Source organism: Topomyia yanbarensis, chromosome 2 (assembly GCF_030247195.1).
Source record: "Topomyia yanbarensis strain Yona2022 chromosome 2, ASM3024719v1, whole genome shotgun sequence".
In the NCBI taxonomy this organism is placed as follows: Eukaryota; Metazoa; Arthropoda; class Insecta; order Diptera; family Culicidae; genus Topomyia; species Topomyia yanbarensis.
Window position 1 is genome coordinate 125789177 of NC_080671.1, and position 72089 is coordinate 125861265.

At 38.0% G+C, this 72089-nt stretch overlaps 3 protein-coding genes across 6 annotated transcripts; 1 reads left to right on the forward strand and 2 right to left on the reverse strand.

The window, feature by feature from the left end:
- Positions 1–976: 976 nt before the first annotated feature.
- Positions 977–2258, forward strand: LOC131680981 (uncharacterized). Of its 3 annotated transcripts, none has more exons than XM_058961691.1 (3): positions 977–1245; positions 1295–1525; positions 1584–2258. In XM_058961691.1, the coding sequence occupies exons 2-3, from the start codon at positions 1318–1320 to the stop codon at positions 1964–1966; spliced, it is 591 nt and encodes a 196-aa protein (XP_058817674.1). In that variant the 5' UTR covers positions 977–1245; positions 1295–1317; the 3' UTR covers positions 1967–2258. The 3 variants fall into 3 exon arrangements, with proteins under 3 accessions (XP_058817674.1, XP_058817672.1, XP_058817671.1); XM_058961689.1 differs by having other exon boundaries at positions 1300–1525; XM_058961688.1 differs by having other exon boundaries at positions 978–1245; positions 1317–1525.
- Positions 2259–9835: 7577 nt separating this feature from the next.
- Positions 9836–11452, reverse strand: LOC131680994 (cytochrome c oxidase subunit 5B, mitochondrial-like). The gene is made up of 4 exons (XM_058961701.1): positions 11246–11452; positions 10731–10904; positions 10311–10354; positions 9836–10246 (listed from the first exon to the last, which is right to left on the reverse strand). Exons 1-4 carry the CDS (start codon positions 11322–11324, stop codon positions 10184–10186), a joined length of 360 nt encoding a protein of 119 aa, XP_058817684.1. The 5' UTR covers positions 11325–11452; the 3' UTR covers positions 9836–10183.
- Positions 11453–16336: 4884 nt separating this feature from the next.
- On the reverse strand, positions 16337–38156 carry LOC131681003 (intraflagellar transport protein 52 homolog). 2 transcript variants are annotated; one of them, XM_058961711.1, is made up of 7 exons: positions 37630–38156; positions 22039–22675; positions 21875–21977; positions 17598–17712; positions 17112–17539; positions 16805–17053; positions 16337–16688 (listed from the first exon to the last, which is right to left on the reverse strand). In XM_058961711.1, the coding sequence occupies exons 2-7, from the start codon at positions 22146–22148 to the stop codon at positions 16395–16397; spliced, it is 1299 nt and encodes a 432-aa protein (XP_058817694.1). In that variant the 5' UTR covers positions 22149–22675; positions 37630–38156; the 3' UTR covers positions 16337–16394. The 2 variants fall into 2 exon arrangements, with proteins under 2 accessions (XP_058817694.1, XP_058817693.1); XM_058961710.1 differs by lacking the exon at positions 37630–38156 and having other exon boundaries at positions 22039–22900.
- Positions 38157–72089: the final 33933 nt, after the last annotated feature.

The following is a 72089-nucleotide window of genomic DNA, read 5'->3' on the forward strand; positions in this document are numbered from 1 at the left end:
GAAACCGGAAGTCCAATCAACTAAAAATTTAATAGCGTCTTATGGGAGCGTTATACTGTTCATTTAAAACTAAATTTGTGCAAATCGGTTCAGCCATCTCTGAGAAAATTGAGTGACACTATTCGACACACACATACATACACACATACATACGCACACACACAGACATTTTGCAATCTCGACGAACTGAATCGAATGGTATATGGCACACGGCCCTCCGAGCCTCGGTTAGAAAATCGATTTTTGGAGTGATTGCATTGCCTTTCTTTATATGAGAAAGGCAAAAAATATTTCGAAGAATTTGTTACGTAATTGGGGAGGGGGGGGGGGGGGGGGGATAGAGAAACTTGTTACAATTTGTTACATGGGGGGAGGCAATTTTGGGCAATTTTTGCGTTTCGTGATTTATGAACGGTTCCTATGCTGATCCGCTTTGTTTGAAGTTTTGTTAAATGCAGGGCTAGTTTTTTGTAGGGTTTCGACGTCTTACACGCATAACACAAATTGCATTGCACGCAACGTAAAATATATTACGAACTTCTATTCTGATAAAAAGAAATACATTTAATGTCGCTGATATTTAAAAATGCGTCACAAGTGATCTGCCCCTAGTGTATATTCCACGAAAAAAATGTTCGAGAAAATCGTCTTTTTTGTATTGTAATATAACCTAACGCCATATTCCCCAAATGGTTATCGGACTGAAAAGAATGACCCAAATGACGGAAACAATTTACGCTATGTTGTGTTTTGTTGTCGAATTACAATATGACAAATTGTGGAAAAACAATAATCCAAATTATTCATTTATGGTTCTTATTTATGTGAAAGTGCTATACCAGCGGCATGCGCCCTCTATAAACTAACTTAACGAAATGAGCATCCCAGATGGTAAACTTAACACTTTTGAATCCATTCCAGCGGTCGAAAAACGGTAACTTTCAAAATGTCAGATATGTGTCACGATAACGTCTTGCGTTTATCGTTTTGATAAACTGTTTACTTTTTGGTTTCTGAGATTTATGAACATCATTAATCTCAGAATTTCCAAAATATAATCATTAGACTTGCATTTAGCATAATTAATTTTAACATCGTTTTAGTTCTTACTGTGATAGAAACAAACTGCACTGCATTAGACAACTTTTCCTTTCTGTAAATAGGTGAACATTTCACCTGCCTGTGCCCTTTTCTAGAGCCTAGCTCCTCCTATCGTTTTCGGTGTTCAGTAGAAAAAGTTAAAAGGTAATTTGTAGTTAATGCTTATTTAATTATGTGGATAGTGAATTTATAGGATAGTTTGGCGTGTCTCACAGGATGGATCAGCAAAGGTTCCGGACAGGGGAGCGCATTAACAATATCTCGACCAATACGTTTCAAATTTGGGAAACCACAGTCCGTCTGGCACGCATTCGTACTCTGATGGATCATCTTTGTGCCGCAAATGATGAAAACGATGAGCTGATCTATTGCTTAAGGGAACCAAACGAACCAATTGACGACACTCCAGAAGACACTAGTAATGGTGAGTGTGGAACTAATTGACACGCTATAGAAGCTATAATTATTTTCAAACCATTCAGAAACCGATCCTGACGAAGAAGACGGTTCTATAAACTCAATCATCAAGGACATCCGATCCCGACCACGAACGCGTGGGGCCGTTAAAATGATATTCTACAACCGGCTGGCGATGATATCCGACAAACTAACACAGGACATAAAGTTCCGATCGGAGAACGCAGAATTTTTCGATGACCTCGAGTTGGTGTTGAGCCGCATGAGTGACGAGGCAGCCGAAATCACTAAACGTGAAATTATGAAATATTTAGCCGAAGCAAAGGAAAGACTGGCGAAAAATGACAGGGAACGGCAGCAGTTGATTCAGCAGCAGCAGCAGAATTACGGCTCATCGCCGTCCTCGTCGGGATCTAGTTTAGCAGGTTCGAGTAGTTCTACTTTTTAAAGTTAAGGCAATGCTTATTAGAACAGATGGACTGTAGTAAACCGCAAAAATTACTCCAGCAAAGTTACTCTGCTTGTAATTGTAGCAGGGTAGTTTAATCTATGAGACAAACGGAGCTCAGTTTAGCACACGGCATATTAAAAGAACAAAAACAATATCTGTACTCTAAATGTAATTCGTTTATTTTTCTTTCGTCGACTGTCAGTTTCTTATTTGAATATTTTTCCTCATATACTTGTTTATTTATAATTGTTTGAAGAATTATTCCAATACAACCAATTTATGAAAAATATTCATTGCGTTTTATATTTTCAGTCAGACAACTTATCTTGACCGATCATGCCAAGCCTAGTTTGCGTATCATGAACAATTGCATTTCTGTTACAATCTTGGCAAATTTCCATCCTGCATGCCGGTCCAGAGGTATTATGAACAAGAAACTAGAGAGAGTGCATTGCCTACTTCAGTTCCTTAAATGTCATTGATTCAGAGATGCCAGATTTGCAGACAAGTCTGCAAATTCGCAGACTTTTAATTTAAGCTGCAGATTTTTTCGATGACGCAGATATTTGCAGATTTTCTAGTTTGGTTGTAGATATTTGCAGATTTTTTAGTTTTGTTGCAGATATTTGCAGATTTTTGAATATAAAGGCTATTGGTTACACTAGCTTTCCTGACATTTTTTGTTCTTCCCAGACTTTTAAAATTAGTATTGCAGACATTTGAAAAAAGTACCTGGCATCTCTGCATTGATTGACGATTGATTTCGGTTCATTCAGCGTTGTATGATATTGCTCTGTCGGATTGCACTGTTTGTTTACTGAATCGGACACTGCTTTAAATTCCACAAGCAGGTCTCTAAATGAATAATGTGTATAGGTATTTAGGTGACGTACTGTTGTACGGAAAACCCTAGGATAGGATCCGCCAGCTGGCTTCTTCTTATATTTTACTAATCCCTGTTGAAAACGACATACCCCCACTCGACCAATGTTGCCAAAATATTTGTTTTGTTTCGGTCGTATATTTGTTCTGATTAAAATATTCTATATTATGTACCAATTTCATGGAAAAATCAAAGATTTAGTCTTTATATCCGCATTTAAACGATCATAACGTTTTTTCCATCGGAATACAGCAAAACAAAATAATATATATTCGTTGTTGGACATTACGAAAAAATATCTTCACGCCTCTTCATTTTTGTAAGTTGCTTTCTGAGTCAAGCAACCTCTGTCACAAGAATAATTTTCTCTGTTCGGATTTATTTTAAATATTCTAAAACTACTTTTCTGCAAGGTTTAATTTTTGTTTTGGAGGAATGTATAGGTTTTTACATGTGATTGTTTCGGAGAAAACAGCAGTAGAAAATACACTCTCCTATTTACACCGATGATCGATTCAGTTGAAAACTGTACAATTCAACTGTATCGATAATACCAAAGGAAGAACAAGAAGCGACTTCCGGGATAACTTTCTCCCTGTTTGCTCAGTACTTCCAATTTACTCGGTACTGGAACAAAGACAATTTTTACATGATGTTCAAAATATTTTCATACTTACGCTACACAGCCTGTTGATTTCGAAAAGAGGCATTTCCGCATTACTCCGCACACAGAACAGAATCCACGATAACCGCGCTACCGGATCTCTCGGGAATTTCAGTTCTGGATAATATGTTTGATTTCGTCTGCCAAATAATGCCTGCACTTCATAATTACAGACGGATGTTATAGAAAGAAAGCGGTATCTCGAGAAAACAAAAAAATCAACACGGTTAACAATCGTCGTTTTATGTTTGATATCACAATATGACAACACTTCCAAGCAGCCCTTTGGTACTTTTAGTTTCCAAGCCGAAGGTTTGCCTATGTCACTTTCGTCCAATCACGAGCTGGTTCAGAATTGGTTCAAAAACAGAAGACAGAGCTGGCGGATCCTATCCTAGGGAAAACCGTAAACTAGACCATCATCAAGCGAGAACATTTTCTTTTTTTATTTTGGTGGTACAATACCGACATATTGGCCACAGTGTTGTGTTAAGCGGCCCTTACACGTTCAATATTTTTGTCAATAATTTTTTGAGACATTTTGTTGCATAATATGAGAGGGGTGATAGAGAAATTTGTGACAATTTGTTACACGGAAAGAGGGGGAGTCAATTTTGTGCAATTTTTGCGTTACATAATTTATGAATGGTCCCTTGGGCGGTTCCTTCAGCTGCCTATGTATACATACTATAGGGTTGTACGTCATTTTCCGATATACCATTCCCCGGAATACCACTTCCCGGAAAACTATTTCCCGGAATGTATCATTTCCCGGAAAACTATTTCCCAGAATGTATTATTTCCCGAAAAAACCATTTCGCGGAGTACCATTTCCCGGAAAATAAAAAAAAACTCGTACCTGACCGACCAAACTTATTTTTAGAAGGCCTGTTATGCAGCTAATTGTGTTCTAGGATATTTTGCCTATCTTAGAACATGAAAAGTTGTTTGAAAATAATTTCAAATTTTTTTGATCTTGAGTGGTTATTGTGGTAAAAAAACAAAATGGCAACAGGATTGCAAAACTGTCATTCTAAAGATTTAATCTTTTCGATACCGCGATGTTAGGAAAAATTATTTAAATTGATCATTATATCACAGAGAACAGACATCCATGATCGAACAAAAATATTTAAAAAACGTGTGTAAACATTTGAATTAATATACGATAAACACTGGCGCCGCCACACCAATCTATCCCAATTATCCGTCAAATCCATTCCGGAACCGGTTCGACATCCTGAATGGATTCAGTATGGAATCTTGCTCAAAGAAAACAACCGATTCCGACTCTATCGGTTCATGCATTTGAGCTGGAATGCATACTGGAAGTCTGAACCGGTTCCGGATTAGTTTGACTGGGTAGAGGAATAACCGTTGTCAATTCTGTCGAACTAAGCCACAAAAAAACATGACGACAGTAGCGCACCTGGTTTGGATATCCCAACTACCTACGAAACCGTTAGAGATTTTACACAAGTTGAATGCTGAAGATGGACGTCTGTTCTCTGTGATTATATGAACAGTTTACGAGCGACTTTTGGTTTTGAACCAAAAAGAAACTTGGAAGGATTTAAAAAAATCGAATGGGGAATGAAAAGCATTCAAATGGATGGGATATCAATGAATTAAATGGGTACCAAAATAGAAGCAAATACTTTCCAATTTTCCCACCGCAGCTAGTGAAGGGGTGAATAAATTCCATAAATTCATGACCGTCTAATTCCTGACTAACAGGCCCTATATTTTGCCTCATATTTGTTCCAAATTTTGCGGATTCAGTTAAAATGGTATATTTTCAATTCTTTTACTATTTTGAATCGATTTCTTTGCGTGGTAATCTTCGGTGAAAAGCATAATACACCGCCGCAGAATTTTTAAAATTTGGCAATTTTGTTACTGAAATAAAATGATATAACAGAAAATGGAAGGCGAACAGAATACCTAATTGTATATATTATTAACTCTGTCCTATCGGTTGTAGGTAAACTCCAAGCGTACTAAAAACTTTAAACGCGTTTTTTTCAAATCCACTTCAAACCACGAGCTTTGAAATTTAAATTATTTCCTCCAGCGACGCACGTAGGATTTCAGTTAATAAGTGATGTCTGTATCGATTTTCTTGGCCATTTTCAGCAAATTTAAGACTAAGAGAAACGAAAGCAATGAAATTGAAAGACGGATAGATATTCTATAAATGATGGGGTGCTGATTTTAATGATATTTTCAGCGTTTCGCGTAAAATTAAAATAGCGGAAAAAAATCCTACGTAAGTCATTTGCTATTGTTCTAAGGAATCGAAAAAAAAAATTGTTTTTGACGCTAGGTTAAACATTACAGGAGATAGTGTAAATTCGTAACGATAAATTTAGAACGCCTCGAAATGCGGCCATCTTTGAAATTGAAAAGGCAGTGTTTTCCACACCGTTGGTAACATTTTTATGATAACCAATCACAGTACTCTAAAAATGCCCTGAATACGTTGATTGATTTTCACGAAGATTAGGTAAAAGGTAACGAAAAAATAAAAACATTTCTCGAGTACTTTTTAAAATGGACGCCAAATTGTAAACAAAGCGGATTTTTATTGCAGGTAATTTCAAACATTGTATTAAACCTACTAATTTCATTCAATTGTGGTAATCGATAATTTAAAGTGTTCTGAATTATTTTTACAAAACGACGAAACTTCCTTGTTAATAATTATAGCGGTTAAACTCTTTTGATTTCGAACTGCCGTATCTCTCAAATTGACTGGCAACGCGGATGGCGCAGATACGCACACAATAAAACGACGAAAGTAAATAGCAAAAAAACTGGTTTGCATCAAATCAACTTTCGCCATTGTGAACGCGAGTTAAAAATTTTCATTTTTTGATAAAACTGCGGAAAAATGATTGGTTTTCAGCTGTTGCTGGGTAAGTAGAATTATTTATGTGCATGTAAACGATCATACAGTAATTTTTTTTGTAGATGCTGCTACACAACTCGAGAGGGAGGATAATAATTATCGTCCAGATCCGGACCATGACCACATGTATGCTCTACCGATAGAACCGATAACTGGCCGCGCTGAAACCTTTGTGGAAATGGCAGATACAAATTCCAACATGACCTCTTTCGGAGCATCAAACATAATTACCGCTTTCTCAAACTATTCCGAGCAATCAGGCAGGTTTTCAATTGATAAAAACATTTTCTAAAATTTAGTCATAAATATTCCTAGAACTTTTGAAATTTTATAGATTGTGAATGTATTTGAGATGCTGCCTTATAAATATGCATTTTCTTTGGAATTTTGTGTAGAATGATATTTTAATCTATATGAAGTTTCTCTGAAAATACTCTTCGACTTTCATTGATTTTTATTCTCACTAATATTTGTTTACAGTAACAGTGCATTGAAAACGCCTTCAGTTATTTTACATTTCACTTCGTATTAAAAATTTGAATGTGAATAAGCGTTCTTTGGAACAATAACAAATCAATGGAAATGATTTTAGAATTCCATTGATACAAATACAATAAATACAATGAAGTGGATTTGCCTTCTTTAAAATTTTCGTAGCATATTTTTGAAATGCTATTAATTTTAAATTAAATTACGACCTTCTTTGATATCGCCTTCTTTTCAGCATAAGCTATTTTCTGGACCTTCGATTGATTGATAATGATTTCAAATAAAATTACATATGCATGAGAATTAGTTTTTCAAATTCATTAACACGATCAGCGAGCAAAGACAAGCTGTGAAGGGAACCAAACCAATATTTGAGTAGCAACATAGTTCTAAATGCAAATGTTCTCAAAGTTTCAATAGTATAACAAATTGCCGAGAAAAAGTACGTTCCGGGAAATGGTATTCCGGGAAATGATACATTCCGGGAAATAGTATTCCGGGAAATGGGACATTCCGGGAAATGGTTTTTCGGGAAATGGCATTCCGGGAAATGGTTTTCCGGGAAATGGTATTCCGGGAAACGACATACAATCTACTATAGCGATAACATGCACAAAAACAGTATATGTACCTTTGAATAGTTAGTTCCTTTTTGTTGTTTATGTCTATTGTTCGGCATATTTGATGCATGATTTCAAAAGGGTTGTATCATACCGTGGCAGTTTCCTCTCATAATCGGTAGTGATGCAAATGTCCAGCTCAGATTTGAGACGCACTGAATTGATGGAATACTTACGCGGCATGAATCTACATATACTCCATGAAGGAAATCGCCCAAAATTTGCCTGATTTGGCAGAGAAAAGGTGTCAGATGCAACCCTCTACTCTAACAGAATTACGCATGAGCTCTCAAACTGGCTCACACCTAACATACCCACAAGAGTTTGGAATCGCAGACGAAGGGACGGATCGGAGGCATTTAATTTGGCCCGCAAAGCATAAAGAAATGCCCTTCGATCCTCTGAGCGAAGTGGTTGAAAAAGACTTTGCACAAGTGTCTCAAGTCTCAACGAGACTAGCAGATCAAATAAGTTGCTTTCGAAATCTATAGACTTTCATGTCAGTTCGATCAGAACTGCTAATGGTGAATATTTGTCTGACGATGTAGTATTCAACTGTCTTTTTGCCACAGCTTGTGCGGTGCAGTTGTTTGACTCACAACTAACTTGGACAGTTCACATCAATTCAAAATCAAGAAATCTTGCATGGCGTTTATGTCGATAAATAGGATAAAGCATAAGAGCTCTTGAGCTGCATTCGAACATGCTAACTATTGGAGTGGCTTGCAACCTTGCGTCCACCAAAAATTTTTCTGCCGGATGTGAGTCCGAAAATATCAAAGAATTTGTTGCACTTTCCAAGTACAATTACAGTATTCTAATCAGGGCAATGACTGGACATTGCAAATTCAATTATCACATGGCTACTATTCAGCGTGCTGAGTATTATTCGTGTGATCTTTGTGTATCTGATTACGGAACTTTATATCATTTGATATGTAACGACCCTGCAGTAATGCAATTGCTTATCCGGATTTTTTGTTCTCCATACATAGATGAACCTATGAACAGAGAGCTGAAACTCAAGGATATGATATCTCGTGCTATTGTTCTTAACCCAGTGTGGTAAAGAGCCATAGTCTAAGTCGCATATAATGACAATATCTTTTCGAGGGTGTAGTCCTCTTATTGAGTGCGTCCTCGAAAAAATGACCAAAATTGTGCCGACGAAATGGGTTTCGCAAATCGTAGTCGCGGTCGAAATTGACCTAAAATTATTTTAAACATTAAATGGCAAGTCATACGCTACCAAAATAAACCAAAAACGAATTGTCGTAAACGATTGTTTGTGAATTATACCTATTCCATTATGATTAAAAAACATGATTAAACACCCTTTATTATCGATTATTTGATTCGAAATTGTATTTGGTTTCAATCCAAATTCATGTTTTTCTTGAAGTCTGCCTTCATTGCCAAAAAATGGCCGGATTAAAGTCTCATCAGCCACCATAGATATGCCAAATTCTAAGTGAAAGGAAGAAATTATTTCTTGAAATTGAACAGATATAGCTTAACCCCTCTCATGAAAAATTTCCAAAATTACGAATTTTCAAAAAAAAAAAAAAAAATCAGTGCAAACACATTCTAACTTACTACCTCGTGATTTATAAACTAAGATTTGATACTAAAAATTTAGGAAAAATGGTACGGTTGGCACGTCTCCCGTGTTATCCGAGATTTTGTACCAAGGTCTTTGATGGAATTTTGAGGGTCGAAATACAGAATTTAATTCCCCAATTTGCTAAAGAACATTTTTATAAGCAATCTTGTTTTGCCGATTTTTTTCACTGCAGAGTAGAATTTCATGGAAAAGAAAATTTAGCCCACATCTTTACTGCCCATAATCGTAAGCCACTTGCGATCATAGGCAGTTTACTCCTCGTAGTAGCAATCGCGCACGCTTTTTAGCACTGAACTGCCCATAAACGCATAAGAGTCCCATGTGGATTTTTGTCGAAAAGGAGTTATCCGTTGGATTGTATTCTGTATCACCACTGAATCACACTGCATAAATAAGATAACCGGGTTTGTTCAGAAAATATGAAAAAAAAAATACCAAAACATGGTTGTCCCATCCATTTGGCTCAATGGATGGGACAATCTTGAACAGCGTTTTTCTCTGCTTGCTGTTTTTCAACATGGGACTCTTATGCTGTTATGGGCAGTGAATTAGTAGCAAATTAAGAATTATAACTTGTTTTCAAAAAGAGTGAACCAAACAAGTTTTATCTTTTGCTGTGCTACTGATAGTGGGTTTCTTTCGTCCGTTTAAGAACAGATGACGACCAGCTCGAGGTAGGTTAAAATTATATGGTGTTGTATTTTATTAATCAAACTATGACACTAAAACCAATCCACTAGTTGCACTGTGCTCTTTCAACAGACAGTAATTTAAAAAAAACCACACTGCGGACAGGCATTTCGTCTTGCAACAGTGCTCTTGCGAACATGTTATTATCTGGGCAAACAACGAAATGGGTGCCACACAATATGAATAATATTAAGTATATTTTTGCATGTTTCCGTAGCCATGAGAAAAATGTAATCTGTTGCTTTTTCGTTAATCTTCTGTATTTAATTTTTTCTCCTTTTTAACATACGCGTGTTGGCTCTACAATTACATTTTTTTATTAATCGTTCGTTCTTAGATGGGGGCCTTCTCGACCAGCTTGAACCAGTGTCCGCATTCACAACGCTTAGGATTGCCCTTGAAATATATAAGAAAATGTTTAAAGTTTTAGATATAAATAGTAAAACAACATTATAATTACCTGGTGCAGCCACATCCACTGAACGTAGGTTTGGTCTTCCTCACCTGTGGTCATGAAGAGTGTATGTTATTGGCCAAATTTTTACTATGTAAAAATAATGTATCACAATTATATTTTTTGGCAAATTTTAAAGCTTAAATTTTGTTTCTAAACGCATTTTTGTCCTTACAAAATTCAAAAAAGCAGTCGGGGGGTAATACGCATCGATGCTTTTTAGATTCTACAGGAAGCGTTGGTCAATCCAAGTGTGACTACATACCCTATTTAATAAAAATTGAGCTGCAATGCGGCATTGGGATATCAGCAAATACTCAATTTCTTACTATTTAGCTAGGTATGTGTTATATAAACTGGAACCCCATTAAATATTTATCAATCGGTAAACTCCTTTCCAAAACTAACTCATTGGACAATACTCACAGATGCATCCAACCAGACGCGACTCGAATGCCGATGGAATCATGTTCGGCTTGTCTTTGGTTCCAGGTCCGCGCTTGAACACTCGCATATCGAAGGGATCGGTATCGCCGGCTTGATGGGCCAGTAGTTCACGCTTTTCGAGACCGGTCGCATGTTCGATTGGGTCGTTCATCACTGAAACAATTCGAGAGTGTAATCAAAACAGTATTGATCATCTGATCGACTGACAGCTTGGGCGTTCTACTCCCATGATCCGCTATGTATGAGATAGACATTATCGATCTACAATAGAATGGAAGTAAACCATCACACATATTCACGATCTTACGAGGTCAAATCACGTTAAAGTTCCTCAGTGGAGTTTCGCCCAGCAGGACGAAACCTACGGTAAAGATATCTAAATCTGCCATTACGTAAGCGGTGATGGGTAAAGAAAATCTTTGGGCTGTCACAGGCGAACAAAAATGGTTGTGCAACCACGAGTGTTTCTGGAAACGATTTTTTTGGATACTTACTCTTGCAGAATCTCACTGATGTGTAGGAAACATTGCGTTTGGCAGCGTTCAGCACTAATCTTCCGCACAAAGAAGCCATCGTAAAAGATTTTTTCTATTTTAGAACCCGTCTACAATCTTCGGAAGCGGCGAGGCTTGAAAAAGTAAGTTTATTCGCACTAGTAGTACTGCACAGCCCCTGAACGGCACTCTGTGATTTTGACAGAAAGAATTGTGAGTGACCGTGAGTGGGCTAGAAAGAGCAGAGACGATTTTAGATGTCGAGACGCGCGAATATGTTAAAAGTAAATCTGGTGGTACGCAAAGACCAAAGACGATGTTTTGAATAAAAAGACACGCGGAGAGAAAACCAGTGGATTTGGCTGCAGTGCAGGGTTTACCAAGTTATTTTGTCTGCTAGTTTTGGCAACCAGGAGCTTTGTGTAAACAGCAAGTGACTTGTTGTTTTAATGAACGCTTGACGAATTTCTTTTGAGAAATATTTCGCAAAATACTCAATCATGCAACTTGAAAAAGCATTGATTCACGTAACTGAGAGAATAGAAATGTACAGTAACAAAACCATCCCAGTAAAGCTCAGCCGGAATTGAACTGGAATTCTGGCTGGTTCCAGTTCGTACACGGGCTCCAGTGACACAACCGATTCTAACTAGAATCGGTTGTGTCACTGGAGCCGGTATACGAACTGGAACCAGCCAGAATTCCGGTTCATTTCCGGCTGAGCTTAACTGGGATGATTTTCACTGTGACAGTACAGTAATTTTACAATAATTTACAGTAAGTTTTATGGCGATTTCGCTTGAACCTGAAACTGAGTCAGGTTCTAACCCCAACTGCTGTCAGTTCATACATTTTGACAGCAGTTGGGGTTAGGAACTGACTCAGTTTCGCTTCAAACGAAAACCACATTAGTGTTATGCTACAATACAAAAACAATCAACTTTAACGTTTTTACAGTAAATTTCAATGTAAAATAGACTTTTACAGTGAAAAAGGGGGGTGGTTATGTATCTTAACATTGAAAAATCAATTTTTCTCCATACATTTTTTTTCTCGAAAACAGTAAAATTTAATGTGAATGCACTGTATCAGTATTTTGCTGAACAGTGAAATTTATTGTTACATGAAATTTTATTGTAAATCTTCTGTAAGAACTTGGCATCGAACAATGTTGAAACTATAATAATTTATTGATAATAATAACTATAATATTTATTGTTTTATGATTGTTTGGAGGGTAAATACTATTGTAATATTCTATCCGGGTAGAGAGGATATATCGAAATGCAGTTGATGGGTTATAGCAATATTGTCGCACAAATGGCACAATTACTGACGTTATTCAAAATTAATATGTATGACGAATATCACGATAATAAGAAAAAACTAGTCGATAAGTTTATAATGTTCAGACTTTGCATATACCATATATTTGCATATAAAATGAGAGACTAGACAATCTTTGGCTTTGGCAATGGCTTTGAAATGTTTAAAATGTGTTTGAATGTATTCGCACTTTATTTGTATCATAATAGTTATTCAGTATGTATGTATATAAAGTTTACACTCTTCATATATAAACATAATTACATTCATTTCTCGAGTACTTTTTAAATGGACATATGTAACATTTGGTGGAAACCGAGAAAAACGGGTTTTAAGTTTGTAGAGGAAATTTTTAAATCCTACACACAGAAAAAAAAAATTTGGTAAAAGTAAGAGTAATCCACTCTTAGCAAAAAACAACCAACGCCTACTATTAGGTTGAAAGTAAAACTTTTAAATTAATCAACAATAATAATCAAAATAAAAGTTTTCTATTTAAGCTAATGAAGAATAGTAATTAAAATAAAAGTTTTATTTTCAAACTAAGAGTATGCGTTGGTTGTTTTTTGCTAAGAGTGAAAAACTCTTATTTTTACCAATATTTTTTTTCTGTGTTTTTTCAAAAATACTGGAGAAATTCCAGCATCGATTTTACATATAACATTGTTTGCCACACATTTTTTATGTAACGTAACATTTGTACACGTTTTATGCATGTATCATGTAAAAACTGAGAAAAGAAATTGGTACGTCATTTTGATTTCTAGACTGTATCGTACACCGTCATAATCGTCGTCTTGAAATTTATGTAGTTAGATACGTCAAGTCACATTAGACTGTTTATAATTTCTGAAAGCAGTTAAGTTCAGTCCGAGTACAACTTGACAGCTCCCTTATATTGAACCCATAAGCAAATTTTGCGGTGATTTGGTGATGCCATGGTGGCTCGAATGATTTGGAATCCATGCTGACTCCATTCAGGATTCCGAATCAAATTCCGAATGGTTTGACCGGGTATTGGCTTGAAGTAAATAAAAATAATATTTCAAACCGAATTTATGGCCTTTGAAATTGTGCCATTAAGTCATATGCTGTTTTGGATTTTATCTGATCTACCTGACGTTGAGGATACGTAATCAAACTTTTTTCACTTTTTTGTGCGCAAAACAATTTATCTTATAAAATTGAAATATCACGACCACACTTTCCATTGAACTACCTTGATCCCTATCCATTTGTTGGGATAACTGTCAAAACTTTCAAGGAAGATTGATGGTGTCAAACGAAGATGTGTTCAATTTTTTTTAAATCAATTAAATATCATGAAGTTTTAAAGGTTGAACATGTATATTGTTATGCTTAGAAAGATAAGCTCTGTCGGTTTATGAAATAAAAAGAGAATTTAATTCTTCATTTAATGACCTAATTGGTTACACTTCGAGTGTCGGACCCTGTAGTATTTTCCATTGCAAAATCAAAACCAGATGGGTCAAAACAAAAAATTTGAGGAAAACATTACTATTTGAAGTTTTTAGCCCATTTGGTTTCAAAAATTTATTACATGTGGCCCAATTGATCGATTTTAATGATTAAATCAGTAATAAATCATCAAGAGATGCAGATTCATCGTGATTTCTCCGATCTGAAAAGTTTCAATTTCGATTATTTCTTTGGAAATTGTCACAACATGGAAAAAAGTCCATACTACCGAAAAATAGATCTACCATTGAAATTATAAATTTGCCAATTTTAGGTGGGCCGTTTTTGGAATTTTGACTCTATAGTTGTCTCTGAGGAACTGATGTAAAATTATTTTAGGAGCTTGTTACGTCCGGGACTTTCGGAGCAGATGGATGTGGTCAATATATAGAAACTGATTTATAAAACACAGTTTTATCACAGAGAACAGACATATAATAAGCTGGAACAAACTTTCCCGAAAAAACTGTGTAAACATTTAAATGAAAATACGTTGAAAATCACCATCGCATACAGGTTCGCATGCGTGAGTCACCATTGTATCCAAGTTTGCACGCAAGTCCCGTATAGCGATTGCTGGCCGATCGAAACGCCCGTCAGTGTAACCCGGTCAAACCATTCGGAATTTGATTCGGAATCCTGAATGGAGTGAGTATGGATTCCATATCAAATGCTACAACCGATTCTGAGTCGGAATCGGTTGTTGCATTTGATTTGGAATCCATAATGACTCCATTCAGAAATCCGAACCGGTTCCGGAATGAGTTTAACTGGGTTGTTGTCATTTCCATACTAAATTTGCAAAAGGGCGAATAAGATTTGTAAACAAACTTTTATTTTGATGGTTTCTCTTAATTTACTATAAATTCAAAGCAGAAAACAATTGAAATTACTTCTACGAAGGGTAAAAATTTACATTAACGCATATTTTTCATGAAATTCTACTCTGCAGCAGACTAATGAGCGAAACAAGTTTGTTTACAAAAAACACTTATCACAGAGAACAGACATATAATAAGCTGGAACAAACTTTCCCGAAAAACCTGTGTAAACATTTAAATGAAAATACGTTGAAAATCACCATCGCATACAGGTTCGCATGCGTGAGTCACCATTGTATCCAAGTTTGCACGCAAGTCCCGTATAGCGATTGCTGGCCGATCGAAACGCCCGTCAGTGTAACCCGGTCAAACCATTCGGAATTTGATTCGGAATCCTGAATGGAGTCATTATGGATTTCAAATCAAATGCAACAACCGATTCTGAATCGGAATCGGTTGTTGCATTTGATTTGGAATCCATAATGACTCCATTCAGAAATCCGAACCGGTTCCGGAATGAGTTTAACTGGGTTGTTGTCATTTCCATACTAAATTTGCAAAAGGGCGAATAAGATTTGTAAACAAACTTTTATTTTGATGGTTTCTCTTAATTTACTATAAATTCAAAGCAGAAAACACTTGAAATTACTTCTACGAAGGGTAAAAATTTACATTAACGCATATTTTTCATGTAATTCTACTCTGCAGCAGACTAATGAGCGAAACAAGTTTGTTTACAAAAAATACTTTCGCCCTTTTGACGAATTAATATTTATTTCAAAGCGACAGCTTTATTTCTTACACAAGTTGAAAACTTTACTTGTATATCAGTTCTCAGTGGTTTTATTTGCCAGATTCGCATACTGCGTACATACACTTGGATTCTTGGTCACATTCAACTCAAATACTTTCTCATTCTGGCTCACATTTGGTTCAAAGGTTCATTTTAAGGCATTCTGTTTTGCATTCTGTCAAATGACAGTCTGCCGAATAGCGCTAAATCTCTGTATAAAGACTCGTCATCTCAACCCTTTGTTTACCATTTATCTGTCAGTATCAGAAATGTCAGATTTGAAGATTTGTCTTCATTTAAAAGACATTTGAAATTTTGTGAAGACGAATTTTTCATTTTGAAGACAAATTTATTCGGATGTCTTACTGACTTCTGGCAGAATTCTGGCTCAATAACCGAATGCTGAATCAGAAGCCTGGCCGTTGAAGACAAATGAAGACATTTTCTATAGAATGTGAAGACATTTGAAAAAGATACCTGGTATCCCTGGTCAGTATTTCGATTGGATGGCCACGAAACCGGTCAAATTCGGGTTTACCAAAAAAAATTGAGAAGTTGAGTTTTTACATCAGATTCAGCGTCTTCACGTTCGGACAAACAGCATTCGGGTCAATGGCTTTCGGTCAAATTACATATCACCACGATCATTATAATTTAGTGTTCTATATCTACTATCACTGATCACTAAAAAAACGAAAGGTTACAATAAAATCAATCAACGACCATCATTTTAGTCTTTATCAAGTCTTTTGTAATGAGCAATTTTCACACTAATCAAATTCAGAATCTCTTTAGCGGACATCCTCTGATCGTCTTGACAAACTTTCAAAATGCGCCCGCATTCTTGAATAAAGTACCCTAGCTCCTTTTCGTCCATTCCTGTCTTCCGGTAGTTTTCCAGAGCCGGAGATAAACACTTATTCGTCAGTTGGGTGATTTGTGCTTTCTCGGAGCTGAACGCTTCATCGAGATCGAATAACTCCAGCGGTGGCGCAACTAGATCGCTAAATATTGGCTGGAAAACCTGCAAAGCGGGAAATTTGTTCAACCTAGTAATTGTAACGGCGACAGTGAGATTTCTGCTGCCACTAATCGTCGATCGATCACTGTTGATCAAGCGATGATGGAAACTTTACTAACCGCAAGCTGCAGTGGCGGTAAGGGGATCTCAAACTGCGGCTTGATGATCTTGAGCGGCTCATATTGCACGTCCAATTTTGCATAGGTATTGATGACATCGCGCAGCAGATCGTTGTTGATCGAGTGCAGGGCCATATCGAAAAGCTTCTTGAAGTCGGCGGGAATGTCGTAGTCGAGCGAATCCATTAGACAAATCTTCGGCTGTTCCGCCATATAGATTGTGTCGGGAATGATTGCGTAGTCGTTTATCTGAAATAGTTGATAAAGTCTTCATTCGTACTTTAACTTATGGGGTTCAAAATATTACCTCAAGGTCGTTGAAGTCCGACGATTTCAAACTAAACTGATTCTCAAGTATAATACTAAAAATACCGTCCCAAATAGCCATATTGATCTCATTTGCGATGTATTTATCTTGGAACATGTGCCCAGAGCCGATCGCTATAATCTTTCCACCCGAATCGTTCTGATAGTATCCAGCTAAAGGACGGTTGAAGGGGTAGACTACGGGCCCCGTCGTCAGTAGTATGTTTGACGGGTGGATGACATTCATAGTAGCCCCAAATGGGTATACGAACTCCACCTTGTACTTGTCATCCATGAAGTCGAACGCGGTTAGAATACTTTTGCTGTACTCAAGCAAATTGTTATTCATCGTGTCGCTGGCTATCCCGCCGCTTATCAGGGCTTCCTTCGGATGAAAGTATTTGTAGTATTGAGGTCGCACAACGGAATCTGAAAAAGATACGCAATGAACGAAACAGCTTCCAATGGATTTTTTTAGGGAACTAACCGCTGTTGATTGTCATTCCATATTCTTCCAGTAGAAAATTGACGTTGGTGTTGAAATTTACTTCACCCCCCTCTCCAAGCAGAAGCAAAAGACGGCCTCCTTCGGCGATGTAGTCCTTGAAAGATGGTACATGGTTAATTGGAGAATACAGAGATATTACGATCCAGTGACGAGTTAGGTGTTTTCCGTGGGTTGCTCTGTGGTTTGAAAAACCTGTTTGTATATTTTGGATGCAGTTAGGTCCAAAGTCGAGTGTACCGCTCATGAAGAAATCAAGTACACCGTTCCTTTTTTATTTATTTTTGTTTTAACCTTATGGTCGTTCGCCTCTTTTCGGGATAGAAACATCTCTTTGGAAAAATCTCTAACCCTATGTGCAGGATTGGGAATCGAACCCAGGTAAGTTGCGTACAAGGCAATCGATTAACAAACTACGCTATGCTCGCCCCCCTAATACCGTTCCTAGTAAGAAATTATTAAATGAAAGCTTGGATTTTAAAAATTTTAAAATTTCCTAGTAAAATGATAGGGTTGTTTCATTACTAATTTTAAAATACCACAAGATTGAATTTACGCCAAATCGGCGTAGTATCTCAACTTCGTCAGGAAAAAAACGAATTTATTTCAGGCGATGCTACAACTTAATATTATATCTAGTTGGGTCATTAAGCAATATGCTGTTTTTATTTTTTTCGATGCAGCTGAAGTTGAAGATGCGTATTCGAACTTTTTTGCTGTTTTGTACGCAAAACAACAAATAAATCTATTTCATGAAATTGAATTATTATGACCACACCTTCCATTGAACTACCATGATCCCTATCCTTTTGCTGGAATAACTGGTCGGTGTTAAGTCAGACCAAACTAAGTGACAATTTATTGATTTCGAGAAAAACGTGTTTAAAGTTTGAATCGCAGCATACTTTATACGATAATTGAAAATTTACTTTTTGCCATTATTCTTGCTTATTGTTACATATTTCAAATCTGGCAAGAGTCGAATGTAGCTGAAGAATTTTTTTCTTAGTGCTGTCGTTATCTCATTTGTTGATGTTTTGCAGCTTAGTCCGGTCTGACTTAACACTGACCAACTGTCAAAAATGCTAACCCATGGTTAAATTCACTGTCAAGAAAGAGCGATAGTGTCAAATGGGTACGTGTTTACATTTCGTTGAAAATCGATTAAAAATTATTCTGAACTTTTAAGGTTTGACCATATATATTGTTATATTCACAAAGATGAGCTCTATCGGTTTCTGCAATACAAGTGGAATTTTATTCTTTGTTTAATGAGCCGATTTGTATAACTGATTTTCTACTTTTTATATCATGTTCTTAATTACATAATTTTACGATGCTTACAAAGCAACATTTTTAACTTAAGCAATGCTCCGTTTGTGGGATCGGCAAAAACCTCGCGCCTGGAATGGTTTTCGACCGAAGTGACAGAATGCCAAAGTAGTTCGAAACAAAGTTGAAAATTTGTGCTTCCTTGTACATGAGACGATTCTGGAAAGCTTCACACAGAAAAAAAAGTTGGCAAAAATAAGAGTTTTTCACTCTTAGCAAAAAAACACCAACGCATACTCTTAGTTTGCAAATAAAACTTTTATTTTGATTACTATTCTTCATTAGCTTAAAAGCAAAACTTTTATTTTTGATTAGTTTAAAAGTTTTACTTTTAACCTAATACCACAGACTAACAGACATAACACTCGAAAATAATGTTTCGCCGGCTTTAACGGTCATTTTAAATATATTTGTAGTTGGGACTGTGGCCACATTTGAAATTATGGCGCCACTGACATATGAACAAGTACATGGGGATAGACCACTAGTGAAAAATTGTTCGCAAACCTGAGGGGTAACCCATTAGCAAATGAGTGTTTGGGACCTTGAAGAAAAGGTGGAGCTAGTGTTTTCGGAAAATTTCCGGGTCGACGTTTTTTGAGGGAATTCTCTCATAGTGTTATGTCTGTTAGTCTGTGCTAGTACCTAGTAGGCTTTTGTTTTGTTGTACAAACAGACTTAAGGGTCAAATAGATTGCTCCAGGACTAACGGAGCATTAAAGCCCGCTTAAAAAGTTTACCATTGGTTGGATGGACCGGTTTTTAGTAGGTAACTTTAAAACTTTTCAAATTGTGCCTGAATTCTTGACTGTTATAACACTCGTTGTAAATAAATAAATGTAAATTACATTTAAAATAAATTATTCAAAGCCCTCATTTAGTTTCTAATGTCTATCACAGAGAACAGACATCCATGATCGAACAAAAATATTTAAAAAACGTGTGTAAACATTTGAATTAATATACGAAAAACACTAGCGCCGCCACACCAACCTATCCCAACTATCCGTCAAATCGATTCCGGAACCGGTTCGAAATCCTTGATGGATTCAGCATGGAATCTAGCTCAAAGAAAACAACCGATACCGACTCTATCGGTTGACGCATTTGAGCTGGAATTCATGCTGGAAGTCCGAATCGGTTCCGGACTAGTTTGACTGGGTATAGGAAAAACGGCTGTCAATTCTGTCGCACTCAGCCACAAAAAACATGACGACAGTAGCGCACCTGGTTTAGATATCCAAACTACCTTCGAAACCGTTAGAGATTTTACACAAGTTGAATGCTGAAGTTGGACGTCTGTTCTCTGTGTGTCTATTGTCAAGTTATTAGAACTAAATCAATGTTTAAGTCATTCCCGAAAGCTAAATTCTTGTCTACTGCGAGTTAAAAAGTGATTTATAGTTATTCTTTTCTCGACAAATATGATTGATGTGTATAAGCCAACTGTCAAAATTCACTTTGAGGGGATATTCCGAACAAAAAGTTATTGGCCGAACATAGTTACCGAAAGCTAAAGATTTTCTCTTCTGTTTAGTACCTACATCGTTCATTGGCAAATACCGGTTAGCCCGTAATTTCCCCTCAAAGCGAATTTTGACAGTTAACTTCCACTTTAAATAGACTTGCGCCACCTGTTTTTCATAGCATGAACCAAGAAAATGATATTGATATTGACAAGCACCATACAACACGCAAACAAAATCAACTGATAGTTTTCTTTAACCCTCCGGAAGTCGCGCTTATGGCCCACTGAACGAGCAGCCGCTGGTGCCCTAAGACGCTTTCGCTAGATTTTCAGAGCAGCGTGCACTCAGTGCACTAGCGCGACTACCGGAAGGTTAAATTCCAGTCTTATTTTTTTTTAAATAAATCACTTTTATTAAATATTCAATTAAATTGCAATTAAAAATGCTTATTCGGTACACAAACACTTTTCTAACCGTTTGACGATTGAATTTGATTCGCAAATGATACTTATAAAGAGAAATTCACGATTTTCAAAACGAAAATTATATTTTGCTTGTATTTTGACAGCCATATTAACCAACATGATCATTTTGATTGCAGCGCGGCTCTATGTGTCGTTTTTTCGTTAGACAACGAATTTAGTTTCCGTCGGTTTTTATCCGCGCTGAGAAACTATATCACCGACGTTAGAGAGGCGACTCCACCATATTGACCCTATATCTCTAGATATCGACCCCTATCTATAGATATCGTCCAGCCCCCTGCTAGGCAGCTATTTTGTACTAGCCAACATCTGCCTTTGTTAAAATCAAAACAACCGAATGCTATTGCACGGGCGACGTGGGCCTAGAAGCGGCTAGGCCCATCATATGTTGACTACTGTCAAAATCTGTATATCTCCATAGCAGATGACAGGAGTGACACCCTCCTGATATCGTCTCATCAACAGTACCGAAGGGCCATAGACTAACCATTCACTTCTGAATATTGTAATAACATCAAAGACACACAGAAAAAAATATTGGTAAGAATGTTCCGCTCTTAGCAAAAAACAACTAAACAATGGTTAGGTTTGAAAGTTAAATTAATCAAGAATAATAACCAAAATAAAAGTTTGCCTTTTAAGCTATTGAAGACTACTAATCAAAATAAAAGTTTTATTTTCAAACTAAGAGTATGCGTTCGTTGTTTTTTTGCTAAGAGCGAAAAACTCTTATTTTTACCAATTTTTTTTCTGTGTGTACAATTGACCATTCTATTCCCGCTAGAATAGAAATGGCCCTGAACTATAACGTCTTGAAATCAAAATATTTTGCGCTGTAAAAATCGGTTAAGGTTAGGTATTTCGTGATGAGACCAAACCTAACTTCTTTGACTTGACTTTGCACCTGTGGCTGTGATTGTGAAAGAGCTGTCAGAAATCACAATATGGCGCATTATGATGCGTACGCTCTTACCTTTATATACTGAAATTCCGTCTCAGTGAATTTCTCTTGTGGACCAGCCAGCACAAAAACGGTGGCTCCTTTTAAAACTTCCGGTGTTATATCATTTTTGTTGCTAAAAATGTCATGTATTAGTAACATTAACAAGAAGGAACTGATATGAAATAAACTCAAACCTTTCGACACGATAGTTAACTTTCAGTTTTCGGTGCAACGTTTTATAGTTATCTGGCAGCTTGAAAAGCTCATTTTTCGAAACGTTGAAGATAACAGTTACGTTGTTCATGTTAGAGGATTCTCACTATTCCTCGCCAGTATCAACAAAGATTGTGCTGTGTTAAACAGCCTATTGCGGTACGCTCGATATCATTTAATCTCGTTATTTTGACCTTTTTTGTAATTAGGTATACGGCGATGGAAAACTCACTGCCAATTGTTTTTGTTTAATCGAAGGACACTGTTTCTTCGTATGTTGTAAAGTTGGTGCCATTCGTCGCCATGGATGCCGATTGGCGGCGTCGTCGCGTGGCATGCGCTCTTCATGCGAACCCGCATTCATCTGTGAAAAAGTCGACCAAATTGTCGCTTGTTGAATTGCGTAAAGACGAATCACATAAAAACGGTGCTAAACTGCTCATTGTACTGGCTGGAATCCTGTGTAATTTTATCCGCTCCGATGTTGTAAGATTTTTTTGTTTTTTTTTGCTTGTAAGTCGGTACCACACCGAACTCAGTCCGTATGTGGAGAAATGTTTGATGGCATCGCAGCGCCAACAAGATTGTAAAATGTTCTGAAGCGTTTTTAAGTAGCGACTAAATTAGATTTTTAATTTTCGATTGTAAACTGATACGACCGCGTTCACAGCGGTGCACCGTTTGGTCGTAAATTATAGGATACACATTACTGTTGAGTTGAATTCAGACTGTTGTGTTGAATGAGTCAATATTTCTGAATCATTGAATTTGTCAATGATTTCACATAAACAGAGGTCCTGCATAAATATGGTTGCTTGAATGAAACGTTACACACACGAAACGAATTTATAGCCACTTTATGAAATATTCTATGTGTATGATATTATGTTATCAACAAATACATGTATATACACCGTGTATGTACACTTCACAATAACATTGACAGTTGCCGGAGTCATGCCATAGTGATTTTTAAGAAAACAAATTGTCTGAAATTGATCTTCAGCTTACTAGAACAAAATACCTATATAAATAAATAAAAATAAATTAATAAATAAATAATCAAATGAATAAATTTTTATCGTTTCTATTGAAGAGGATTCACTCGTACGGCTTTTCGTCTCCGTTTGGGCTAGAAAATTTCCTAAACTTATGTGCGAGGTTAGGAATTCAACCCAGGTGAACTGAGTACAAGAGATCCAATTCACCACTAATGTTATACCCGCACGTGACCATTTTTAAATAAATAAATAAATAAATAGATAAATACATAAATAAATAAATTAATAAATAAAAAAATAAATAAGTAAATAAATAAATGAATAAATCAAAAACAAATAAATAAATATGTAGTAATATTGCACATATATTTTTATAACAAAGGATCTGACCATAACTGTTTTATGAAACGAATTAACAAAGTACATGCTTGTACACTGACCTACATAAAAGGAATTAATCGAATCTATGGCTAATCTATCTATGGACTTTCTAATTCTGTTAACCAGCGAACTTCGTCAAATTTTGCCCGTTACTCCGTAATCAACACTTGCAGACGACATCTATTCTTGTCTTAATGTCATCATACCATTGAGAATATGTTGCGAAAACAATACTCTCCGCTAATATGTGCATTCTTTAATTGAATAATATTTTTCAAAACAAATTTTTAATGTTAACAATGCAGTTTTGTAGAGACTATTGGCGCATCATGTGATGGCATTTTTGGAAATAGTTAAAAAGTAGGTACATTCAACACATATCCAAACTACACAACTCATAGATTTTATAAAAGGACGTGCTGTAGTAACGTCAATGTTCATTATTTTTGTAGATTTTACTGTGAGTTATTGTAGAATGACTGTACTGTTACTGTGAAAAGTACGGTTTTGTTGCTGTGCATTTTCATTCGGGTTTGCACTGAAATATGACAACAAACCCGACCAAAGTTAAAAATCACAATTGCTGCAAGTGGAAATAATATTTCTATGACAGTGTCAAATTAAACTCGTTTATGTTTGTCAAATATGACACCAAATTTGGTACGATTTTGTGGTCCGTACATACTTGGGAGTTCATTAGAATCTGTTTTTGTGTTTAAATTTGGCTGGCAAGACGTGAAATTGAGTAGAATGATATCAACAAGTAATACCTCATTAAGTTTTCAATTTTTTTCAATAATACCAGAAATAGTTGTCTGTTTTGCGTCATAAAACAATTTTTCTGCTCTCGACTAACGTTTAACTGATAGTACCTCAAAATGCGGCCATCCTCGAAAACGAAAAAAAATCAGTTTTCTAGACTGCACATCAAGCTATCTTTATGATTATCAAGCATTAGTAGAGTACTACTGAATAATTTTGCCAACGGTTTGGAAAAAAAACTGCTTTTTTCGTTTTCAAAGATGGTTACTTTGCCAGACTTTCTTAGTTGAAGTATTGAGGGGAGATTCTTATTCAAAATTTGTAAAAATTTGATTTTTTTCTTTGCGTTTTTTGGGAGGTATAAGTGTCTACTACATTGTTTTGAACGGGTTTTTTCGATCCGCGCATTAAAAAGTTTCTGCAGGCAATTGTACGAAACGGCGTTCTGGCCGCCATGCTCTCGGCTATACTTGTTCTCAGAATGCTTCGCACAAAGGAAAAAAGGTCAATTTTAGTTGAGATTTCCATGGATATAACATGTACAATGTGTAGAGGTCTCGAGATCGTATTTCACGGTTTGATCTGTAGAGGCATCGCAGACTAATCGTGAGTTATCAAACAATCACAGAAGACGGTGAAAAACAAAAAATATTAGCCTTTTTTATTTTTTTTTATTTTATTAGATATTTACTGAAATTCGTGTTTATAAATCACAAAACCTTTTTTGTTTCGATTTTGGCTGAAATACCAATTATTTTTTCAATGAGGGTCCACCCTATTGGAATCCGAAAGACCACATCATCTATTGTTTTTTTTTGGTCTGGCAAGCAATCTGCAGTTGAGGCAAACGAGGTTAGATTTATCACGAAGCGTACCTTATCAAACGTCGACTACCGCTTTTAGACAAGACTGTGGTTCTCCGGTGTTTTGGCGTGATTTGGCATCGTGTCGTTATGCAAAATCAGTTGTAGAATTATATAGAGTCATCAAAATAAATTCTGTACCCAAAGACTGCAATACGCCGAAATTTTGTACCCAAAGACTGTCCTACAGCCCAGTGGGACAACTCTTGAAAAAAAGACTGAAATATGCTAAACTGTCCGGAACTGATACTGGGCAGCTAAAAAATCGATTTTGCTAAAAATGGATTGAAAATTAAATGAAAGTGGAAGATAGCTGGGAGAGAAGCTACAGATACTACTGTGTAAATGTTTATGACAACCATTCAAAACTGTTTTTAATTGTTACATATCACAAATTGAATCTTTTTCCCTATTTGGAAAACGAATAAATGTTTGGTCTCGTTTTCAACTAGTGCAATAATTTCGTGGATAACCTTTGGTTGCAAAACTAAAAAATATCTAATGTACTAAGAGTACACACGATATAAACTACATCAATACCTTTCAGTTTGACGCATTTTACTTCGGACTGAGCTAGTTGAAATCAGAAGTGCTTGTACCGAGGATTCGTTTGTCTGTTACGTTAACCATGCATTATAATAGGGCTGACATTACACTATGACAATCTACGGAAACCAAATAACAATATGCCAATAAAATTCACCTGCTTAAATTATATATTGGTTCCGATTTCATCACGAAGATGTTTTTAGACGAAACTATCAATTTTTATTGATGTCTATTTTTGAACTACGGGTCTTACAAAAGAGTTATTCTTAACATACTGAACGTGAGCAGTATCACGTTCCTGATGTGATGAAACTGGATATATTGTGGCTTCAGAAAAGCCATATTTTGTCTTTCAATAAACATTCCACTTCACGAACAGCAGGCTTTGAATTCAATCAATACTGTGTTGGCGAAACCCTTTCAGATGATTTAAATCCAGGATGGTCAAGTCACGCGTTTCTTCCTGCAGGATAAGGAATAACGATTTTTGGTTGGTCGTACGTAAATCATCGTTTATATTTGATTTTAGTTTCGGCTAAACCAGATTAATATCAAAATCTGGTTCAGCCAAAACTGAAATCAGCAGCTCGAGAATATTGTACCTGTGATCGGTATATTAATCCAAGAATGCCGATTGATAGATTTTTTGACAAAAAAACAAAAGATTGAGCCGGTCTCTTCTTTTGCAGTTTTCATGGCACCAGTAGTGCAGACAGTCGGTATGATTTTATCCGCCTATCCTCATCGCGGGGCTCTTAAAATCCCGGAGCCCCCGGTATGGGCCCAGTGTGCCCTTGCGTAACGACGGTACTGATTGATTTCTGCATCACAAATTTGACAAGTGCTGATGCTTTTGTTTACGGTTTGGACTTAAAAAATTTCGTTTCCAATAAATTTGGCTTGGTGTTAAAAGATACCCATAGAAAATTTCGCAGTTCATAAATTTTCCAGTCGATCGACGAAATCGGGTGCTTCGAGGTCGACAGATTAATTAACCGACCAAGTTGGATTAGTATTGGGCAATATTTTGAAAAATATTGATACTGGCATATCGATATTTGAAAAACTAAAATATCGATACACTAAAAGTATCGAGAATAAATTATCGATACTCCCGGGATCGATTTTAAAATCAATATTTTTGGTTACATTTTATTTTGTCTCATCGGATTACGGAAATGAGTACTGTACTTAATAATTTGAACTAGTATTCAGAAGAGAAATATCAAAGGAAACATCTGGATAAATCGCTATGCTTTGGACTAAAATTAAAAAGCCCAATCATTCTGATTTTTTAACAAAACTTCACTTATTTTACAAAGCAGATTAAGATTTCTGCATCCACTAAGGTTAGCGCACTTGCTATGGAACTGTTTATAAATATAAGCAATGGAAGAGATTTTGATGCCCTCTGAATTTCTTATGAATTTTACATGCAATGCTGTCATCATTCATACCAGGTTTTTGGTTACAATAAAACTCAGTTTATGGATGAGGCTTCGTCGTTGAAGACAAACGTAATAATCTGGCAACATTTTGGACAAATTTGAGTATTTTTTTGTATTTGTAAAGTTGTGCAACTTGTTCTTTTTCGTGAAAATGGCAATATCGAAAAAATATCGCAGCAGAAGTATCGATACCATAAAATATCGACCTGGTGAATATCGATTTAAAATCTCGATCTTCTGGCTCCAAAGTATCGATATTTTTTGTATCGATACAGTATCGCCCAACACTAAGTTGGATTTCGTCGGTGAACAATTTTCACCATATTAATCGCCAGATTTAATCTGTGTGAATCTGGCTCCAATTTTAAACTACCAACTAATCGATTTAATTGGTTGAAATAGGCCGAATTCAACAGATTTCGTCGGTCATATTTAATCGGTTGTCGCGTCGGCAGACTCCATGTTAAACTCCCATAAGAGTCGGTGCAACAATCGACCGATTAATTGATGGCATAGTCGGTCGATTGTGCCGACGCAAGCCGATTTAGTCGGTGGGAAAATCGGTCGGATTTTCTATGGGATAGTTTCCAAAAAGTTTAACTGCAAAGCTGTGTTTACATTGTGTTTGATTTTTTATTGTCTTATTTTATGTTTTCGTATGTCACACTGCAGCCATCTATATTTGTACATGGCGAATTTACGAAAACTACAGAACATATTTGTATGAGTAGGAAATAGGAGGTCAGTTGAGAAATAACACAATAAAAAGGCGAATAAAATGTGATGGTTTCATTTTTTGGTTTAAGTATAAAAAGATAATTAGGTACTGCATTGAAGGCCGAGGAAATATAGTGTGGCACCATCCCTAAAAGGGTTCTTTCCTCTATGTGCGCCAAATAGGATCTGATATTCGTCGCTCTACTCGATTAGATAGAACTAACACTACCAACGCGATACTGGAAAACGTATTTCCAGTTACACGTGACGTCCATTTCAATGGAACCTGACACCATACAGTGAACCACCAATCAAATTTGCTACGGAATTTTTAGAACTTTTCTCTCCCTGGATGGAGTGAATTTTATTGCCGGTTGCGAGCCTGCAACATTCTTATCTTGATCTGGCTTGCTGTCGATGGATTTATTGAATCTGCATGGGAAAGCTGACGGAGTGAGCAGATCTTTACCCCAAATTCTATGTTGTGCGCAGTGTAAGTTTGCAAGGAAGCGTCATTGTATCAATATATTGGCGCTCGATCGCGCGGTTCAATGTCGCTGCGTTTCGAGCATACACGAAGGGTGTGAATTGATCGTGTAGTTATTGGTTTGCAGCATGTTTGCCACATTTTGCAATCGTTTAGCTTCGGATCGTGTAAAACACGTACGATCCCGATCATGGAAAGCAAGGGTCGCCAACTGGATGGGACCTCACAAGTTTCAAGCTAATTTATTCGCCTCAAGTACAACCGGGGACAAATGTTTGACCATACGGTTCCACGGAACAAGGTACTACACCTGACAGGAAACAAGTTGCATGTGAGGTAATGACAACCGCAGAGGGATGTTCAATGGAAATCATGGTTGTAGTTGGGGAATCGTTCGCCGTGAACATGGTCACTAAAACAAATGGTGATTCGTTTCAAAACATTTAGATCTCATTTTCGTGTTGATTATATTCACACTAAGATGATTCGAGCAGGTGCGTTCATTGACAGATCGAGCTTTTAGGGTGAATGGCGAGGATAATTGATAGTGACAGCAACTAGTAAGAATAAGAAACAATTATACTGTCGTGGGTACTAAATAAGCTTATTTTTATGTCTCCTAATGGACGCATGGTGGAAGCGCCACGTTGTTTTGTTGTGAGCATAATATGGACGATAAAACATCAACGAAGGAAGAAGTGCTACAGATAATAGTGATATTCAATCTCACGCTTCTCTTCCAGATTGGAAACGAGCGACGAATGTGTCTCCCCAGGGAGCTGTTTGTTTGTATTATTTATTCGTGACAATTATGTAGCCCGTGTTGGGACATAAATTTTCGATGTTTAGTCGTTCTTTTCGTGTCTTCTGAATGGAATGAGGAAGAGGTTTTTTAGAGAAATGCTTTTAAAACCAAAGAATGTATCAGGCAGGTATAGGAACATATATTACATATAGAAGTTTAAAAAAATCCCCAGGGTTTTGATAGAACTATAGAAGTTTGCTCTACATTGTCATTCCGAATACACAGTACCCGTAGTTGCTTTCATTACTCGGTTGTGCATTAGTAATAGTAGCATTAAATTCCAAATTCCACGCAATCCTAATGCATTTGCTCAGGATTAGTTGTAATTTGACGCGGATGTTGAAAACATTATTATGTTGAACTTGTTTCGATTTTATCTTATTTTTGCTATTTATAATATGTATTGCAAAAAATTTTGTACGCATGTCATTTCATAGGAAGATCCTCGTCCTGCCTGCGAACAACTAGCATGTTACATTTACCCCTCCCCGAAAAAGGTCCCGCCATTCTCACAGTCAACAGTTCTAATGATCAAAACATCACAAACTGTCAAGTCTAAATATTCGACCAATTTATACCCCACACAGCCATATCTTGCGCGCGGGATCGCGTGCAATAAACTAACGATGACGACCAACCGCGGATCTCACACAGTGTGAACGCATACAGCTTTTATGATGCCCATAAATTGATTAATAATTATCACTTCGTTGTTGGCTTTGTTTCCATATAGTCAGGCACAGTCAGAGCTTTTTATCTCTCTTCTGACTGGGACACCCTGGGTAGTCCCGGTCTGTTGGCAGTTCTTGATGATCGTGCTCTTTCCTTGGTTCATGGCTTCTTAAATAAAACCTGAAGCACGTTATCAAATTTCAAACATTTTGATTACCTCACTAGCACCCCGATTTAGCACATAAAATGGTACATCTAAGAAAATCGAACCCACTACTTCCCGATTCCTCATTTAAAAGGTACCTATAACCGCACTGAGCCATCAGTGCTCCAGAGGATGCATATTCGTGCATATTATTTTGCTCTACGGAACTAACCAGCAGCGCAGTCCAGCCAGGCTGGGTATCACCCAGAACACACATTCAGTCGTTGGAGTGTCAATTTGTATTATTGGACACACGTTTTACTCCCGACCCCCTTCTATCCGTTACTCGCGCCATAATCACTTGTGATGGTAGTGTAATATCGATAGCACCGCACCACTTTCCTCGGCCGAAAGGAGGAAAGAAACGATTCCGGGGACAAGAAGCACTGAGGAGTCGCCGAAGGTATCTGCACGAGCTCGCGGGTGAGAGAAGCAAATGAAATATTTCTTTCCGAATGGCGTTTGACACTTGTTCATGGATATGAAATTCATGTGTAAATTATATTTCGATCTAAGATAAGAACGCTGCCGTGATGGGAAATAAACGATTTTTCTCGATGTACAATGGTTGTTAATGGAGCACGAGAAACATTAATTTCGAAGAATTTATTGACGGCATCAGGCAACGATGCAGAGTGTAAAAATATGTTGTCTTCCAAGGGTTCAATGCGGTGCTGTTAAAGCTATTAGCAGTTTAGTGAATCCTGTTTTTACGTACCAATTTTGTCTTGTTCGTAGTATTGAAGCAGTTATTGATAATACATGTTCGACAAATCGATAATTTGCTCAATATATTGATCTTTTGTAAACCATAGAATGCATGTTATAATGATTTATACGATTCGGCTCATGTAATACCAATATATTGAGCACATTCGTCACTGATTTCAATATATCAAAGTAGTCAAAGTTTCAATATATTGGATCAAGTATTACTGGAAGCATCATCTAGCTGAGTGTATATTCTGAGTAATCTGTACGATAATAATCGGCTGCAAAGTTTTCCAAAATAAAAGGTCGAGAGCTCCGAAACGGGACGAAGAATAATTTGTTTTCTATTGTTTAAAATCGAAATAGTATTCTCGGTGACCAGAAATAGCTTCTTTTAAATTTCTTTTAATTCGGTTAACTGAAATGCTGCAATGTAATAAATCAACTAACCATCTTGTGAAAAAGTATGAAGGATTATAAATAGAAAATCAATACAAATTTCAATAGTGACGAATTTAGCGCTAACTCGAACAAATGTTGGCAGCACCCTCTCAGATTTTAATGAAACATTTTGTACATGAGAACTTGGTCACAAAAAGCCACTTTGCATACTTTGTTTTTCCAAAAATAATCTAGACTGTCTTTTTAAAAGTGTAAAACTTTTTTTTACCAATTTGTTTCAAATGGCTATAGTCTAAAAATGAGAAATTCTTCAAAAAAATGTTGTAGGAGTGATTTTTACAAAATTTATCAAATTTTTGAATAAAACATAAAAAATTCTTTATCGCCTCCTGCACTGGAACCAATAGATTTTAAAAATTTTAAGTCGCTTTACAAAAAACCCCATCTTTGATTTGGATGAAATTTTCTTCAAAGATAGGTAATTATGTTCCCTACCTACCGTAAAAAAATCAAGTTGGGCACTTTCAAGGAAAAAAGTTATTTGAAAAAAACTTTTCCTTGTCCAAATTAAATTTTTTTCCAGCGTATTTTTATCGAAAACTAAACCAATGAAAGTCATAATCATCTCAGAATCCAATTTCCCAACTACTAGTTGCCTGATACATGCAAAAAGTATCGAATGAACGATTTTGGTATATATTCATAACAAACTTGAATGAAGACTGGAAGACAGGAAGACTGGAAAATTGGAAAACTGGAAAATTGGAAAACTGGAAGATTGGAAGACTGGAAGACCGGAAGACTGGAAGACTGGAAGATTGGAAGACTGGAAGATTGGAAGACTGGAAGACTGGAAGACTGGAAGACTGGAAGACTGGAAGACTGGAAGACTGGAAGACTGGAAGACTGGAAGACTGGAAGACTGGAAGACTGGAAGACTGGAAGACTGGAAGACTGGAAGACTGGAAAACTGGAAGACTGGAAAACTGGAAAACTGGAAGACTGGAAGACTGGAAGACTGGAAGACTGGAAGACTGGAAGACTGGAAGACTGGAAGACTGGAAGACTGGAAGACTGGAAGACTGGAAGACTGGAAGACTGGAAGACTGGAAGACTGGAAGACTGGAAGACTGGAAGACTGAAAGACTGGAATACTGGAAGACTGGAAGACTGGAAGACTGGAAGACTGGAAGACTGGAAGACTGGAATACTGGAAGACTGGAAGACTGGAAGACTGGAAGAATGGAAGACTGGAAGACTAGAAGACTGGAAGATTGGAAGATTATAAGATTGGAAGACTGTAGTTCAGTTGTGCATCTCAAAAATGATAAATTTTATGAAACAATTGACAAACTTTTCTAATATTTATTTTATGTCTGAAAAACTTTGCAAGCTTGTGTAGATTTTATTTATTTTTTTTTATTTCGTTTATAGAGGTTTTAATCTTAAGGTCTCTTATGGAAATTTTTTAACCCCATGTGCGGGGTCGGGACTCGAACCTAAGTACGCTGCGTACAAGGCAATCGATTTACCAACTACGCTACGCCCACCCCTGATTTTAGTCAAAGTATGAATTAAGCGCAGAATGGCATTTTTTGCAACATTTCATGGAAAATGACCGTATGATGCTCTTGGTGGCACTCTCAAGCGAAGGGCAAAAAGAGCCAGTCTTGCTCGCGACTATGGAAATACCATAACAACTCCCCGAGGTTCATATGACTGGGCAGTTGAAGAATTCAAAGTAGCTTTTTGTGACAAAGTCTTCATGTACAGAAAGTTGCACTAAAATCTGAGAGGGTGCTGCCAACTCTGAATACGATTTAGCGCGAAATTCGTCTAGTGCACTATAAACAACTTTTTGTTGAAACAGTTTTGGATCCATATTCATTCATTAACTACTAAAAAGTTTATTATGGAACTGTTATACACAATTTACTTTTGTATAAAGCAACAAAAAATGGCACACCCGAAGCCATAATCTCACAATAAGTCATACAATGATTCATATTACGGTATTTTCACAAATTGAGAAATGACATCGTCACAATGTAACACAATTTACCTGGTACATTAAAATTTCCACGATCACAAATGTATCGACATATGGATCAATTAGAGTTAGTCGTCCCTAAAAAACAGTTTACTTTCCTCTCCCACCCGAATTCACACGCACGTGGGAGGTAGGATCAGTCGTATCGACTCTAAACCGACACTGCTTCTGGGTGGCATCGAAAATCATCGCTTTTTAATTCGTGAAGGTTGAAGTTTAGCGGGTGACTAAACCCGCTTGTTAAAACCACGTGACACCCTGGACAACCGCGTATCACGTATCACCTTTCAGATTTCGAGCATTTGTGTTCCTGATGTAGGTGTTTTCTCGTAAGGGTCCAACGATGGGCGAATTGCTCTCTTTCACCCCCGAAACACTCGCGGCACACGGGAAACGATGAAATGCTGCTCGTGGCATCGAGAAATTAACTTTAAATTCCAAACCTGTAACTTGATGCTCGCTGGCCGGGAATTATCCACATCGTCATTACCGTAGTCATTAGGATAATTAGAACAGCAGGTAGTAGCAACCCTTACTGGTTGTAATAGGTGGCAAAGCTGATGGTATAATTAAACTTTCCGAATAGTTGTTGATCAAGTACAGTACGATGATCGAGTTGAGGACAAACCTCATCTGTGGATGAGTTACAGCTTTCTATATGTGCTAAAAGTAATGGCAGATACTGATGATTGCACAATAGGGCCTTGCATTTTTTTTAATTCACAAGGTGCCCATCTTTCATATTGTGACAAATGTCAAAGTAGCTCAGATGCCAAATTTCACATCATTTGGGCAATTTTAGACCCCGTTCACTTCGCTTGAAGTTTTCGAAATTGGTGGTTGGGGTAAGTTTAGACATATAGCGTGCCTCTTGTTGTGTGTATCAAGTTATGTGCAACCCATTATCCAATGTGTTTTTGTTGAAAAACATTTTGTTTCAGTGGCGTAGCCAGGGGGGGGGGGGGTTGGGGGTTAAACCCCCCCCCCAAACCAAAATTAATTGGATTGAAAAAAAAATTGATGCTGACGAATTTAATTTAATATTCCACAAAATATTTTTGGAAAAATATTCTCTGATCACTACATTGAGAACTGTGTTTAAAGCGTCATGAGAACTTTTGGAAAATTATGGGAAGGGGATCTTGTAACTTATCTCTTAGCCAAAATCCCATAGTTGTCAAATTACTTCAATGTAAAATAAAATAACTGTCTGAATTATTATGAGCTCATTTTTGGAAAGATGCTTCAAAATATGGATTAGAGACAATTTTTCGAATGGGAATCTAAATTTGAATAGGTTGATTGCATATAAAACATAAGCTTGTTTACCGAAAACTTACAGACATTTCAACATTTGCTGAAAATGTATTTTTTTAGATTGTGTAGAGTTTAGACAACAATTCAATATGGTTAACAACAAGAATAACATTTCAGAAACTAGTTGAAAGCTGATGTAATTTTGTCTCTAGCAGGTCAGGATCGGTTTTATGAGCATTGGATTTTTGTTGTATTATCAACTATATGAATAGCCTCTTAGCAGGATGCAATGAATGGCGTACTAAAATTTTGTGTGCTACGTACTAGTACTGTAAGTTGTGAGGTTGACTAATAAAGAAAAGTAAAATTAATGCTTGATAAATTTTTAACGGTCACGATCACATTCATTCGAAACTGCCAAATTTCGATGTTAAGTAACATTGATGAATTTCAAAACGTAAACTGTTCATTCTGATAGAATAATTTTGACGGTTAATCCTCCTAGAAGTAATTATAGACAAGAATTACTCTTCAACCAAATTTGGGTCGAGACTTAATGTCTTCAGCAAAGTTTTCGAAAGTGCTATTTCAAACAACTTTGTCAAAGACATAATTATCCCACGTATTCAGAGTATCGAAATATAGTAGTAGAAAACCTTTACAACAAGCTATTCTGAAATTACTGTATTTGATAAATCTCTTCTGCGGTATTTAAATAATAAATTCACATTGCGTTCAAGGTGCCTTTGAAGCTTACAAAAAAAAATAAGGGAACTGGATATAAAACAAATAATTCCCAGATAATAAAAGGACTCAAAAACACAAAGAGTGATTTCATTTTCAGGAACTAGCATCAATTCGGCGCAAGCTTAGTCCGCCCACCAAGTTAGTGTCGGATTCTGATGAGATGAAGTCGAAACGCAAGTTTTAGTCCCATCCATCCATAATTTAGTTATAGGTTTTGTGTTCTCAACTCGCAATGATTGTTTCAAACAATTTTATCCGTAGCGCAGAAAAAAATAGTTTTCACCTAAATTTTTCTTCACTAAGAAGAAATATAGCAGGCTCAGTCCATTTAAATCCCTATATGTTGAATTCATGTAGCCTTCATATTTTCAACAAAATTGTTTGAAATGACATTATCAAAAACTTTGCTGAAGGCACCATGTCTCTTAATATTTTTGAAAAATTAATTCACCATAATTACCTCTATGAGAGTTAATCACTAAAATTTCTATATCAAAGCAGGCGCTGTTTTATGTTGATAACTTCCCGAAGTTGTCAAACCTTCAAAGTCAAGGATTATTATATTAGGTGATCTTGAACGTTGAAAATTTTTTAGATCATTTATCCCACTTTAAAAGATCGCAATTTTTGACAATTATACAAGAAAATAATCTGTAGAGGTTTGAAAACTGTTCCATGTTGATCCTTCTTGTTTGTAGACTGGAATGACATCTGTTAGACTACTTATGTTTTTGAATTTTCAATAATTTATCAAACTCATTAAATTTTAGCATTTTTTCAAAAAATTTGCGATTTTCATCAAAACCCCCTCCAAACCAAATTTCTGGCTACGCCACTGTTTTGTTTTGTAGAAGTTGTGGGCGATATCGTGTTTTTGAGCATACCAAGTAAATTTTCTTAATTTTAAACACTTTGTGTTATTTAGGGTAATTTTAAACTATTATGTTTTTCGATAATGCTTGAAAAGAGCTTTCAGTATCCGTATAGATAGAACATCTATCCATGGATTAAAGTTATTTTTTTAAATAGTTTGTTATAAAATATGCGATTGGGGTAAGTTTGACGGTGACGCATGCCGGGAAAGTTGGTGGTACTATTTACAGTGCAAAAATAGTCACCAAATCTTTTTATTTTTGGAATTCACCCCAAAGTAAGAAAATCTTTTTCTTGTGTATCTTGTCAATGCAGGGGATATTTACTTCGGCGAATCGCCTGAAGAATTTCGAAAATATGCTTTTGAATATGGAATACGTGTCAATGTCAAAATAGCTGGGTATTGAAACTGAAATATATTAGCAATTGTCGGTTAATACAAACACACCAAAAAAACAATGAAATTTAAACGACTTGTAAATCAATACGAATGTAAACATACAAAGATTGAATCAAAAATTGGATGGAAAATGATGTTAAAATCAATGCACTCAATTGGAACATCAATAAGCATACAATTTTACACTTCGAATAAAAATACATTGCAGTGCATTAGTTTTCCGTTTAAAGGAACTGTAATTTTCAATCCATGTGCAAAATTATAAAAAATCGTCGTGTCGTATTTGTGGTGGAACTTAATTTTACATTTATATTTATGATCCAAATATGTGCATGAAAATAGACTTAAAATTACAAAATATTTTTTTCTGTGTAGTTTTATTGAAAATAATTCAGCACGTTTTATGTAATGTAATTGAATCTCCATTTGATCGCTTATTTTCTGGCGCAGGCCGAGGTAAGTTTGCGGGTTTTCCGCGTCGCACATTTTTGTCTATAAAAACAAAGAAAATGCAACAAACACCTTGATATAATTTAGGGATGTTGCCAGCAGTCTGCTCTTTCATGCCACATGTTCAATTCTGCAAGATCTACCTACATCAAAGCGGTAAAATGGAAACTGAAAACACCACCAACTAGCCTCGGTCTTCCCTACTATCGGAAAATTTGGAGGAAAATATATTAAATGCCATAACATTTGAAGTAGCGCTCAGAATTACAATTCATACTTCTTTTTAAAGGAAACAATCTTAGTAATTGAATGAAGACATTTTCGTTACTCTAAAGAATCGGGAAACTTGGGTGCTGGGTCATTATATCACCAAAATCACCTAATTTTAATAATTTTTCTGTCCCGTGCTACAAATCATACATATTTTGCAGTTTATCTAATGTGAAAAAATCTCAGAAATCGAATGGAACCTTTGCGACCATTGTCCGAATACGAGAAGTTGGGGTTACAGGACCTTTTGTCATTCGTATTAAATTTTATCAGCATCTCGCGTTTATATCTCTATTATACTTCAATCAATTTTGTTCAAATGTTGAACGTGGAAAATTCTTAGGAGCAAAATAAAAATAGATTCGTTACCGTTCAGTAACATCAAATATTTGGAAATCAACTCTACAAACCAATGTAATGTTTATGAATTTTACCAGAAACGAATCTACTTTTATTTTGTTCCTAAGCATTTTCTACGTTCAACAAGGTACATTTTATTTAAAATGATTGAACAGCAATTACCTGTAATAATGGAGCTGTCCGGAAAGGAAACCAGTGCCTACCCCGGTTCGCCAGGTAAAAAAATCGAGAGTATATGTTTTCACGAAGCTAGGATTGATACTGCAATCACATTGAGAGAAACCTCACCATTCCAGACGTTGCAGTTCACGCTCGTCAACCTACCTGGGCCACCAACTACAATCTCGGGAAATAATTTGGAAACTAGTGACAACCCTGGTTCGCCAGGTAAAAATATAGAGCGTATATGTCTTCCCGAAGCTAGGTCTTATGCTACACACACGTTGAAAGAGTTAACACATTTGCAGACACAATCTCCCACTGTTTTACATGATCACCTCAACGGTATCTGTCTTTATTACCAGAACGTACGTGGCTTACGAACCAAAATTGATGCTGCTTTTCTTGCTATACGCGATTGCAATTTCGATGTCATTATTATGACAGAAACTGGTCTTGATGATCGGATCGAGTCTCTTCAACTTTTCTGCAGTTCCTATAATGTATTCCGTTGCGATAGGAACAAAACCAACAGTGCGAAATCCACCTTCAGAGGTGTTCTGATCGCTGTTGCACAGCAACATTTTAGTTCACGTGTGAAAATTACCCACGGGATTTATTTGGAACAAGTCTGCGTATCGGCATTCATCAATGGACGTAAACTTTTTCTTTGTGCAATATATATTCCTCCGGATAACAGTTGAGATGTCTGTATGATTGAGTCACCCATTGCATCAGTGCGTGAGCTTTCTGACAAGGGATCAATTGAGGACACTGTCTTGGTTTGCGGAGATTACAATCAACCACGCTTGAGTTGTTTATCGCATGACAACGTAATCCAAGTTGAAAATGCTGCCCAGTTATCGACAACAAGCTCCGCCTTAATTTAGGGCATGGATTTTTGAAATCTTAACCAGCTTAATGTACATGCCAATCAAATCGGACGGGTCCTTGACTTAGTTTTCTGCTCGATGGACCACAGCATTTCGGTCGAGAAGTCAGTCTACCGGTCGACACACACCACCCTTCGCTAGTTGTCACGATGCAATCGCCTAGTTGTCCGGCTATGCCGGTAGTTGTTCCAGCTATCCAACAGATGAATTATCGCAGGATTGATTTTTCCAAGCTGTGTGATTATTTGCTCCATCTGGATTGGTCAATGCATCTAGGAATCAGCGATGCAGATGCAATGACTATAAACTTCTGCCGAGTAATTCAGGACTGGTTGCAGAATAATCTCCCAGTAAAACGACAGCCTATTTCCCCGGCGTGGAGTACATCGACGCTGCGATCCCTTCGCCGAAAACGAAATGCATGCCAACGCAAACTTCGTCGCACACGATCGCCGGCTACAAGTCACGACTTTCACGTTGCTAGTGAAGCATACCACAATCTCAACGCTGTTCTGTATAGATCGTATGTACAAGGAGTTCAAGTAGGCTTACGAAGTAATCCTAAAGGATTTTGGAACTTTGTGAATTCTAAACGGAACAATTCCAGCGTTCCTTCCATTGTGTACCTCGACGAAAAGACAGCGTCGTCCACTGCAACAGCCTGTGAATTGTTTGCCAATCATTTCGCCTCCGTCTTTGCTCCCTGTTCAGTATCTGATCAGGAAACCGATATCGCATTAGGAACTGTTCCGCAAGACATCGCTGATTTAAGTACCTTTTTGGTGTCACCCGACATGGTAATAGCAGCTGCAAGAAAGCTAAAAAGCTCTTTCTCCCGTGGACCGCATGGGATTCCAGCTGCTGCTGTTTACTATCGCTTTGGCTGAACCTTTGTCTCACATCTTCAACCAATCATTTGACCAGGTTAAGTTCCCCGTCGTTTGGAAGCAATCCTACATGTTCCCGGTGTTCAAAGCCGGAGATAAGCGAAATATCAAGCAGTACCGCGGAATAACGAATCTTTCAGCTGGATCTAAGTTGTTTGAAATTGTTGTCAATCAATTCATCCTCAGCCGTACAGGAAGTTTCATCTCACCAGACCAACATGGCTTCATGCCCGGGCGATTGGTTTTAACAAACCTGCTCGAATTTACGTCAACTTGAATCAGTGGCATGGAGAAGAAAAAACAAGTGGACACTATATACACAGATTTAAAAGCAGCTTTTGACCGAATCGACCATGAAATTCTTCTCAAGAAGTTGTACAAGTTAGGAGCGTCCGAAAAGCTTACATCGTGGCTACGCTCCTGTCTTACGCAGAGAACGCTTTGTGTGAAATTGGACTCCTTTATTTCGGCTCCGTTTACCAATAGATCAGGTGTACTGCAAGGCAGCAATCTGGGCCTACTACTTTTCTCACTGATTTTTAATGATGTAGCAGTAGTGTTAGGTGCCGGGTGCAAGCTCACATTTGCTGACGACCTTAAGCTGTACTTAGTCATCCAGTCAGCCGAGGACTGCCGCCAACTGCAAGCACTATTGGATCGCTTTGTGAAGTGGTATCGAATGAATCAGCTTACTGTAAATATTGCCAAATGCTCCGTGATGACATTCCATAGGAAGAAAGATCCGTTAATCTTCGATTACAGTATCGACGCTACAAAGAGTCAATGAAGTCTGTGACCAGGGTGTAATTCTTGATCACAAACTGTCCTTCAATTCTCATATGACCAACATAATTGCGAAAGCAAATCGGCACTGGATTATACGGATCCGTACTGTACAAAATCCTTATACTGCGCATTGGTTAGACCAATCTTCGAGTTCGTCTCACCGGTTTGGAATCCGCATCACCTAACTTGGTGTTTAAAATTGGAAAGACTACAGAAAAGATTCATACGCTTAGCTCTTAGGAACTTGCCTTGGCGGGACTTGCAAAATTTACCAACGTATCGTGACCGTTGCCAGCTGCTCAATTTGGAGACATTAGAATGTGATACTATGTTGCGTTTCGGCTTCGCCTCTTCAGAAACCGACACTAACGTATTGTCGGAATAGATTAGCGCCGGCTTGACGCAAATCCCTTAAAACTAAAACACACTATGTGTTTCAATCAAACGACTGATCAAACGTGATGTCCCGTCCGAGCAGAAGTTCTGTTTATGCCGATGAGACACAAGTGAAGCCGAAACTTGTCTTGGCTTAGCAGGCCTATGCGAAAGCACTATGCTATATTTCACCCTAAGGAGGAAAATTGGGTAAAAACCAAAATTTCTCCACTAGGGTGAAAATTTGTTGGTAAGAACCAGTCTTTGTACAGGAGGGCACAAATCCTTATTTCATACTATGTTGCGTTTCGGCTTCGCCTCTTCAGAAACCGACACTAACGTATTGTCGGAATAGATTAGCGCCGGCTTGACGCAAATCCCTTAAAACTAAAACACACTATGTGTTTCAATCAAACGACTGATCAAACGTGATGTCCCGTTCGAGCAGAAGTTCTGTTTATGCCGATGAGACACAAGTGAAGCCGAAACTTGTCTTGGCTTAGCAGGCCTATGCGAAAGCACTATGCTATATTTCACCCTAAGGAGGAAAATTTGGTAAAAACCAAAATTTCTCCACTAGGGTGAAAATTTGTTGGTAAGAACCAGTCTTTGTACAGGAGGGCACAAATCCTTATTTCATACTATGTTGCGTTTCGGCTTCGCCTCTTCAGAAACCGACACTAACGTATTGTCGGAATAGATTAGCGCCGGCGCTAATCTATTCCGACAATACGTTAGTGTCGGTTTCTGAAGAGGCGAAGCCGAAACGCAACATAGTATGAAATAAGGATTTGTGCCCTCCTGTACAAAGACTGGTTCTTACCAACAAATTTTCACCCTAGTGGAGAAATTTTGGTTTTTACCAAATTTTCCTCCTTAGGGTGAAATATAGCATAGTGCTTTCGCATAGGCCTGCTAAGCCAAGACAAGTTTCGGCTTCACTTGTGTCTCATCGGCATAAACAGAACTTCTGCTCGAACGGGACATCACGTTTGATCAGTCGTTTGATTGAAACACATAGTGTGTTTTAGTTTTAAGGGATTTGCGTCAAGCCGGCGCTAATCTATTCCGACAATACGTTAGTGTCGGTTTCTGAAGAGGCGAAGCCGAAACGCAACATAGTATGAAATAAGGATTTGTGCCCTCCTGTACAAAGACTGGTTCTTACCAACAAATTTTCACCCTAGTGGAGAAATTTTGGTTTTTACCAAATTTTCCTCCTTAGGGTGAAATATAGCATAGTGATTAGAATGTCGTCGTAGTATCCAGCAAGCTACTACCTTGGTGAAAATTTTAAATGGAGAATGTGATGCGTCTGAACTGCTGTCCCGCTTAGATTTCCGAGTAGCGAGGAGAACACGAGATACATCATTATCATTGCCGAGGTTCCATCGGACATCTTTTGGATTCCGTGAACCACTGTCTTCAAAGATTCGAACCTTTTCTCGTCTTGACGTTGCCTTTGAGTTTGGTGACTCCTCGAAAATATTTGCAAGCAATATAAGAAGATTGCGTTTACTGTGATTATTATGTGTATTAGTAATAAGAAACGTGACATGTAATTTTACTTGACTTTGTACTTTTAACCTTACGAAAAGATAGTGGTTTTTACGTCCATTTGAGGGTGACGCCTGGTAGGAGGAGGCCAACTCAAATGGACTTTTCCCACCCGAATCATTTAGACTATAATGTCCGATGATAAATAAATAATAAATAAAAAAATAACAGATGATAATTATAAATTTGTTTGTTTTTTTTTATCAAATTAAAACTATGTTACTAACATTAAAGATCCTATTACTACTACTGATCAAATTAAAACGATTCTGTGGACTGTAAAATGAGTTACCGTATCCGATAGAAGCTTAATCACAAAAATTGTTCCTAGTACTCTTTACTTTAATTTCTTCAAGGTCAAATTAAAACTGTTTGAAGTCTTACGTATAATAAAAGTAACTTAAACAACTGATTGAAAAGTATGCACAGTAGTCAAAGCCGGGGATGTGCAGTGGGGTAAAACGGCCATTTAAAATCATTCGAAACTTTAAAGACCCTCCAACTTTGGTCAAACTTGATGCAATTCAATTCTGTTTAATATTTCCGGTAGTGTTTTGGGAGCAATTTCTTGGGCAATTTCACACTAACTCGGTACATTTTCGTTTCTGATGTCTCTCTACACCAGAGTAGTCGGTGCTACACTGATTAAAAATTGATTGAGTGCAATTAGCCTATCAATATTGTTACACTACATCGGTGTAGCATCGTGTGTGCATATTTATACTTGAATGCAACAAAATCTAACCTTATTCAGTCATACAAATGTTATATGTAGGTAATGTTTTTTCAAGGTGGCCCAGCTACAAAAGTGGGTGTCGATCGGGAATGATGGCACTTTGCCAATGACATCACATTTTTCTTCCCACCAATGATTTTAACTTTTTTTTGAAGAATAAACTACACTCCTAACACTTAGTGTAAGCATTTTTGCACACCATCTTTGGTTGATTTCACGGAGAGAAAATGCCAATATCAGGTTTGATTTGGTGATGAGTGTTAATTTTGATGAAAATTAGATTCACTGGATGTAGGTCAGAAGTGAATGCCAAGCACACCTACAAAAATGTTTTGAGAAACTGTAAGGGACTCTTGTAAAACACACTCGTATATTTAATGCAGAGGGTGTCTGGTTTCTGTAGAATTGTGGTAATTCGTATCGTATATTCTAATATCAATGAGAATTGATTCAAAACAAATTCCAAAATATTCCAACATGAGCTAAAACATATGTTACAATAACTTAACTTGTGAATAATACGATTTTGGCAATACTCACAACGTACACTTGAATATAAATCCCATTACCCCTTAGGAGATACGCTATATTTAAACATTGCACAGCAGAATCGCATAAACTATGCAAGCGCGAACGAAAGATAAGCAAATCGCGATAAATGTGATAATTAATTACAGTACTTCATGGTTTGCATAAATGGTCTACGTTTTCTTGGTTATGGTAGTACTATTAAATCTTCGGGAAGATGGACCTACATGAACACAACTGCAAGACCAGAGCGGCTGACTGGCTGGCTGCCTTGTTTGAAGTGCGAGTGTAGCTCGTGTATATATTTATGTTTAAGTACGAAACGATTGCCACCTTCTGATAACGACGCGGTCAGGCCATGAGAAAAGCGCCCCCCCAGACTTGGGTGTTCTTGGCTGGCAGCCAGAATAGTGGACCGACGGACGCACCACGGGACGGTTTCAGATTACCACGGTATGTTGATGGTCGTGCTGGATGGTTGATGGGTCCGCGGTAAACCAACAGGACCAGAGAGATACCGGCAAATGATGTGTTTGGTGTGTCCAATGAGGCGGCACTTTTTTAGTTGCACTTTTATATAATAGTATAATCAGTGCCGGTAAATCCAGCTTTGCTTTACAGGCCGGAGGATCCCATTTTTGCAGCGGGAGGATGAGACCCACCACTCACTGACGATGATAAATGGCTGTAATTTACACGATTTTTCTCGCAATTATAGCCATGGATTAGCTGAAGCGGAAAAGAAGAAATAGGAATCCTCTGTACAGTACAAATTGTGAAAAAAGAATATTTTTAGGACTTCTTTTTATGCAATTCCTAAACTACTTTTTGTTATTCCTTGATAAAATAAGATTGAGGTGTCATTCGGTTCGTTCCTGAACATCCTTCAAGAATTCCCTATAGAAGCCCATGTAATCCATTATCGACAGGCCTTTTCCGGCTTCGATTAAATTGCAGCTATGTTCTTCTGTGTTGACCGCTTAACTCACAGAATGCACGTGTATGCACAGAGAACCAGTTTCGGTGAGGTTCTACGCCTGACTGGAAGCTACGAGACAGGTTCACTTCTGACATGTTCGGCTTTTGTGCTGCTTCTTTAGTTTTATTAAAACATCCCTTTTCCGTACGAGGTACGAGCCGGGCTGCAGCATATGAGTGATGTGGGAGAAAAAGCATCGCAAGCAAACACGCCGCATACACCGCACCCGTTCGTTTCTTGTTTTTGTTGTTGTTGAAATCAACCTTGCAGAGAACACCAAACTGATCGAACGCATCCGTCGCACTCGCTGGGAATCACGAAGGTTGTAAGGATTCTTGCTGTTTCTGTTTGTTCGAATTATTAAACTTGGGACAGGAAATCATACTGACAAGCGTCAGTAGGGGTTTCGTTTTAAACAAATACTGTCCATGCTAAGGTATGTTGTTGGCGCTATTTTCAGTAAAAATCTCAAAATATTTTAATGAAATTCATATATACATATAAGCATTGTTGATAGAAAACGAAGCAAACGAACGATTAAGAGTGAAGCAAACGTTCATTAAAGAGAGAAACTTACGTTTGTTTTGCTTCGAAAACAATTCGAGTCCTACGATGAATATTTAGGAATTCGAATTTGATCCTCTACATGTTGAAAACAAATTAAAGCGATGTTAGAAGCGCGATGAACCTCTTATTTAGCTACTTATCAAAATAGGAAATGAAAAATGTATCAGAATAATAATAAACACTTGAAAAATCTGGTATATGTCAATTTCTTTAGAGAAAACTCCACAATATAAGTTAACAAAATACCTGTTGGTTTCAAAACTAAATACCTATATTGCATCACATAACCAAACAGTTTTAAGTATTCGTCATCTTCGGCTCTGTTCGTATCTGGGGTAATCGGATCATTTTCTGTGATTAGTACCCAGTCAATTTGATCGATTTCTCACTTGTATTCAATTATAAAAGAGGGCAGCAAAATACTGTTATGTAAAACCAATTCAATTGATCATGATTTTACACTTCAACTCGTAACACAGGAACCAGAACGCAGATTTCAATGGAATTTAAAAGCAGTCAGTAGGGATGCTATAGCTTTCATTTGAGACTAAATTTGAGAAAATCGAGTTAGACATTTCTGAGAAGCATATGCGGATTCAATTTAGAAACTTTGTCACTTTCCCGATGTTTCTGATTTCGCCGAAGGTGTACAAAGTGGTCAACATCGGTTTAATTGGACATCACTGAGCTGAAACTATAGTTCCAAACAATTTAGAACACATTTTATAAAGTTTTGTATCTCTTAGATATCATGCCGATTTCGATTTATATGGGAATTTCATACGTGACCACACTATTCAACCCGTAACTCTGGAACTGGAGGTCAAAATTTAATGAAATTCAATATCAGCCTATGGGAACCTTTCATTTGAGACTAAATTTGATAAAATCAGTTTAGCCGTCTCCGAGTAACCGATGTGCATTTGTTGGTCAGATACATACATATACACGCATATAAACATACGCACACACACAGAAATTTGTCGAACTTAACGAACTGTCGGTTTTCAAAGTGATAGGAGAAAGGCAAAAACCATAAATTTGAAAATATATTGTTTTGCAATTTCAGATAAAAGTAATCGATTATTTCGAGTTATCAACAATATTGTTGATTTCAAAGATTCTATTTTCATCTGCACATGAAATTTAGATCGGGACTACGCAATGTGTGAAGTGAAACTAGTCATACCAGTTGCTGGCCTTTGCATGATTATTTCCTGTGCAATACTGTGCGCTTTCCTTCCAACAACTGATGAGATTCTTTCATATGCGTGATGTTTACGTTTGTTTTGATCGACTGAAAAGGTAGAATGAAGCGACAATGCAATTGTTGCAGTGAGAATAGATGAACACTGGACAGAATAGAAAACTTATTTTCATTTATGCTGAAAATTGAGACTTTTACACTCCATAAGTAACATATTAACTACAAGAAGAAACAGAACATTATTCTGAGAAAGTTTACAAATAATATATCTAGCTAATAGTGCGGCCCGTCCCTAATACACTAGGAACAGAAATTGTCCGTACTGCAAGCATTTTTATAATAACACGACGAGAAATGACAGACTTACTCAGAAAATCGAATGATTATAATTTTTATACAGGCTTTGCGCTACCATCTCCAATAATGAACTGTTTTTGGGCTACATCTTTACAAGTTCGAAAAGATTTTCAATTAAAAGTTGTTCGAACTGCAAAATCAGTGTCAAAAAATTGTCCGTACAATTTAGGTGTTGATCGAAATATACTTCATTAAACTGAATAGGGTTAACTATATTGTTACTTTTTCTTCATTGTAATGATAACCGTTCATTAATTGGCTGCATTGGGTTTCGTGTTTCAGACCGTTAACCTTAACAATACACATATTTGCAGAAATGGCGAGTTCTAAGACGAAAATTCTACTTCATTCAAATAAAATTATGTTGAAATCGAATATCGAGAAGATGAACTATCTCGAACTTGCAAATATTATTGTCCCCTTAGCCGCAGTATTATTATAATCGATCGCGCTTGTACATTGATCATGAAATGAAGAAAAATGCAAACCTAGTTATCGTATACTAACTGGGAATTTGTCCAGATTTGAAAATGTGACGGTATGCTACCAAGTTATAGGCCGCAGTAGTTATAGGGGAGACTGAGGAAACTTGATCCCCTTTTTTATTTTTCAATCCAACTCCGTGGAATGATATGTATTTTTTGTAGTTTAATATTGTTTATGGGGATGACTAATAATCATAAAAAATTTCATCGAAATATACTGGATATGAGATATGAGCATTTCCGGAAAACAACAAAAAATGGAAAATTCTTAGGTTAGTGGAAACTCGATCCCTAATTTTGGGACATTTGATTTCTTTTAGAAAACGTGTTTAAAAGAGCATGTAGGATAATAAGCCTTTTTTGCCCTGTTTCCATTATCACCCCACCCTTTTGAAGCCCTTGGTTAGAGCAGCGTCTGCCTTCTTTGCTCAATGCATTGGCTCAAATGGTATTGCGATAATTGGGGTACTCGATTAGAGTTTTTGCTGCGTTAAAACAGAAGATTTTCGCCATCTTCAAGACAATTTTGTTATTATATTGGTTCTTAATAATAAAGCAAAGAAGCTGAAATAATAAAATCAATAATGTTACTATGTTTTAATTGCCGCAATGTATCGATTTTATGGGCTATGTTCGGCAAATTTAAGACTAGGAGAAACGAAAGCAATGAAATTGAAAGACGGAGTTCTAAGTTTATAACTGATTCGCTCTAGAATACCTATCCGTCTTTCAATTTTATTGCTTTCGTTTCTCTTAGTTTTAAATTTGCTGAAAATATCCAACAAAATAGATACAGTAAAATTAATAATGAAATAATGTGGTACCCTCCCTAATAGGGCAAAAATAGGTACCTTACTCCATTCAATGTTATAAATGGATTGTGGTATTGATTAAATTGTTGTGATTAGATAATGTTATTGTTATTACATAGTACGCATCTCTCACCTGACGAACGAATTCCCCAAATCCCCGTGCGATTGTTTGAAAGCTGGGGTGGCATTCCGCATCTCGATTCGAGTGACTCGATTCGAAACGTTTTGAAGTCGTTTCGACTAATTTGCGGCATTACCAGGAGGGTGTCACTCCTGTCATTCGTTATGGAGATATAGGACTTTGACAGTAGTCAACATATGATGGGCCTAGCTGCATCTAGGCCCACGTCGTCCGTGCAATAGCATTGGGTTGTTTTGATTTTAACAAAGGCAGATGTTGGCTAGGACAAAATGGCTGCCTAGCAGGGGGCTGGGCATTACGTATCACATTCGACCAAGCGTTCGAGCTTGTTAGATTGCGGTACTAGATTTCGACTGCCTGTTCGAGCGCAAACTGTCAAATAAGAGAATACACTGAGAAAAAATATTTTTAATTCTGCTACGAATAAGTTTCATAAAACCAGCTTTGGTAAAATATAGGAATTGTTTTAATTTGTTTTTGGTTGCCTGTTATCGAAATATATTTGGATAAGTTTCGCAAATATAACATTTTTTTCTAGTACACAATAGGGGTGAGCTCTTAATAAAATAGATGTTGTCAAACATAGATCCAAAAAGATCCGATGTAATACGGAAATACGATTTTTTTCCTTTTATGTACGAAAAATAAATTTACCCTTTCCAAAAATATTTATACTATATAAAACAATTGATAAAAGAACGAATCATTTCGTTTCATTGACGAAAAATGTTTTAGACATCGATGATAACTTTTATGCACCGTACGGGCCAATCAACGTCAGATTTACAAATAAAATTTTAGTTCATTCCAAATTTCTTTCTTGCATTCTTTAGCTAAAAATATTTGACAGGTATTTTTGTTATGGCTGAATATAATATTTACTTCAAGGTATGAGCTTTCAACTTTTGAAGTTAGAAAAATTGAACATTTTTCAATCGCTGATAGCTTGTAAAGTATTTGATGCATGGAAAAAATATTAAATATAAAAAGTTGCAGTTTCGCATGAGCTTGCCGGAAAAATTGAGATTTTTTTTAAAAGATGGATCAATTTTTTTGCTTATTTTTTCTTCAAATAATAAAAATCATGTTAGAAATATTGTGTAAAATTTTTGCAGTGGATCTCAAAATGTTTCGCGAGAAATTACAAATATAACGTTAAAAAGGGCAATTTTACATTAAACGCCATGTTATGGGCCAGCTTTAATTGAAATATCTCGTAAAGTAATAAGGTTCTCAATATAATTATAAATATTTTCATTGAATAAAAAACTTATTAGTCCAAGTTTGTTTTTTCGATATTTTTTTTTTTTTTTTATTCATTTCGTTTATTTGATAGGCACAAATGCGTTAGCTTGGCGGTGCCAAATTCTTTTGTTTTTACATTTTGTATATTTTAAAACTAGGAGGTTACAATGTTGAAATATTTTTTTAAAAAAGAAAAATTTTACAGCTATCTTAAGACTAGAAATAAGATTCTATATACAAGAGAGGGGGCGAAAGATTTTTTTTATGAAAAAATTTTAAAACAAGGAATTCAATAGTAATAATTTTTAGGAAATATTTACACTTATCTTAAAACTAACAATATAGTTTGGTACACAAAAGGGGGAACAAATATTTATGAGAAAATTCGCATGTGTTTTAAGACTAGGGATACAATTCTATTTACAAGATGGGGGACAATAGTTTTAACAAAGAGGTAAAATTACAACTATCTTAAAACTAGGAATACAGAATACAAATTTGAACTTTTTTAGCGGAGACTTATGCTTGGTCAAGATATTCAGAGGGGGGCTGTAGAAGCAGTTGTATCAAGGACAGGGGAGAGAAAGCGTAGATGGTGACCGGGAGAGAAGAGCAAAACTTGCAACTTTCGCTCAAACGGGAGATCAGCGAAAGATTACCGCCTCAGTCTAGTAGGTCGGATTGGCGGATGGTATTCTTCGGACCCGCGGGGAATCCTTCAAAAGTCATCGGACCTTGAGTCGCTCTCGCTTCAGTTTCCGTAGTGGTAAGTGCGACGGCGGTTACATAGTTGCAGTCTGGAGCTGATCGGTCCCACAAGGCAAGAGAAAGCTTCTAAAACGAGAAATAAAAAGAAAGGGGCTAAATTGGGATATTTGTCGTTTTTATGAAAGTATAAATAAGGGACATATAGGGGAAATCACGATTTGCCAGTATATCTCGGACTGGGACATTGGGTGGTCTACCTCGGGCCCGAAGGGAATCCTTTAACTGAGACCTGGCGTCCAAGTACCCGGCGCATACCCAGACAACGTGCTCGATGTCGTGATAGCCCTCGTCACAAGCGCACAGACTACTCTCCGCAAGCCCAATACGCCGCAGATGCGCATCCAAGGTGTAGTGGTTGGACATAAGTCGGGACATTACACGAATAAAATCCCGACCCACATCCATCCCCCTGAACCAAGGCTTCGTTGATACCTTTGGGATAATGGAATGTAGCCATCGTCCAAGTTCACCATTGCTCCACGAGGTTTGCCAACTGTTGAGTGTCCTCTGACGACAAATACTAAAAAATTCGTTGAAGCAGATTGGTCTTTCGTATATGTCACCATTTAATGCGCCCACCTTTGCTAATGAGTCGGCCTTTTCATTGCCCGAGATAGAGCAATGAGAGGGGACCCAAACAAAGGTAATTTGATAAGATTTTTCAGATAACGTACACAAGGACTCCCGTTTCTTCCCCAGGAAATATGGGAATTGCTTTTTGGGCTTCATCGCACGAAGAGCCTCGATGGAGCTGAGGCTGTCCGAAATGATGAAGTAGTGATCTGTGGGCAGAGTGTCGATGATCCCAAGGGTGTACTGAATTGCAGCTAACTCTGCGATGTAAACTGAAGCGGGATCATTGAGCTTGAATGAAGCGGTGATAGTATTGTTGAAGATACCGAAGCCAGTGGACCCATCGAGATTTGATCCGTCAGTGTAGAACATTTTGTCACAGTCGACTTCTCGGAATTTATTATAAAATATATTGGGGATCACTTGCGGGCGTATATGGTCCGGGATTCCACGAATCTCTTCCTTCATGGATGTGTCGAAGAATACAGTAGAATCAGAAGTATCTAGGAAACGAACACGGCTGGGAGTATATGAAGAAGGATTAATGCTCTGTGCCATGTAGTCGAAGTACAAGGCCATAAATCGGGTTTGAGAATTAAGCTCGACGAGCCTCTCGAAGTTTTCAATCACCAACGGGTTCAGAATGTCGCATCGGATGAGCAATCGATATGAGAGTTCCCAAAATCGATTTTTTAGCGGAAGAACGCCCGCCAGCACTTCGAGACTCATCGTATGGGTCGAGTGCATGCAACCCAAGGCAACGCGCAAGCAACGATACTGGATTCTCTCCAGTTTGATGAAGTGTATGTTCGCAGCGGAGCGGAAACAGAAGCACCCGTACTCCATCACCGACAATATCGTTGTTTGGTATAACCTGATCAGGTCTCCTGGGTGAGCACCCCACCATGTTCCAGTTATTGTTCGGAGAAAATTGATCCTTTGTTGGCATTTCTGTTTCAGATACCTAATGTGACATCCCCAGGTACCTTTAGAGTCGAACCAGACCCCGAGATATTTAAATGTGAAAACCTGGTTGATCGTTGCACCCATTAATAGAAGCTGGAGTTGCGCCGGCTCACGCTTCCTAGAAAAAACAACCAACTCAGTTTTCTCCGTGGAGAACTCAATACCCAGCTGAAGAGCCCAAGCAGACAAATTGTCCAAGGTATTTTGTAATGGTCCTTGCAAGTCGGCAGCTTTGGGCCCTGTAACAGAGACCACGCCGTCGTCTGCAAGTTGCCTTAGCGTGCATGAATTGGCAAGACAATCGTCAATGTCATTCACGTAGAAATTGTAGAGCAGGGGACTTAGACATGAGCCCTGGGGAAGACCCATGTAGCTAAATCGCGATGTTGTTAAATCGCCATGCGAAAAGTGCATGTGCTTTTCAGACAACAGGTTTAGCAAAAAGTTATTTAAAATTGGCGAAAGACCATGCTGGTGCAGCTTCTCTGACAGAATGTTGATAGAAACTGAGTCAAAAGCCCCCTTAATATCCAAGAAGACTGATGCCATCTGCTCTTTGTTAGCATAGGCCATTTGGATTTCTGTAGAAAGCAACGCAAGGCAATCGTTCGTCCCTTTGCCTTTGCGGAAGCCAAATTGTGTATCTGACAGTAAGCCATTTGCTTCAACCCAATTGTCGAGGCGAAACAAGATCATTTTCTCGAACAACTTCCGAATACAGGACAGCATTGCAATCGGCCGATATGAGTTGTGGTCGGAGGCTGGTTTTCCTGGTTTTTGGATGGCGATGACCTTCACTTGCCTCCAGTCATGAGGGACAATGTTACCCTCAAGAAACTTGTTAAATAAATTCAACAAGCGCCTTTTTGCAGTGTCAGGTAGATTCTTCAGCAAGTTGAATTTGATTCTGTCTAACCCTGGGGCGTTATTGTTGCATGATAAGAGAGCAAGTGAAAACTCCACCATCGAAAACGGTGTTTCGTTCGCGGTATCGTGAGGAGACGCGGCGCGGTACGTTTTCTGTACCGGGACAGAGTCCGGACAGATCTTCTTGGCGAAAGCAAATATCCAACGGTTTGAATATTCCACGTTCTCGTTGGTACTATTACGGTTACGCATACGTCGAGCCGTACCCCAAAGAGTGCTCATCGCTGTTTCTCTCGTTAACCCGTCGACGAACCGGCGCCAATAACTGCGTTTTTTGGCTTTCATTAGACTCTTCATTCGCCTTTCTAACGACGCGTACTGTAGATAGCTAGCGGGTAACCCGTCTTCCCGGAAGGCCTTATATGCAGTGGACTTTTCCGCGTACAGCTCTGAGCACTCTTTATCCCACCACAGGGTGGGAGACCGTCCATGGGTATTCGCGCTGGGTACTGGTTTAGTCTGAGCTTGATTCGCACTGTCGAGAATCAAGCCAGCCAAAAACCTGTACTCTTCCTCCGGAGGAAGTTCTTGAGTGGATTCGATTTTAACGGATATCGCGGTCGCGTAACTCTTCCAATCAATGTTCCGTGTGAGGTCATACGATACATTGATTGTTTCCGATGGTCTTGAACCGTTAGCAATTGAAATCACGATAGGCAAATGATCGCTACCGTGGGGATCAGGGATCACCTTCCACATGCAATCTAACTGTAGCGAAGTCGAGCATAGAGATAAATCCAACGCGCTTGCGCGTGCTGGTGGTGTAGGAATCCGCGTTATTTCTCCCGTGTTTAAGATGGTCATGTTGAAATTATCGCAAAGATCTTGGATTAATGTTGATCTATTATCATCATGAAGACAGCCCCATACCGTACCGTGCGAGTTAAAGTCTCCCAGAACTAGCCGCGGTGCCGGTAAGGATTCCGTGATATTACAAAGCGTTCGGTGCCCTACCGAGGCTCTAGGAGGAATGTAGATGGAAGCAATGCAAAGGTCTTTACCTTTGATTAAAACTTGACAAGCGACAATTTCAATGCCTGGTGTCGAAGGGAGGTTAATTCGGTTGAAAGAATAGCACTTTTTGATCCCCAAAAGTACTCCTCCATAGGGGTTTTCTCGATCCAGACGAATTATATTAAAGTCGTGGAAGTTGAGATTTATATCGGAAGTTAACCAAGTTTCACATAATGCGAAAGCATCACATTTTAAACTATTTAGTAAAAATTTAAAGGAATCGATTTTCGGGAGGATACTTCTGCTGTTCCACTGTAGAACAGTGATCGAATCGGTGACCTCGTTCGATGACTTAGCCATCGAAGGATACGATCGCTGCAAGGAGGGGCCATTTAGTAGTCAACTGCTTCAAAAATGTTTGCACTATAGGGAGAAAACGTATCAGAAGGCTTTTAAGAGGATCAGTAACATTGAAAGCTGTGAAAATTAAGTCCACTATGTCAGAAAATTTCATTAGTCCGCTACTGGACTGAGTATCTGTTTGAAAAAAGGGGACACTTGGGGTTTTTGGTGTCCCTGGAAGTGGTGGGTACTCCTTGTTAGAATTAATATTTCCAAGTCCTGGAGCAAATTGCTTCGGCTTTTGTGCATCACTTCCGTTGGATTTATTGATTGCGGTTGGCGCACTCTGAGTGGACGACACCTTGGCACCCTTACGAGGCAATGTAGGGGAGGCTAGATTTCTCCTCTTCCTGGATTCCCCTGGGTTAACCAATGATGTTCCCTCTTGTGGGTCGTCAGATTCTTGCTCAACGCCAGCCAAAAGAGCAAAGGAATTTTCGGAAGCGACAGATGGCGAAGCATTCTTTAGCATTTCTGCATAAGAGTGCCTCGAGCGATCCTTAAGGGAGCGCTTAATTTTATCCCCGCGCTGCTTGTACGCCGGGCATGACTTAAGAGCTTGCGGAGGGCCCCCGCAGTAAATACACTTCTCAGTTTCTCCACCGCAAGCGTCATCCTCATGCTCTCCCTCGCATTTGCCGCACCGTTTTTTATTGCCACAATAAGTGGCTGTGTGGCCCAGTTGCTTGCAATTGCTGCAGTTCATTACCCGCGGTACAAATAGGCGAACAGGTAGGCGAACCTTATCCAGGAGGACATAGTTGGGAAGAGCAGATCCGGAGAAAGTCACCCGAATCGAGTCTGACGGAGAATACGTTGTCTTATCATCTTCAGTTTTTGCGGAATACAATTGCTTGCATTCCAGAATTTTCACCTTTTGAAGTGAAGGGTCCTTAAAGCAGCCAACCCCGTACTTCAACAGGTCTTCGCACTTTAGACCCGGTTCGGCGACGACCCCATCGATCTCCACAACTCTACAAGGCACATACACTTTGAATTGCTTCGTAAAACGCTCGCCGCGAGCAATCTGGTTTGCCTGGTCGAGGTCATTTACTATAACGCGTATCTTATTAGCTCGAACACGTGTTATCTGAGCCACGGACGGGTAGTTGGCAGTCAGCTCCCGTGAGATTTCTAGAATATTGGGCGATTTCGTGTTGGGCCGGAAATACACCACCCAGGGTCCAGTCGAACTGGCTGGGTATGTTTTAATACGGGGAGGACTGGGGGAATCAGGGGAGGGAGTAATTTCGGGTTTATCCGGTATATCCATGGGAATATCATTCCCATCCAATGTTACTTCGCCCTCGGCCATTTAGGCACGAGGATAACACGTGGTGTAAACGAGAGATGAAACTTATATTCAGGGGAAAGGGCAGAAGTAGAGACCGATCGGGGAAAGGGAAATGAAAGAAAAAAAAAATACTTAGCTTATATAGCGGCGATTCCGGCTATTCTGGTATTCACTTCACCAGCCTGGGCACCGGCGAACAAAGACTGCCTCGAACAATGGTTGACCTTCACTGACAATTTATTCTTGTTCACTTTATGCACAGCACCAGAAAACGAACTGCTTCGATCGAGAGCTCGGAGAGTTATGTTTTTTCGATATGTTTCTATCATTTGCAGAATTCATAACATAAATAACAAAAAAAAAACTATATCAGATTTTTATTGGTGAAAACGCACTTTTTATTATTAATAAATTTTTTTTTTCGTACAACTAAGAGTTTTCGAGTTATCAGTGGTTGAAAAATGGTCCAATTCATAAAATTCAAAAACTCATAACTTGAAAAAAATCTATCGTATTCAGCCAAAACAAAAAATAGATGTCAATTATTTTGTGCTAAGAATGCAAGAAAAAATTGGTAGGAATTAAAATTGTGGTTGTAAATTTGACATGGAATAACCCGTACATTAAATTTGTAAAACTACTCAACTTTTCGTTCATCAAGATGCCATTAGACGAAACGAACTATTTACAATGCACGAAAATGCTTCGTTGCAGAAAACGTGATTTTGTTCATATCGTATGATAATTTTAATTCCACCTAAGAATTTTTTTTTCAGTGTAAGCAAAATTGCAGTTTGTTTTGTTTTTTTCCGATGAGCGTCAAATTCATAGAATATAAATAGTGATAGTGGTAAATAAATTGACCCAAGCATGTTCATAATTTGTTCACGTTATTCTCCCTCACCACCTTTTTCAATGCTTGGGCATTATTTTAGTTTGAAATAACTGTATTCTTGAACTTCTTACCACAAAATTTTAATATATCTCGCTATTTAAGTTGATGCACCGAAACATCAAAATGCCTAGCTGGTAGTGTGTCTTATTCGGACCTCAGTCGCATGATGGAATGTATTATCTGCAGAATGAGTTATTCACAATTATTCTTAGATTAAAGACCATATTTAATATCTAAAGAATTGTTTAAAACAACACAAGTTCGAAACCGTTTTTTCTCAAATCTTTTGGAAAATAATCATAGCGAGCATTGCATTGAAATTTTGGTTTTTTGGTTTTTTCAGGAAACTGATAGCTTCCAAAAGTAACAGTTTTTTTCAGCAATTGATGACGCAAAAATTTAAAAGTTTACAATTCATTAAAATAGCCATTTTAGTTGAAATAGTCAAGACAAAAATGCGTTTTCGTGTTTGCGGGGTTGTTCGTGTACTTGTTAGTTAATTATTCTGTTATAGCACACAGAGATAGGGAGAACGCAATCAAAATGAAGTTTTTTCCAGAAATTGCAGATGGCATAATTTCAATCGGTTGATGCATTCAAATTTGTTAGTAATTCAATTTGATTCAAATTTCTTTGCTATATAAAATAATATTCTGTATTTTCATGCATTTAATACAAATGACGATATATCAACTAATTCTGTTGGTGTATAAAACGTACATTATGGCATTGAATTTAAGGCTATATTGTGATATTGAAAACAATTGAGGTATAGTCGGGAACAAATGCATCAAGTAGTTTTTTACATTTTAACGACATTCAATTAGCTAGAGATTACTGGGTAGGGAAAGCTGTGAAACTTAGAGCCATAGTACTCAAGTGAGAGCAAGGATGTGAAGTAAACAGATCGGAAAACTAGAAGTGGCAGGGTCATTAGAACAGGCTTAATATCATACGGGCTTAATCTTTGCCTTCTGTTAATGAGGGTCGAGCTTAGGCAGAATCAATTAGAATATAAAATTGTTTAAATCGCCACTTTGAAATCAAGAATGATTGTGATTCTATACATCTATTAAATAGCGATTAGACAAGTCAAGGTGTCTTCACTTTGTTCCAACACTTTTTATTATTACTTGATGTAAGATTATTTATTATCAATATTTAGTATTACTTTTTCCAAAAAAGTATGTTCTTGATGATGAAAATAAATATAACATAAAGAAACTCAAAGTACGTGGGAGCTTTTTACACCTTTTGGTAATTTTATATCCTCTAAGTATTCCGAAATAAAAACACATAATCTCGAACGACAGTCGACAGCAATAAAACTATCGAGCAAATACGTTCGACTCGAGTCGCTTTCGAGTTCGATTGTTATGGTTCCATAATGTCAACACTTCTCGATAATCTAGTACTTCTTCGAGCTAACTCGAACGAAAATTTACTTTCGAGCTCTGTTCGAAATACATAATGCGAAACAAGGTCGAGTCGATAGAATTTTGATCGAATCGAGATGCGTAATGCCACCCCTGTCTTTGTTATGGTTGAGGAACGTAAACAATTACAGTTAAGTTTCTGTACGATGAAACGTTCATTTTTGACAGTTTTTTGTGTTATTTTATGGCAACAATGACTTCAATTGATCTGGTGTGAATCTGGTTATTTTCAGTGGTGTGTGTGAAGCATGGCGAAGGGTTGTGTATGAAGCATGGGAATGTGCTCAAAAGTACGGTGTGGATCTTAAACAAATCTACAAAAATGTAATGTTTACTGACACGAGAAACTGTACCTAGTGTTTTTGGATTTGAAGGTAGAATCATTGCAGAGAGCCCACGGCTGATCTGGAATAGCAAAATTTAAGATAAACTGTCAATCATGTTGAGTGAAATGTATTGTATGGGGAAAATTTGGAGTTCCTGGAGTTGGTAACTTGTGTTCATTGATCCTACTTTTGCATCTTTTGAGTATTTCGAAGTCGAATGTTGAGCTTAGCACGAAAAAATGGGCTATGGGAGAAGTTTTTGTTTTGGCCATGATAACGATCCGAAGCATAATGCGTTGATGGTAAAAGAATGGTTGCTGTACAACGTTAAATCGACGCCTTTTCATATTTTTCAGTCTCCGGATATCAACCCAGTTGAGTATTTATGGGACTTTGTGGAGAATTGTGGGTCTATTTCGAGCGAAAAATTCAGGAGTATGCAATTACTAGCGATGAACAATCAAAACTTGGGACATGGAACTGCAGGTCGCTTAACTTTATCGGGAGCACTCGCATACTTGCCGATATAGTGAAAGACCGCAAGTTCGACATTGTGGCGCTGCAGGAGGTGTGTTGGAAGGGGTCTACGGTGCGGGTCTTTTGCAGGAACCACACCATCTACCAGAGCTGCGGCAATACACAAGAGCTGGTGGTGGGGGAGATGCAAAAGCGTGTGATCGGATAGTGGCTGGTCAGTGACAGAATGTGCAGGTTGAGGATCAAGGGACGGTTCTTCAACATCAGCATAATTAACGTGCATAGTCTCCACCTCGGATGTAGCGATGAAGACAAAGACGAATTCTACGCGCAGCTGGAGCCTGAATACGATCGCTGCCCAAGACATGATGTCAAGATCGTCATCGGCGACCTTAATGCTTAGGTTGGCCAGGAGGTGGAATACAGACCGGTAATTGGAAGGTTCAGCGCCCACCAGTAAACGAGAACGGCTTAAGACTAATCGATTTCGCCACCGCACTGATACACCTGAAGATCACCGCCACAAACAGAGACGAAAATTGATCATGTTCTGATTGACGCACGGCACTTCTCGGACATTATCGACGTAAGGACCTATCGGGGCGCTAACATCGACTCGGACCACTATCTGGTGATGGTTAAACTGCGTCCAAAACTATCCGTAGTGAACAGTGTAAGATACCGGCGCCCGCCGCGGTATAACCTGGACCGACTGAGGGAAACCAACGTCGCGACAACGTACGCGCAGCATCTTGAAGTAGCGCTTCCACCGGAGGAGGAGCTCATCGATGTTCCCCTTGAGGACTGCTGGACGGGGACTAAAGCAGCCATAAGCAGCACTGCGGAGAGCGTCCTGGCATACGTACAGAGGAGTCGACGGAACGATTGGTTCGATGGCGAGTGCCAAGAGATATTGCACGAGAAGAATGCAGCACGCGCAGCGATGTTGCTTCAAGCCACTCGTCAGAACGTGAAGTCATATCGACGGAAGCAAAAACAACAGACTCGTCTTTTTCGGGACAAAAAGCGCCGCCTGGAAGAGTCTGAGAGAGAGGAGATGGAGCTGCTGTATTGCTCTCAGGAAACGCAGGCGTTCTTCAAGACTGACTCTCGCAACGGTTTTGTGCCGCGGGCCGAAATGTGTAGAGACAAGGAAGGTGGCATCTTGACGGATGAACGTGAGGTGGCCGAAAGGTGGAGGCTGTACTACATTGAACATCTGAATGGTGCGCAGGCGGACAATCGGGCGTTCGAGGAGGACGATTATGTCAGTTTCGCAGCTGACGTGGAGATACCGGCGCCCACTATGAATGAGGTTAACGAGGCTATTCAACAACTCAAGAACAACAAGGCAGCTGGTAAGGGTGGTCTAGGAGCGGAACTCTTCAAGGTGGGTTCGGAGAAACTGACGGAATGCATGCACCGAATAATTGAAAGAATCTGGGACAGGGAACAGCTACCGGAGGAGTGGAAGGAAGGGCTTATCACCCCGATATACAAGAAAGGCGATAAATTGGACTGTGAAAACTGCAGAGCGATCACGGTGACAAATGCCGCTTACAAAGTGCTATCCCAGATTCTGTTCCGGCGCCTATCACCGCTGGTAAATGGATTTGTTGGGAGTTATCAGGCCGGTTTCATCAACGGAAGATCAACAAACGACCAAATCTTTACTATACGGCAAATCTTTTGGAGGATTTCCCTGAATACCAGGTCCCGACACATCACCTGTTCATCGACTTTAAAGCCGCATATGACACGGTGGACCATGTGGAGCTATGGAAAATGATGGACGAGAACGGCTTCCCTGGGAAGCTGACAAGACTGATTAGGGCTACGATGGATGGTGTAGGGTGTTGTATCAAAATTTCGGGCGGCCTCTCGGGTCCGTTTGAAACACGCAGGGGACTAAGACAAGGCGATGGGTTGTCCTGCCTGCTGTTCCTTATAGCGCTGGAAGGTGTAATGCGAAGGGTTCAACATGCGGGGAACGATTTTCACGATGTCCGGACAGTTCGTGTGCTTCGCTGATGACGTGGACATAATCGGTAGAAACAAGAAGACGGAAGCAGATCTGTATACCCGACTGAAGCGCGAAGTTGCACGAGTAGGACTGAAGATAAATGTGTCTAAGACGAAGTACATGCTGGCTGGCGGAACCGATCGCGATAGGGAACGCTTGGGCAGTAGTATTACGATCGACGGCGACGAGTTCGAGGTGGTTGACGAGTTCATCTATCTAGGCTCATTGGTGACTGTGGACAATAACACCAGCCGGGAGATCAGAAGGCGTATTATCTCTGGAAGTCGTGCTTACTATGCTCCACAAAACTTTGAGCACGAAATGCGCCATGTACAACACACTGATTAGACCGGTGGTTCTCTACGGGCACGAAACGTGGACAATGCTCGAGGAAGATCTGCAAACACTCGAAGTCTAGTCTTCGAAAGAAGGGTGCTGAGAACGATCTTCGGTGGTGTGCAGGAGGATGGCGTGTGGAGGAGAAGGATGAACCACGAACTTGCGCGACTCTATGGTGAGCCAAGTATCCGGAAAGTAGCTCAAGCTGGAAGGGTACGGTGGGCGGGGCATGTTGTGAGGATGCCGGACAACAACCCTACCAAGTTGGTTTTCACCTCCAACCCGGCAGGTACAAGACGGAGACGAGCGCAGCGTTCCCGGTGGCTGGACCAAGCGGAGCAGAACCTGGCGAGTATCGGGAACCTGAGAGATTGGAGACAATTGTGGAACAGATTAAATCATGATAATATGATGTATAATCAGGAAATATAAATATAAACAATTAAAACAGTCAGCATGGAGGTATGGAGCAAAATCCCGCCAGAGACAACTCGGAAGTTGGTCCTAATGATGATGGACAAAGTGTAATGTGTCCTTGCTGCAAAGAGAGGTCATACTCGATCCCGATTTGAGTGTTTTGGATTTGAACAAGCCAATACAGACAATTTTTCGGCGTCTGTTTTATGTCTTTTTCAACAGTATGCAGTTAATTGAAATTTATTAAATATGCTGTGTTGCACTTGTGCACGAAGGTAAAAAGATCGAATGAAGATGAAGTTTGAATTCATATTTGTAAAATTTATGCGTTTTGCTTTCATCTGTTTCTTAAGATATTCCCAGTACGGGAAAGTACTGTGTCTAGTGTATAATACCAAAATATACTTCATTGAGGTAACAAGCCGTATTGGCGAAACATATGAAATAATCAATTATTTCCAAGTTGTGGTGTGAGGCCAGAAAATATTAGGCTCGAGTTATTGGTCAGTGTTTTCCCCCTGATCGGGCTTCTATATATGTGGAAATCAGCTTTCCTTGTTCCATTGTAACTCTCTCCAACTTTAATAGATACCCTTTCATAACTTTCATCCGAATGTCCTTTCCATTGTGTATTACCTTGCTTTAAGTTCCCAACAAATACTATCGCACACCAGAACACATGACAAGCAAAGCTACGAGCCATCCAACATCCCACGAATGTATCGATCTGCCTTCACCAAGCTCCGCCTTCGCGAATTGGCGCAGACACAAGCACACACATACACACTTGGGTACACTGATACAACTGCTCCGACTGGAAAGGTAGGGATTACAAATGATATGCTGCTCTCTTTCGCTTCGATCGATTGGTTCACGAATGGGCAATTTCTTCGAATAAACATTAAAAAAAACTTGTTTAAAATTCCTCGAAACCTTAGCACAGCATAACAGGTTTCCATCGGAGATGGCACAGCTCAGAAATATTCCTAATCCAAGTTGAGGAAGCACTACAAGTGCTTTCCATTCAACAAAAGCAGCTCAGTGGCCCCAACTAAAATGAATGAAGACATATGCTGAGCTTCATTCATGTTCCTCCTGCCTGTCATAGCCGCGAGTTTCAAGCACCTATCTAATGCGCTAGCAAGCCGCGGTCAACCATGGAACCAACAAATTCCAGCGAAAAACCTCAACGTCACTAGCTGATAGACGGATTTTGCTCCGGTTGGTAAACGAGTAAACGTATGCACATCAACCAAGTGTGACAAACGCTAGCTCCGAAATGCATCACTGGCTGACCGCAGCCGCCAGTAGGGGGGAAACCGCACCGAACAGAAAACTCTCGTATCTCTTCAATGTCGCCATAGGCCATGGAGATAATGTAAGGATGAATTAGTTTGAATTCAATCAAATCGTTACCAGCAAGCCGGATACTGATTGTTCAATGCGTGCGGATTGAATTTTTTATCGTGATAGATGGGATTTGCATCATGCATGTTCCAAGACATTTTCCGAAGCGCCTTAAAAGTTGTGTCCAGATACAAGTGATCCCCGCCCAAACGACCCCATATGCGACGACATTTGTTTTGATGCGTTTGCTCTAGAGAACTTCTCAATGAGTCGACATCGTGCAAGGTGGCCCAGAAAACTAGAGGAACGTAACCGACCGTAATGCCATCGTCATCCGACCAACCAACAACAGGCTGTACCGATATCAGGTTTCGAGCCGTATGCGTCTCTGCCTGCTGCCACCCACCACTGATGACGCTGTGAGGAGTTGTTTGAAGAGTCGAGCTTGATTGAGATGAGTAAAATATGCTACAGCCACTGTAGAACGACGTTCGATGGAGATCGATAAATGCGGCCATGTGACGTACGTTTTCACTCCGCTATCTATTGTCAATATCGGTCGGGTAGCATGTACTAGATAATATGAGTACTTCTATTTTGTCTGAAATCCCTTTGGTAAAGGCATATTGTACTTGTAAATACAGGTATATCTCGATTTGGCATATATTTTGCGATCCAAACATGTACGTTGAATCATAACATATTATGCTAAATCGAAACAAAAAAGAAATACGTTTTCGACAAGAATTATTATTATTTTTATCAATCACACGAATAATTTGCGATGATATTACTGATTTTATCCACCTAACAGTGATGTAGAACCTATATAGTTACAACAAGACCAACATTCATCTCAAAGTTTGACGGTATTATGCAAATTGTTATCAAACAACAAAGTTGGATTGAAACAGTTTGTGCCTGAAAATCACAATACCTCACTTTAGTAAGTGTAGGAATTTGATATTCGATTTCCTTTCATCAATATCATGTCAGACGTACTTAATCGTCAGATAATCTCATTATCAAAAATTTGGAACCCTACTTGAGTTCAGGAGCAAACAACTGGTTGCGAGTAAATTTTTGCAAGTACAGTGAAGACCCGTTTTTATTAGCCCCTTGGTAAATTTTAGGCTGATAAAACCGGGAAATTGATAAACTCGGGACAAACATTTTTCTTTCTTTTTAAGAAACCGAAGCTCTTAAAATATTCTTCTTTGGTACCTAGATATAACCTTTCCTGATTATTTAGCTTAAACTTCCCTTAAGGGGGGCTGACAGTGCAGAATTTAAAACAAAATAATTTTTTTTTGCATATTTCGGATCTCTTAGATAAGAAAAATATACTCAAGAAAGGATTTACTCGAATTCAATTTAGTTCGTCTGCTAGAGCCCATCAAACTACCGACTATAAATTTTCATATGAAGCTGATAAAATCGGGTCAAAAAGCTGATAAAATCGGGGGCTCTTAAAATCGGGGGCTGTTAAAATCGGTTGCTGATAAAATCGGGTCTTCACTGTAATGGTTTCTTTAAGTCCCCAGTATAACATATTAACTAGTAAGTTACTACATTCAATTTATACCGTAATTTGTCTTTAATCCCCTCATGTCCATGTTGTTTGTGGACAACAACGTTTTTAAACAGCTATAGCTTTTGATTGAGGCAAGATTTGCTCTCAAAAACAAGTAAGGCCAATAAATGTGAATATTGCCTTTCATTTGAATATTAACAGTTACTAGGATCAGCTCTAGAACTGAAGTTACTGTAATTAGTCTGATTGGATTCCGATTGAGTAGTGCTGCCAGGGACAGTTACGTTGACGACGGAAAATGATTTTTTCCATATATCTTCGTTATGTTGCAATATTATTGAAAACTGATAAAACTTATTAATTTAGACTGTCTTTGGCTACGTTTTCCACGTAATTGAACTATTGTAACTATTATAGGAGAATTGTATTGAGCATTAGGAGGTAAAAATTGAGCAGCTTCTAGCACTGCGAGGGAAGCACCTATCTTTATGAAAAAGGTTTTTCTTATTTTTTGAAAACGGTTCAAGGAAAAATAGTTTTGAAACCCTACATGCTCTAGCAAAAAGTTGGGCATGAAAGGGTTAAATGCGTTTTTCCGAAAGTAGTAACTTTTTGGACTCCGTCTAAAACTTTACATAAAAGTATTAGTATTTTTTTATTATTTAGTAAATTCCCAAGTACGATTTACAAAATTTTATTTTGTTCTATTTTTGGTCAATAAAAGACGTGAAAAATAAAGAAATGAAATGAACAAATCGTTGCATAAATTAAATTTCGCAATTTGCAGAATAAAAATAATCTGCGTTGGGAAAACATAGCTAACCCAACAATAATTATGAAAAATATCGATTTTCAAATCACAGATTACTTAACTGGTCACAACTTTACCTAAGGGGGATTATCATACAATTGGTGAACATTTCAGCTGTAAATTTTTAACAGGTTGGTTTGAACTTGAAGGAGGAACAAATCTCAAATCATGTCCTCAATTCGCAGTTGTTCGTTTGCATTATTCATTCAAGCAGTTCAATCATTTTCCATTCATTTTCAATTTCATTGACTCTGTGAATATTTCTCTAATGGCCTTTTTTCAAGCAAAACTACTCTGAAAATACTTCTTACTGTTCTTGTTAGCTTAACCGTTATGTGTCCAACAAAAAAAATCTTGAAAGTTTGAGCGAATTCTATACATTTCTTTTATAAGAAATGTAAAACACCTTTAAAAGGCCAACGAGGGTAACCGGTAACCCACAAATTGAAATGATCATAGCTATGGTTTCCTTTAACCGATTTGGACACTTTTAGATGTTTTGGTTTCAGGAACTCGTCCACTTTTTGATTCTGTTAAATTCAACCGGACGAATGGATCTGGTTCTTGGTAATCCGGATTTTCCTAAGTAATGTTCCAGTACCACGCCACGATTTGTAAATTTTAGTAATGCCCTAGCAATATGAGTATCAAAACTCTTCAAATTGTCTCGGAAGTCTGTTATTTATTGTTACGGGACCCTATGGCAATTTTAAAAATGGAATTGGAATGAAATGACCACTCACGGCCGGAATGCCCGTTCCGGTATCAAATCACCAAATGGTTCCAAAACCACGAGTAGGCTGTATTACTGATGCAATTCAAAGAATTTTGATACCCATATTGCTAGTATTCCATTGAAGTTCACAAACAGTATCTTAGCACTGGAGAAGAAGAAATTCGGATTTCCAGGAAGCGAAAGAAGTAACCCGATTCATTTCCACCAAGTCCAAAAGTGGATGAGTTCCTGAATCCAAAACACCCAAAGTATCAAAATCGGTTGGAAATTACCATAGTTATTGGTATTACAGTTTTGTGGGTACCCGGGTACCCACGTCGGCCTGTTACATAGTAAAAAAAAATCAGAATCCCCTCTTCACTCCCTCCCCCCTCTTACTATATCAACAATATTATTAACCTAAAAGCTTGACTTAGTGAAGTTCTAAGATGTCACAAAGTTTCAATTTCCAGCTATGGATAAAACATGGGAATTTCATTAATTGAAACTTAAAAAGGTACCGCGTCGGGCACATAACGGTTAAAAACGCAACACATGTCAACAGTTAACCTAAACTGGCCGCCAAAGAGCAGATAACAACTTTGGTTGGAGAATGTAAAAGCATCAATGTGAAATGATGACGTACGGTTTGGTCATGAAAATCCCGCCAAATTGAAAGTGAATGCTTAAGGGAGGCTGTGAATTTAAATTTTGGTTGGGGTAGATTGAAGTGAAAGTTGGCATTTGAAAATGAAAATTTGCATCACTGATCAACATCATATTGAATCTTTGGGCGTGGTTCAAAAAAAGTTTTCATGTTAAAGGCTCAAACTTTGTTCTCATTTTAAAGATTTTACTATATGTTAATTTTCATACTTCGTTAAAATATATTCGATCATTTGGGAGAAAGTCAATCTGAAAACGAAAGCAAAAGTAAACAGCGACAACAGTCGTGGAGTGGCTTTTGTATAGTATTTTTAGCAAAAGAATGCTTAAAGTGTCTTTTGAGAGAACGCTTCAGATTCTTCGGTCGCCGTTTGTACCCGGGACCTCGTAATAGTTCATGTGGACTCCCCACAATAGGCACAGTTTTAAGCATTTCCAACACAATAGTCATTCTCATTATTGTCTGAGCAATTGTCACACTTATCTTATTGCGTAGTACAAAGAGCCGAACAGGGGGATGATTCTTGCCGAAGAAGTTGTAATTAAACGCAAAGCAGACCCGTCATCGGATATGACTTTGAAGAGACATACTATTTTGTCTAGTCCAGTGGCAGCATCTTCGCTCACTGGAACAAGAAGTCCTTGATTCAGTCAACCCCATGCTTTGGTACATTTAAACTGGACAAATTTGAATCGGTGACTGCTCCGTCGATCTCAACTTTGTGCGCGGGCATGTAGACGCGGTGGTCCAGCATTAAAAACTTGTCGCCAGTAACGTCTTTAGAATATTTTCAATCAGAAAGAAGGTCGGATATGGTTCGATCGAGATCAATATGTATGGTTTTCAATGAGATGACGTATCGTGTTCGACATCCAGTTCCCCATCAGCTGGGTCTTTTCCCGAGAATTTTTCCATACACTCTCTCGTAGAGTACGGGGCAAAGTAAAAACTTAAAGAATACCAATTACAGGAGATATACTGAAATTGAAAGATAAGTTAAACGATAGTAAATCAAAAATGTGGTCAACCTATTTTCACGCGATGTACCGACTTTCTTAGCAACTGCCACGAAAAATGTGCAAAAACCAGCATTTTGGTTTCACTCGTAAGTGCAAAAAGATGAGTGGGTAATGAATATCTAATGATTTGCACCGTAATCAATAATCCACCATCCAGGTAGCAGCTTCTTAAAGTTATACTGGTCTTGATATACAGTCTCCTATAAGGATGTTCCCTCTGTCGTCGCCTTCATAAACCTAGAGTCAACTGATTACACGAATATACCGTTCAAGATCTGTTGTCTTTTTCGGTATTTTTACTGTTTTCCAACCATCGGATATGAATATGCCATTCTGAGTCCTGATTCCTGACATTCCCCGAAAGGTGTTCCTTCAACCACCTATCTTCGAACCTTGCATTACAGATAAATCCGAACTTATATTTAATAGTATTTTGTTGTCACATTTTCACAAAAGTCATACCTACTTCGAAATTAGACAAAATGGATGAAATAGCTGATGTGTTAATTCTGCTTAATTTTTCATCATTTATTATATTCAACAATTACATTTTATCTGCAATACATTCAACAATTACATTTTATTACATTTACATCTTAGGAGAGGACTTCGCCAAGGGCACCAAGAGACCACGCCACGGCCCTGACTATGATTCCAGGGCTGGTTATGTTCAATATAATTGTGGAAATGTTTAATATATTCTTAGTACACTTTGCACCTATATGTAATGGCTCGCCAGTCACGAACTTGATGAGCTACGTATCGACGCTGAAACACTTAAAAAAATATAACATTTTCAGGTAAACTTCGATAAACCGTACGTCTTCGTTTACAAATGTACATTTTATCGAATTGTACGTTATATCGAAGCATGTACCTACAATGCTCACAGAATTGTTGTTCATGGTCAGTGATGTACCAAATCGGGTTTTTATAATTTTGGGGAAAAAACCCAAGGTTTTTTTTCCCGGTTAAAACGGTTTTTTCGCGGGAAGATTGGGTTTTTTGCAATTTTGGGATATATAAGTAATTGAACATTAATGTATTGTTATCCAAACAATTTTATTTTATTTATGAGCATTGTTGTCATAAAGTGTTGCATGTATATGAATTCTGAATGGTTTTCCTCGATTGAATCATTGCTATAGCGGTGATGCAACATTTCTTTACAAATATTGTGGTTGAATAAGTGATAAAACTTTTCAACACGTTTTGGGCTAAGTCGATTGCGTTTCTTACTGTGAATCCACCTAAACGTACTGAACATTTTTTCTACTGTTGCTGATGTAGTTGATGCCGAAAAAAATCGAATTGCGATTTGTGAGAGTTCTGATTACGGTTCATACTAATGACGAATGACAAGGCCACTCGCTTTCTGCATATTACTCACTTTTACTTTTCACCGAACTAAATAGGTATTGTCTAAATTTTGTACGAATACCTACCTCATTTCGCTAAAAGTATAGCAACCCCTAAAATGAGTAACAAGCAGAATAAAAGTAGTTTGGGCATCACACGATTATTCTAATTTTCACTAGTTTGAGTAACAATGACTATTGTTCCCAGTATTATATGAAACAAGTTGAATTATGGAATGGACCGAAATTAGGGTCGCAGGAACAGAAAATGCTTCGTAAAACCCGTTATAAATGTATTAGAATGTGAAAATTGGATTTAAACTTCAAGTTTAAAAATCGGCCAGGAGCTTTTCGATTATGTCCTACAGAATTAAAAACGTAAAAAAGTATATCCGGTTCTTAAAAAGGACTTTTCTTTATACAACTTGAATGTAACGTGGTACGGAATTTCCCGTCAGCGAATTAAACTGGATGTTCATCCTTGCCGACTTTTACGGGTGAGAATATTCTAAGCGATTCTCATGCTCAAGGATCTCTGTCCGATTTTTACGCTTGATGGTTATATTCATGTCTATATGCTAAGATATCTGAAGTGGGTTCTACAAAGTAAGTTTTATCCTTGCGACTTTTATTTTCGGTCTCTCAAATGTAAATGCAAGATTCTTTAGCCCTCCGGAAGTCGCGCAAATGGCCCACTGAACGAGCAGCCGCTGGTGCCCTAAGACGATTTCGCTAGATTTTCAGAGCAGCGTGTACTAGCGCGACTGCCGAAAGGTTAAAAATATTAAATGAACATCATACATTCGATAAAACGAAAAAACTTATATTTCGTCCGGGTTAAAATGATTTGGGAAAAAACCCGGTTAAAACCCAATAATAAAAACCCGGGAAGATGGAATTTTTTCCATCACTATTCATGGTACATTAACTCGTTAAATCTTGATAACGCGTAACTAATTTTTGAGAATTCAACCTACCTAGCAGTATGCAACAATATTTCTCGCGATAAAGTTCTTGTTGTTCCATAAAAAACAGAGTCTACAATTTAGTTTGTTTGCTTATATAAATTAAATTTTGATCCTAAACCAAACAGTAATTATCCTAGTGTTATATTGAAAATATTCTTATTCAGACTCATTTTCTAATTATTAAATCATTAGTCATTATTACTTTGCTTATTATTATACACGTAGTTCTATTGAAACACTTTTATTTTTTATTACGAGTTTTTCGTGAAAGCCACGAAACGACTTTTGTTTGCTTATTACGAAACGGCTTCATTAGGCAAACGAATTGTTCGCTGCTATATACGAAAGCCTTTATAATATTTACGAGCACCATTCGTCAAACCGTCAACGTCAAAAGAGCTTCAATAGAGGTAGAATGTGGAGTTCTTGTTGCTATACCTAAGATAATTGTTGATCATCACGACGGTTTCGATCTGACTATTTAGTAACCGTATCCACGTTCGCCAGTTTCAGGAAGATTTCCTGAGCCTCTTTCGCTTCCAGTTGATCCAGAATCCGGAGCAGTACGGATTCAGTTGAGCCATCGCGAACTGCTCGTTGGTTTTGTATGAAGAAGTTTGAGTTTTTCTCTTCCGGAGCAGTGTTTAAATAATATGCTATTAAATAAAAACACTTCCCTTAGATGAACGAAATCAATTTGTGCGACCAACGAGATTGTTCGTAATACACACAAACATTTATTAAAATTAACGAATCATTTCGTTTCATTTACGAAAAATAATGTCGTTATCAACGATATCATTCGTGCAATGTACACTAAATATGCGAAATTTACGAAAACTTTCGATCATCAAGCGGTTATTCTTGTTCATGAAATGATGGAAACCTACTATTTACAATGCATGAAAATACAACGTTGCAGAAAATGATGAATGAACTCGTGCATTGCATGATCAATTTCATTATATTTACGAATTTATATTATTAGTGTAGTGCGATGATTGAGGCACTCGTCTCAAGTTTTTGCTGCGCTCAAACAGAAGAATTCCATCATTCTCAAGCCATTTTTGTTATTATATTGAAACACAGCAAAGACGCTGAATTAATTAAATTAATAAACAATGAAATAGTGTGGCACCATCCCTAATAGGGACAAATTAAGCACCTTGCCTTATTCGATGTTTTAAATGGGTTGTGATATTGATTAGATTGTTGTGATTAGATATTGTAATTTTTGTTACTAAATATTACGCAACTCGACTTCCGCGCGCACTTTATTTATTGTTATGATCACTACTGGTTATGCCACACCAAAAAACCTGTTTTAATCCACCTAGAGGTGCAATTGTGCCTTTCTCATTTCTCCAAACTATGATTTAATAGCTGGTTCGTACAATATAACTTTATGGAAATGTCTTTCATTCTTATTACACTTGGTAAGTATATATAAGAGCACCTTTTTGCATTCATCGCGGTATCGGTTTGAATCGGAGTTTTCTATGTGATCGACCTCCACAACCCGTAACTCCGGTGCTGGAAGTCGGATGGAGATGGAATTTAATATCAGTTTCTGGGGACGCAACACCTTTCATTTGAGACTAAGTTGAGCAAATCTAGCCATTTTCGAGAAACCAATATAACCGTTATTCTGACTTTGGATGCTTCCGGATCCGTCGATGGTGGCCAGTGTGGCCAAAGAGACTTTGAATGACTGTTGGGGACCTAGATCTACAAATTCAACAGTTGTGTTTACATTTTGGAAAAAAAATCACCTTTTTACATTCATCGCAGAATTCGTTAGAATCGGGATTTGCTGCGTGATCGTACGTATCACCCTGTAATTCAGGAACCAGAACTCGGATCCACACAAAATTCAACAGCAGCTGATGGACCTTTCATTTAAAATTAAGTTTGTCAAAATCGGTTCAGAAAATTCCGAGAAACCGATTTGGAAAAATCAACAAATTTTGTTTTGTAACCATACTCTTCAACTCGTAATTCGGAACAAGATGTCGGTTAAAAATGAAATTCAATAACAACCTATGAGAATATTATACCTTTCATTTGAATCTTAGTTTATAAAAATCGGTTCAGCCATCTCCGAGTAACCGATGTGGACATTTTGTTAACAAATCCGCACATACACACACATACATACACACATACACATACACACATACATACATACACACATACATACACACAGATATTTTGCGATCTCGGCGAACTGAGTCGAATGTTATATGAGACTCGGCCCTCCGGGCCTCGGTTAGAAAGTCGGTTTTTGGAGCAATTGCATAACCTTTCTATATAAGAAAGGCAAAAGAATAATATTTAATTAGCTTAATAAGCATGAGTTCAATGTTATCTTCATGTGATTATAATTTGCAAAGGTTGGTGGAATGCGTTTGAACGTGTAGGGAATGGGGGTTTAGTAGAGTGGGTGTGGAGGATGCGTCAGAAATCCTTCATCTTATTTCGGTATACGGGGTGGATGAAGGAAATCTGGGCGTGAGGGTGATCCATGAAGAGGGGAGTGATGAAGGAGGGAGGTGTAAGGGCAAGGTGGGGAGAGGGGGGGAGGGGCGGCTACGCAATACTCAACTGCATATTTTGCCTTCCATTTGAGACTTGGTTTGAGAAAATCGGTTCAGTCATCACCGATGAACCGATGTGACTTTAATTGTGGAA

Coding starts and splice junctions, on each gene's coding strand:
- LOC131680981 (XM_058961691.1), top strand. CDS start 1,318: ATGGATCAGCAAAGGTTCCGGACAGGGGAGCGCATTAACAATATCTCG. Junction 1,526..1,583: donor TCCAGAAGACACTAGTAATG/GTGAGTGTGGAA, acceptor CAAACCATTCAG/AAACCGATCCTGACGAAGAA.
- LOC131681003 (XM_058961711.1), bottom strand. CDS start 22,148: ATGAACAACGTAACTGTTATCTTCAACGTTTCGAAAAATGAGCTTTTC. Junction 21,978..22,038: donor GTTAACTATCGTGTCGAAAG/GTTTGAGTTTAT, acceptor TGACATTTTTAG/CAACAAAAATGATATAACAC. Junction 17,054..17,111: donor CGGACTTCAACGACCTTGAG/GTAATATTTTGA, acceptor CAACTATTTCAG/ATAAACGACTACGCAATCAT.
- LOC131680994 (XM_058961701.1), bottom strand. CDS start 11,324: ATGGCTTCTTTGTGCGGAAGATTAGTGCTGAACGCTGCCAAACGCAAT. Junction 10,355..10,730: donor GCGTCTGGTTGGATGCATCT/GTGAGTATTGTC, acceptor TCATGACCACAG/GTGAGGAAGACCAAACCTAC. Junction 10,247..10,310: donor AGTGGATGTGGCTGCACCAG/GTAATTATAATG, acceptor ATATATTTCAAG/GGCAATCCTAAGCGTTGTGA.